The sequence below is a fragment of the Sceloporus occidentalis genome, unplaced genomic scaffold (assembly GCF_023333645.1).
Source record: "Sceloporus occidentalis isolate IW3139 unplaced genomic scaffold, rSceOcc1.0.p SCAF_1, whole genome shotgun sequence".
Lineage (NCBI taxonomy): Eukaryota > Metazoa > Chordata > Lepidosauria > Squamata > Phrynosomatidae > Sceloporus > Sceloporus occidentalis.
The window spans coordinates 2,945,087-3,016,414 of NW_028316981.1; the positions used below are offsets into that span (position 1 = coordinate 2,945,087).

Below are 71,328 nucleotides of genomic sequence, written 5' to 3' on the forward strand. Positions count from 1 at the left end.
TGGCAGTGCTCTCCAGTGTTGGCGCATTCCTAAGCAAATGAAGAGAACACATTTAATCATGCCAGTCAGAAGAATTCATAGCAACATGTCAATCAGAGGAGAGAGGTGGGCTACGGCTTGTTGTTCATTATGAGAGCAATGTTGTGGCAATAGTACACAGGGTAGTATGGGAACTATAGAATCGATTCAAAGTGATCAGTGATAATGAGGGGCAGTGACAAGTTCAACAGTGTTAATCTTTAGAGAAAGTGAATCTTGGAAGACCCAGGGCATGGAATAGCTCCTGCCAATCCTGAGAGATGTTATCAGCTTCGGCTGATACGCCAGCTGCGTCCTTTCCTGGAGCCGGAGAACTCGGAAACTGTATTGCATGTGCTGGTAACCTCATGACTAAACTTCTGTAACGTGCTCTACATGGGGCTACCCTTGTGCCTAGTCTGGAAACTCCAACTAGTTCAAAATATGGCAGCCAGATTAGTCACTGGGAAAACTAGAAATGACCATATAACACTAATTTTAAAATCTCTTCACTAGCTGCCCATTAGTTTCCAGACACAGTACAAGGTGTTGGTGATGACCTTTAAAGCCCTTCATGGCCTGGATTCATGGCCTACTTGCAGGATCGCCTTCTTCCATATAATCCACCCCATGCACTAAGGTCCTCAGGGAAAAAATTATTGCAGCCACCAAAGACTAGGTTGGCTGCAGTTACCCAGAGGGCCGTTTCATTTACCGCTCCCAAATAATGGAATGGCCTGTTGGAAGAGATCCAACATATCACCAATCTTGATGACTTTAAAAAAGCTATTGACGGATCTCTTCTGGCAGGATGATTCAGCTGGTCACCTGTTGATATAGATCGTTGATAAAGACCATCCACTGACTATCCCGTTGTTCTTTCACTCATTGTTTTAATGGTTTAAAATTGAATTTTATTATTTTTATATAGCACTCATTGTGATGTTGTTTGGGGAGGGAGGGAATGGTGGGGTTATTTTATATTGTATGTATTTTATCATTGTTGTAAGCCGCCTCGATCTTATTGGAGAAGTGGGATAAAAATAAATTATTATTATTATTATTATTATTAATGTGGTGGTGGTAGGGGACCTTGTTGAGAGGGAAAGGAAACGGTGGTGTGAGGGCCTGATAGAATATCTTGACCGGTGTGCTATTTCCCCATGTGGGAACCAAGGACACTGCAAGGCATAGCCTTCAGGATATCACCAGGGATTATGAAGCTCTGGGTGGGAAGCTGAAGGTAGTCGTTTTGTCTCTCCTCCCAATTGATGGGCACAGCTCAGAAAGGAAGAGAAAAATAGTGGAGGTGAACATCTGGCTCCAGGAATAATTTGGCTTCTTGGACCATGGTATGGATTTTGGGGAAGATGGACTTCTGGTAAGGGAGGAGTTGTGCCTCATAGCAGTTCACAAGAAGGCTTGTGCTAAGTCTGAAAAATCTGTTCAGGAAGGCTTTAAACTGAGTTAGGGAGGGGAAGGGAGATAATGTTCTTGAGGGCAGGAGTTCATCAAGTGCTGGAAATAATATCTGGAATGCTAGGTTGGTCGCTGGCAGTTCCAGGTCGGACCACATAACACCTATTTTAAAAGATCTTCACTGGCTGCCCATTTGCTTCCGAGCTCAATACAAGGTGTTGGTTTTGACCTATAAAGCCCTAAATGGCTTGGGCCCAGGGTACTTGGAGGACCGCCTCTCCCCATATAATCCGCCCTGCACTCTTCGTACATCTGGGACAAATCTGTTGGAGGTCCCTAGGTCACACTTTGTGAGGACCTCACAGAGGGCTTTTGCCATCGCTGCCCCTTCCCTTTGGAATAAGCTCCCTGTAGAGCTCCGCTCTGCCGCTTCATTGGCTTCTTTTAAGAAAAATCTAAAAACCCATTTATTTCGGTTGGCCTTCCCACCTTAGTTAATTGTTTTCTCTGCCCCTGTCCCCTTCCTTTTTTGACCCCGGACCATTGTAAATTGATTTTTCCCTTTCTTGCCTTGATATATGTAATTTATTGATTCCTGTTCTTATCTCTTGTAGCTATGTTTTTAACTTTATACTGTCTTGTTTTATTTTGTATTGTAATGTTTTTAACTTTTGTAAGCCGCCTTGATCATTTTTTATGGAAAGGCGGGGTAGAAATAAAAATTATTATTATTATTATTATTATTATTATTATTATAGAAGGAACTGATAGTACAAAATGGTACAAGAACCAATTCCTCTTCATCCTGGAGAGAAGTGACAAGTGGGGTGCTACAGGGTTCTGTCCTGGGCCTATTGCTATTCAACATCAGTGACTTGGATGAAGGAACAGAGTGTGTGTTTATCAAATCTGCAGATGACACCAAACTAGGAAGGTTAGCTAATACCCCAAAGGACAGGATCAAAATTCAAAATGACCTTAACAGATTAGAAAGCTGAGCCAAAACTATCAAAATGAATACTGTATCATCAGGGAGAAATGTAGGGTGCTATACTTGGGCTTAAAAAGGAATATGCTGCCTCTGGGTGTGGTGGAGCTTCCTTCTTTGAAGATTTTTAAACAAGCTGAATAGCCATCTGTTGGAGTGTTTTGACTGTGTATTCCTGCATGGCAGAGGGTTGGACTGGATGGCCTTTGGGTCCATGATTCTATGATACAGTGTCACTTTGAGTAAGACGCTCTATTACATGAGTGCAAGTGTTTGCATGGGAGAGAGTAAGCGTAAACCAGCCAAGGTTAACCTCTGCCAGGCTACCTGCTGCATCACAATGCCACACAGTCCATTCCTAGCTAACCACATGGTTTCATAGATTGGGTGTTGGAGTAGGGCTCAAGAGGCTAGGGTTCAAATCTACCCTTGGCCATGGAAAGCCACTGGGTGACCTTGGGCATGTCACAAGATAAATGCTGGATGTTGACAAATTGGAGTGTGTTCAAAAGAGGGCCACCAAAATGGTGAAGGGCCTGGAAACCATGCCTTATGAGGAAAAAACTTAGAGAACTGGGTATGTTTATCCTGGAAAAGAGACGGTTGGTTAAGAGGTGATATGATAGCCCTGTTAAAGTATGTGAAGGGGTGTCACACTGAGGATGGAGCAATCTTTTCTTCTGCAGCTCCAAAGACTAGGAACAGGAACAATGGATGCAAGCTACAGTAAAAGAGATTCTACTTTAACATTAGGAAGAATTTCCTTACAGTAAGAGCTGTTCGATAGTAGAAGACACTCCTTCGAAGAGTGGTGGAGTCTCCTTCTTTGGAGGTCCTTAAACAGAGGCTGGATGGCCATCTGTCAGGGATGCTTTGATTGTGAGTTCCTGCATGGCAGGGGGTTGGACTGGATGGCCCTTGGGGTCTCTTCCTACTCTATCATTCTATGACTGAACAAACATAGCCAGGAGATCCCTTTCATAACACCACATTAGCCTCGCTGTAAGTAATTGACAGACCTAGTCTACAAAAGGTTATGCTAGAAATCTTCTGCAGTTAGTCTCAAAGGTGCTGTAAACTTGCCTGGTGACCGACGATCCAGCCAGCTGGGCCTGTCCGCCTTCACCCATAGGGCATGCATTCTGGCGTAGCATGGAGGGCGTCGATCAGGAGGGGGGTCCCCGTTGTAGTGCTCCAGTGCCCTGAAAAACTGGGCCTTGAGGCGCTTAAACTTGCTGCGGCACTGGACTGAGGTCCTATTCAGGCTCTGTTGTCGCAGGGCACGGGCAGCAGCTTCAAAATAGTGCTGGTTCTTCATGTTGCTGCTACTCATCACTCGATGGGCAGCACCAACCTCCAGCAAGCGGTCCAACAGGATGGCTGTCTCCTTGGGCTGCCAGTGGCCAATCCTATGGGCTAGTCGATGAGAAGCCATTTCTAGGCACCCCACTGAACTACAGTGCTTTCTATATTTGAATGAGTGGATAGGGGCAGAGCTAACCAGCCCCCAATCCTTGATGCCCATCAGAAACACCCAGCCCCTTCAGTGAATCACCCCTCCCTCTCCCAAAGGCCTGCATATAGAGAACCTGCTTAAGCCAAGGAGAAGGGAAAAGCCAGTCACAAAAGAAGAAAAAATGCTTCTGAGTGTGAAAATAAACACCCTGAAGGGGTGAGATGGCATTGCTTGACCTCCCTATTCTCTCTTTCTCTTTATCTGTCTTTACTCTGCATTTAAAAGGTGTGCACAGACTTCAGGAAAGATTATCAAAATTACCCCAGAAAGCCTCAGAGGTCCTCATAGGGATGCATATTTGTACCTCTTTTTGTGTGGGGGGGGGGCACCCTTCACTGCCCTGCCTATACTGGCATCGGGGTCAATGGGAGGTTTATTTCCCATCCCTTTGCTGGACAGGCCTCTCAAAGTGTTTCCAAGGAAGGGAGCAAGCCTGCAGGTCGAGTTCTTCCACAGGCTGGACATCAACCAAAGGGGCATCTTTGGAAAATAAGCATTTGGAAGGCCTTGCAGAAGGATCCCTCCCATCCTTCCCTGGGTGTCTTTCCTAGGTTTTATGGTGCAATACCTTGGGTTTAAAAGAGATGCAATTGCCATTGTTACTGCCTGAAGTACCCATTGAATCTACATTGTAAAGGGGCAAAACAGTTCTATTGTGGGACAAAATGAAACAAAAGCAACCTGGCAAGCATTGAAAGGCCCCCCCTCTGGGGCAAAAAAAGGCTTTTTGGGCACATTTTCAAACCATAGATGCTTAAATCTGTTTATTGAAAATCTGTTTATTATAAATCTGTGTATATAAGAAGGGCCAACTGATTACTAAACATAAGAAAGGTGTTTAAAGGTGTCCACCTACCAGCTCTTGCAGGAGTGCAGTTTCTGGCCATTCCTTCAACCTCCTCCTGGAGCTGTCTCAGTTTCTCCCTCAACTCTGAAACTGTAGGTGATGATTTGTATTATTAACTCCACAAAGCTCTTTTAGTCATACATTCCTCAACATTCCTCAACATAACAACAAGTAATCTTTGCCTCACACTAGCCAAGTAAAGGTATGCAAACAGCCATACTTACTATTGTGAACTGCTGGCTCATTATGAGGTTGCATTGCTCTAGTTGGGATGATGGGTTCTTCCTCAGCTGCACCCTCAGAAGACTCTACAAAGGTAATAAAAAAACCATCCTATATACAGTATCTGTGTGTGTGTGTGTGTGTGTGTGTATATATATATATATATATATGCAGTGTTTGGAAAAATGACAATGACTGGGAAAGCAACATTGTATCAGGGGTAGTGATTGGGATTAACACACACACACACACACACAAATATATATGCAGAGGTTATGTACTATCTTTCTGTAGCTCAGTGCAGGCCTAACAATGGCTGGGAAGCAACATTGTATCAGGGGTAGTGATTGGGTTTAACGTGTGTGTGTGTGTGTGTGTGTGTGTGTGTGTGTGTGTGCCACCCTAAACCAAACCCTGATACATTAGGCCTGCACCCAGCACACACTAGGAGCCTAATTCTCATAAAATGGTTATGCTAATGGTTATATTTTCTTCAGTCATAGCCATATATTTTATATATAGGCAATCATACAAATGTATGTATGTATGTATGTATGCATGCATGCATAGCCACCCATAAACACACTTAGCCATGTATACTATACACACACACACACACACACATATATATATGTGGAGATCTGCAGCGCTATAAAAACAAGAACAACAACAATAATAATCTATATTCATGTTATGTTCGATGTGCTACCAAAAAAAGGAAACAAACATTGGAAGATCAAAAACAATGAACCCATACCATGTTCCTGCTGCTGTGTTGATGCTGCTGGGGAGGCCTGTTGCTGAGCGATGGCTGCTGCTGGGGGGGAACGAGGACCCCGACCTGCGGGGTACCTCTCATACCAGTGCGGCTTCCCCGACATTTCCCACATGGTCCTAAATTGAGTATAAAATGCAGGCTTTTCCTTGTCCGGAGGGTTACCTCCATGGCTAGCCATGCATTTAAAAAAATCTGCTTTCATATACTTAAATTTTTGGCGACACTGAGAGCCTGAGCGGTTGTATGGTCCCCGAAGTGCCATTTTTTTGGCCACCATTTCGAAGAACCCTATGTTTCTCCTAGGGTTAGACTGCATTAGCTGTGGAACAACCCTAGGCTTTGATAGAATGATACCTAGCATTATTTCCACCTCTTGTGTCCTCCAGTAGGAATAACGCGGGACCCTCCGTGCAGCCATCTCTCTCCAAAGTGGAGGCTTCTTAGGTTTCGTTTTGGAAAGCAACCTAAAAATAGGCGTGGTCCGAAGGGGGGCCAGGCAGCTGGCTGCCATCAGCTCATTAGAATTTGTATAGGTAGTACTGGCTACTAGAACATGGCCACATAGCCCGAAAAACCCACAAAAAACTATAGTAATGGCTTTGTTTTTCTATACTCATCTATTGTTGGCTTAGGCGATTCTTAGCTTGGTCACAATCATAAGGGAAATTTCCAAGTGCAGGGGGTTGGTTCCTATTAGCCACAGCAGAAAGCTGAACAAGTGGAATAGGTGCTTCAGCGAGGAATCAAGCAAGGGTTCATGTTAGGCGATCTTCTCCCACTGGTACTGCTACCCCGAGATGTGAAAGTCCTATTAATATTATTAGTGTTGGGCTGGAAGCTTGCATTGGTATGTGCCCTTCACATACACTCCTGTGAGCACCGGACAGCAGGGAAATCCTTCCTTTGTACACCCAGGGAATCATTGAAGACATCCTACTTCATTGCCAATGTACTGTACTGTATTATAGTATTACATTTATTTTCCTATAAAATAATAATATATATTTCTATATAATTTTATGGAAAGATGTTTCTATTTATAAATATAATAATAAATATATTTAAATATATCCCCTCCCCCCATCCCCTTCTCCTTTTGTGTAAGCCTGTCTGGTTAAAAATAATAATAAATGTAAGCCACCCTGAGAGCTATTAGGGCTGAAGGGCGGGATATAAATACCTATATATATATATATATATATATATATATATAATCCATTTTAATAATTTATGTAATATATATATATATGTACATATATATGTTATTATATATAAATATTTAGAATTCTATTGAGAAATAAACATAAACATATATATTTATACAGTAAATATATATATATATATGTACATATACATGACGTTATATATAAATATATATAAATAAATATATAAATCTACTTTTTAATATTAATATTAATTAACACCCACACCACCCAGCCCACCATGTGATTAAAAAGCTCATCTCAGCTCCTCCTTACAAAAGAGACCACAAGGGCCATCCAGTCCAACCACATTTTGCCATGCAGGAACTCACAAACAAAACATACCCTTCCTTTCTTCTGCGTGCTTCCTCTCTCTCCCTCTCACCCCCCCTCTCTCTGTTCTCTGGGCCTCTTCACACGCTGGTTCCCCTCCAGAGAACAGAGGAGGAGGAGGAGGAGGTGCAATAGCAATGAGTACTGGTGGTGTAGTGCCAGTGCTTATTGGTATGGTAAACATTTTCATCAGTTGTAATTAATGTGGTTATCATCATCATAATATATTAAATGTTATTTAAACAGTAATAATGTCATTTAAACATAAATTAACCCCAAAAGTAGGCATGCCTTCCTATAATCGGCAAGGTACACTGTTTTCTTGAGGAGCACCATTTCCATGCAGAGCACCACTGTAATTATTGCCTTGTAAGCTGTAGTCTTCCCCACTCCAAAAAAAGTGGCAACGGTGGAGTAGGAACCTTTGTGGGCAAGGAAGTACAGGGCAATGGTGAGCTGTTTATCCACCGGAACAGCCCTGCAGAGACAGGTGTCCTGCCTTGTTAGATGAGGACGCAGCTCCTCTACAGTCATTCTGAATATCCCACATGGCATTCGGAAGTGGTACTTCCACATTTCCTCTGATCAGACAGTTCTTGCAAAAACGTTCTAGTGGACAACACTCTTGGGGTACACCCACCACCTTCTCAGCATCGGCTCATAACAGAGCTGCACAGCATGCAAAAAGCCCGACAGGTCATCAAGTTCAAAGATATGATATAACGCAGCAAATTCAGGGTCGTCAGTGGAGGACTCACCACCAGCGCCTGCATCAAGGATTCCTAGAACTTCAGTTCTCCTCTGCAACCATTTTCAAAGCAACATGAATGCCATCAGGTTGGTCCACATGCACAGAAGCAGGGCCATGATAGTCTCTTCTGGGTCCATGATGCTCTATGACAACGAGGGACAAACAATGAGCAGAAGGACACTCACCTTTAAAAAAAAAGATGTGAAACTGTTAGCTCTTCATGCCCAGGGAAACACTCTGATCTTTGAGGGGGGGAATGGGGTGTCAAAGAGGGCGTTAATGTGCTTACTGAAGCTGTGAGATCTACTATCTGCTATCTGCTATGCTCCAACAACAATAGAAATGGAAACGGGGATCAAAATAAACCGTGTCAAAATGTTTTGGATCAGTCACATCACTAGTGACGTCTGAAGCCTATGCGCTTGACTGACAGCTTGTGGACACAAATGAGAACGGGGAGCAAATTACCGTGCTGTAAAATACAGCGATGTAAAATAAGTGGGAATGAAAACAGGGTTAAAATAAATCGATGTAATTTTCCCCTTTTCCTAATGGAAATGATGAAAAAAACTTGATTTAGACCCGGAACATAATCTGAATCAGAATCGCGCCAATATAATCCGTTTTATCCGCCAAGTGGGAATGGCCTGAAAACTTTCCCCCTTGCCCTCTGTTCCTGAAGAGGAGGAGGGGGTCTGGCCCTTGGAGAAGGCCAGGGAGAGAGAGGGGCAAGGCTGGCAAAGCAGTTTCTGTCCTGGAGCCTCTTCTCTGCCTGCAACTGTCTCCTTTCCATGAGGGAGGAAAGAACAAGTGAAGGCAAAGGCGAGGGGCTGCAAGAGGCCAAGCCAAGGATGGAGCTGCAAAGAGGGAGCTGAGGGGGAACCTTAAATTCAGCCTCAGGGAGACCTTAGTCTGTCACCTTTGTTCTTCATCTAAGCCTACCTCACAGGGTTGGTGTTGCTAAGAAAGGGATGTATGCCGCCTCCCCATACTCTCTGGAGACCAGGTGGGAGCACAATGATTGAACTAATAAAGTACAATATCAAAATCCCCTGGCAGTCTCAGGGTCCCATCTGGTGGCAGGGAGTTCCATGCAGTGTTCTCCAAACTGGGCTCTTTCAGGGGTTTTGGACTTCAGTTCCTTCCACATCCCAATTACAGGGGGAGGGAAGTATGTTAGAGCCTGGATCATGGGGTCTGGACACCCGACTGTCCTTACAGCCTTTGCCTTCCATGAATCAGAGAGAAATGCAAGTGGTGTAAGAGCTTTGGCTAGAGCAAGCAGACACTGGATTCCACCCATTTATGCTGCTGCAAAGGTTGGATGGTTGTATCATTTATCAGGTCCTGGCAGTTCTCTGGCAATTCCAAAACATCTCCCTGGGGAAAGGCCTTACGTCTACACAGTTGATCATGGTCATGCTTTCTCTTGCCACTCTCTTTAGATTCCTCTATGCCAGTGATGGTGAACCTTTTCAAGGCCGAGTGCCCAAACTGCAACCCAAAACCCACTTTTTTATTGCAAAGTGCCATGTCCCTCTGGCTTTCTAGCAACAAACTCTGGCAAACTCTGTGCTGGGGCGACAGCACATGTGCCCACAGAGAGGGCTCTGAGTGCCACCTCTGGCACGCCTGCCATAGGTTTGCCATCACTGCTATTTGAAAAGGTTGCACAGTAGTGCAGTTTGCTCCTCAATGCACATGGTAAGCCTGTTTCATCATCTAACCTGACATAGTCAAGGGACTTTTCACCCTCCCTCTCAAAATAAAAAACAAACCAACCAAACAAAACCCCAATCAGTTCTCTCACCTGAGCTGTAAAACCTGCAATTGAACAGTTGATATCCCTCCCAACACACATACACATACACATTCTTGTGTGCTTTCTTTTTCCTGTGTTTGGCCAGATGGACTGTGGAGGAAGCATGGCTGTATGGTTAGGCCCGCTAATACAGTATCTGTCAGAGAAAGCAATGTGAGATGCAGGACCACAGAGAGCAATGAACCAAAAGGAAAGAAGTAAATTGCTGGTGTGGTGTAGGGGAAAGGCTTTTGGGTAGAGGAGGATGGTAGGCACTGTGCATTTACACACACATACACGCACATTTGTGGGTACCAGCATCCCTCCAAAGTTGTAGGCTAGCAGATTAAAGGGGCAAGATGTGTTGGCATTTTCTATGAGGTTAAAGAGATGTATGGTGGATTAAGGAAGCAAAATAAGCAGAGATACTTGGACAAGAGAGAAAAATCTTTGTCAGACACAGCAGAAGTGTCCCAACATTTTACGCATTTATGGATAGCCACATATTGGAGGACTCTCTAGGAATCTGAGCCTCTCTTTCTCCCTTTGGAGGACTCTCTAGGAATCTGAACCTCGCTCTCTCCCCCTTTGGAGGACTCTCTAGGACTCTGAGCCTCTTTCCCCCTTTGGAGGACTCTCTAGGACTCTGAGCCTCTTTCCCCCTTTGGAGGACTCTCTAGGAATCTGAACCTTGCTCTCTCTCCCCCTTTGGAGGACTCTCTAGGAATCTGAGCCCCTCTCTCTCCCCTTTGCAGGACTCTCTAGGACTCTGAGCCTCTCTTTCCCCCTTTGGAGGACTCTAGGACTCTGAGCCTCTCTTTCCCCCTTTGGATGACTCTCTAGGAATCTGAGCCTCTCTTTCCCCCTTTGGAGGACTCTCTAGAAATCTGAGCCCTCTGCTCTCCCTCTCCTTGGAGAAGTACTCTCTAGGAACCTGGGGAGTATTTGGGAGGGAGGAGGGTCGCCCTGAGTGGCGGAGGGGGCAGGCAGGAAACAACAATTAAAAAAGAGCCAATCTGGTTTTTTTCCCCACAAGAAAGGTGGGAGGAAGAGAGGCCCAGTGGGTGGAGCAGGGCGCTTAGGAGGAGGAGGAGGAGGAGCAGCAGCAGCAGCAGCAGCAGCAGCAGCAGCAGCAGCTTGTCTCACTCACTCTCTCAAGAAAGGAGCAGCTTGGAGGCAGAGACACTGAATTATAGTTTTATTAGCAGAAAAGCAGAAAACTTACTATACCCGCAGGCAAGAGTGCCTCAGAATGAGGGACAAAGCAGCTTTCTTTAAGGGCATAGCTTATAAGGCAGCAGGTGTTTCTTATCCCTGACCATCCTGACCTTTTTTTGTGCAAAACAGGCAGGGTCAAACTCTAGTCTTAGGCGAACCAGCACTTTCTTGGAATGCTCAGGGCCAAAACACTGCAGCAATAATCTAGTTGGAGACCACTTTAACTGCCCTGGCTCAGTTCTAGGGCAACCTGGGAACTGTAATTTGTTGTGTCACCAGAGCTCTCTGAGAGAGAAGGCTAAATGTCTCAGAAAACTACAGTTCCTAGAATCCCCTAGCCCTGAGCCAGGGCAGTTAAAGCAGTCTTGAACTGGATTAGTTCTGCAGTGTGCTTTGGACCTGAGTCAGGAAAGGAGGGGGTGCCCAGTGAGTATTCCTCTGTCTACGTGAGCCTCTTGTCTTCAGAGAATGGAGGACAGGTTCCATTTTGGAAATTTAACTTTGGCTCTCAGTTTGCAAGAATATCATGGGGGGGGGGGGTTGTCAAAGGCCTTACTGAAATCAAGATATGCTGCAGCATTCCCTACAGCATTCCAAATGCATCTGAGGAAGTAGGCTATGAAAGCTCATGCTGCCAATTCCTTTCTTTCAGTTAGTCTCAAAGGTGCTACAAGATCCCTCTATATACAAAATTAGACTGAGATAAAATTTGTGGGGGTTCAGAATTCTCATTCTGGGGGCAATGTCATCATCATCATCACCACCACAGATTCACCCTGTCTAGACTTCACTATAGACATCTATCCAGAAAGACACTAAGGAAAAAAAATGTATTCCACAGGAAGGAGCCTGAAATGCTTCTCTGAGACAAAGCCATATGGCATGTCAATGTGCAAATGTGGCCTATCTTGCCTATTTATGTATTTATTATGACCGTGTTCCTGCTTCATACCAAGGCCCCAAGGCCAAGTAGAGAAGATTAAGCCCATGGTTTTGAAAGATGTCTGACATCAGTGGAAGTCATCCATACCCTGAAATTTGTACTACCTCAATAGCTTCTATTTATGGGTCTTAGTAAACCCTGTACACCATCACCTCCCTCCACTGCATTTGCCACCTGAGATTTATCTACACTAACAAACTTTAGGCCAAATGGTGAAGCTGAAGCTCTGGATCCTGTTGGACAGTTGACATCACTACAGCCCAGCCAATCCCTGAAGTTCCTGTTTCCTTGGCATATTTCCTGATCTTGGGTCTTTTGTGACATCAGAATGCAAAGGCCTAAGAGGACTTGCTTGCTTTGTGGGCTTCAGAGCAGTTCAGGCCGCTTGGAGGACTCAAGGCAAAACCAGAGCCTGGCCAATTTGGACATCAACCCATTTAACCCTCCAGGTGAGACAAAGAGAGATGAGTGGGGCTTTTTGCAGATCAACCTCACCCCTTACTACCACCATCCCTGGCAAACGATGGATCTCTTTTCCTCTTCAGCAGCCCTGATTGGCAAAAAGCAATGCAGCTCTTCTCCTAGTGGCCTCTGTCCTCTCTGTAGCCCATAAGGGTCTTCTCTCTGTGCTTCCCTTGAGAGCAAGGAAATAACATGAGATCTTTAAAAAAAATTAAAGACACTTTTGGAAAGGAGGGACTTTGTTGGTATATAAACTCTACCCCATTCCTGCATGCACCAGACCACCTTCCCAACCCCATATACTGACCCTTCATCTCTTTTTCTTGTCTCTTCCATATACCAGCATCTTCTTAATTCTTCTACCTGAGGATCCAAAAAACATTGCCCTTAGATTCTGGCACACTGCCCTTTCTTTTGCCTCAACTACGTAGGTCATTTGTTGGGGGGTGGGAGTTATGACATCTCCCTGCTCTTTGTCAGATTCATCCAAGGGATGAGTTACAACAGGGGCAGGACATGGAAGATTTAATTTAATCTACTTGCTTCTAGCCAGATGGTGCATGCAGAGTAGAGTGGAGGGTGAGCCCTGGTATCACAGGAACTGGCATGACGGAGCAAATTCAGAGACCTCCTGCAGAGAGCCAACTTGGTGGAATGGTTTGAGTATTATCCTACAGCTCTGAAGACCAGGGTTCAATTTCCATCTTGGCCACGAAACCTACTGGATGACCTTGGGCAAGTCACATGCTCTCAGCCTCAAGGGAATGCAATGGCAAACCTGTGAACAAATCTTGCCAAGAACACTTCATGACAGGGACACCCTAAATCAGGATCTATCTGAAGGCACACAACAGCGACAGAGTAGCAACAAATGGATTAAGCCTTCCAAATTGTAACAAGCTGCTGCTCTCCCAGGTGAGCTGGAGATTTGAAGAAAGCCCTTTCCTCTTGCTTGGAGATGAGCCCCCCAAACTGGAGAACAGGTACCCCTCCTGGCTGGAGATGACTATGGAAACTGGAGAGTCAGGGTAAGGCCTCCTGGCATCTTCCCTCTAGATTTCAGTCAGTGTGGGCATCCAATAGCAGACAGCCTGGAGACAACTCCAGGGATGCACAGAAAGCCTTTCTTTGATTGGAGGAACCTCCCAGGGTTGAGAACAAAGTCACCTCCTGGCCACAGCAGGGGAAGGACTTGGAAGGAATCATTTTCCTATGCATTTACATTAAAGAGAAGGCATTTACAAAGAAGCCTGAGTGATTAGTGCATTTGTTGTTTTAAAAACCATGACTAAACTTTATTCTACAGAATCCTAGGATTTGTAGTTTTACAAGCTCTTGAGCCTTCTCTGGATGCATCGCCATTGTAGAAATAATGCATTTCAACACCACTGTAACTGGCAAGGCATCCATTTGAGGAAGTAGACTGAAGTCTAGGAAAGTCATGCTGCCTAATCCTTTCTTTCAGTGAGTGTCAAAGGGGTTACAAGATCTCTCTTCTAAAAAGCAAGCTATTTTCAAGTTGTATATCCTTCTCTCTTTCAGGAAGGAGACACACGTTCTTGACAAATTCCCCAAATGATCAAAAGGGAACAAGCGAACATCTACTAATTATGTATGTGGTACTAATTCCATCTGCATAACATAGTTTCCTTTGATTTAAATAAAATGTAAAAAAAGTCAAATAAATCTCCTCCTCCCCGACTCTCCTTCAGAATCATGAACAAACTTGGAGCAACATGGCACATCTGAGTGTCCTGGTGGAAAGAAAGGGGCAGAGAGAGGGAGTGTGTGACCCCCGTTGGTCCAGGGAGTGCCACTTTTGTAAGGCCCCTGACTGCCCACTGAGGAGATCACCCAGGAGGGAAAGAAGACCACAGCACCATGCCACCCCAATAATCTCCTCTCCTAACAGACGCACACAGCTTCCTTTCCAGATCAAGGCAGAGCAGAACAGCCCTCTCACTGGCTACCAAAAAGGGGCAAAGAAAATACTATTCTTGGGTTTTGAATGACCATTAGAAGCCAACATGGATTATTGAGGTTGGAGTGGGCAATGCTCAAGTAGCTGGAAAAGGGATCCATTCTGGCACCCAAGAAATCCTATACATCAGAGGCCCCCCAACAGGGCACCTTTCCTCTATTTGAACTGCCATTGCTGGGGCCTCTGAGGGAGAGAAGAGCCATTGTCGCCCAGTCCCAGCAGCTGATGAGGCACCCTCCCTCCATTCCATCCGCCACTGCTATGACCTCTGAGGGAGAGAAGAGCCATTGTTGCCTAGTCCCAGCAGCTGGTGAGGCACCCTCCCTCCATTCCATCCGCCACTGCTATGACCTCTGAGGGAGAGAAGAGCCATTGTTGCCTAGTCCCAGCAGCTGGTGAGGCACCCTCCCTCCATTCCATCTGCCACTGCTATGACCTCTGAGGGAGAGGAGGACCACTGTTGCCTAGTCCCAGCAGCTGGTGAGGCACCCTCCCTCCATTCCATCCGCCACTGCTATGACCTCTGAGGGAGAGAAGAGCCATTGTTGCCCAGTCCCAGCAGCTGATGAGGCACCCTCCCTCCATTCCATCCGCCACTGCTATGACCTCTGAGGGAGAGAAGAGCCATTGTTGCCTAGTCCCAGCAGCTGGTGAGGCACCCTCCCTCCATTCCATCCGCCACTGCTATGACCTCTGAGGGAGAGAAGAGCCATTGTTGCCTAGTCCCAGCAGCTGGTGAGGCACCCTCCCTCCATTCCATCTGCCACTGCTATGACCTCTGAGGGAGAGGAGGACCACTGTTGCCTAGTCCCAGCAGCTGGTGAGGCACCCTCCCTCCATTCCATCCGCCACTGCTATGACCTCTGAGGGAGAGAAGAGCCATTGTTGCCTAGTCCCAGCAGCTGGTGAGGCACCCTCCCTCCATTCCATCCGCCACTGCTATGACCTCTGAGGGAGAGAAGAGCCATTGTTGCCTAGTCCCAGCAGCTGGTGAGGCACCCTCCCTCCATTCCATCCGCCACTGCTATGACCTCTGAGGGAGAGGAGGACCACTGTTGCCTAGTCCCAGGAGCTGGTGAGGCACCCTCCCTCCATTCCATCTGCCACTGCTGTGACATCTGAGGGAGATAAGAGCCATCATTGCCTAGTACCAGCAGCTGATGAGGCACCTTCCCTCCATTCCAGCTGTCACTGCTGTGGGCTCTGAGAGCCATCTTTGCCTAGTCCCAGCCCATATGCTCGATTTGTTTATTTTAATGTATGATTTTAAATTGTTAACTGTTTAATTTTTGGGGGTGGGGGGGTAGGATATGGGATTCTGTATGAAATTTTTAACTTGTAAGCCACCTCAATTGTCATTGACAGAGAGGCAGGTATAAATAAAGTACTGTATTATTATTATTATTATTATTATTATTATTATTATTATTATTAGGTCCTGAGGATAGGAAAATGTCAGCATTTAAACTAGAAGTCAGTTGACTTTGTGTGTCAACATGGGGACAGAAAAGAAGATGAAACAGCCCTCTCCCATGTATTACATGAGCACACATGCTACCATCATGGTCACAATTAGATGAATTAGAAATTAGAAAACAGAATGTTCCAAATAATTCAAAGGTTTATCGAATCAACATGAGTGCAAGATATTTTACAATTACATGCATTAAAGGGAATTCTAATATTTTACAAGACAGAATCTAGATATACTGTGTCTACAAACAAAATGTATGTCATATTTCCATTTGCATTACAGTGTGGACATTCTGATGCCTCAAAAGGGTCTGAGTCCTGTGCAAAATGTTTCCCACACTGCTGGCACTTAAATGCTTTCTCTCCTGTATGCATTCTCTGATGTCTCAAAAGGACAGATCTCTCAGCAAAACATTTTTCACACTGCTGGCATTTATAAGGTTTCTCTCCTGTGTGGACTCTCTGGTGTCTCTCAATGTGTGACCTCTGAGAAAAACATTTTCCACACTGCTGGCATTTGTATGGCTTCTCTCCTGTATGAACTCTCTGGTGAATCATGAGGTCTGAATTGTGAGCAAAATATTTCCCACACTGCTGGCATTTGTATGGTTTCTCCCCTGTGTGCACCCTCTGATGTCTCAAAAGGGTCGAATTCTCAGCAAAACATTTTCCACACTGTTGGCATTTGTAAGGTTTCTCTCCTGTATGGACTCTCTGGTGTCTCTCAAGGTCTGACTTACAAGCAAAACATCTCCCACACTGCTGGCATTTGTATGACTTCTCTCCTGTGTGGACATTCTGGTGTCTCTTGAGGTGTGACTTGAGAGCAAAATATTTCCCACACTGCTGGCATTTGTATGGTTTCTCACCTGTTTGTTTTTTCTGATGCCTCAAAAGGTGTGAGTTTTGACCGAAACATTTCCCACACTGCTGGCATTTGTATGGTTTCTCTCCTGTGTGGACTCTGTGATGAGTAACAAGGTCTGACTTGTAAGCAAAACATTTTCCACACTGCTGGCATTGGTATGGTTTCTCTCCTGTGTGGCTTCTCTGATGAGATCGGAGGTTTGACTTGTGAGCAAAGTATTTTCCACACTGCTGGCATTTGAATGGTTTCTCTCCTGTGTGGACTCGCAAGTGACTCTCAAGGCGTGACTTGTGAGCAAAACATTTTTCACAGTATTGGCATCTGTATGTTTTTTCTCCTGTATGAATTCTCTGATAAATCGGAAGGTCTCCTATAAAGAAGGAGAATATAGTTAAGACTCAATCTCAGTGTCTGGAGAGGAAGGACTTCTGAAAGAAACCACCGAGCTACTCCAGCTCAAGAATGAAAAGAAACATCAAAGAAAGAGAAACTAGTGTCCCCTTTGCCCCCTTCATAGATCTTAGTCACAACTGCTAAATACAACCCCTTGATAAGTCTGAAAACAAGGACCTGAACCAGCTCACACCTGTTCAACCAAACTAGTTGTTAAATTTTTGCTGTACGTGGCTGCCTCTCAATAACGAAGCATCTTCTGTGTGTGTGTGTGTGAGACAAGATTGAGATGCTGAAACAGTGCAGATGGGTGTGAGGGCAGGCGGGAAAGTTGGTGAGTGAAGGGAGATGTGGAGAACTATCAGGTATGTGAGAACAAGAAGGATGAGGAGGGGAAGCAAAACAAGGTAGGAAGCATGAGGTTTGCCAATTATCCTCATTGAAGACCTTCAAAAAGGTGACTAAAACCCTTATCTTCCGGCAGGCCTACCCAGACTGAGAATGTCCAGAACCGAGTGAATTCATCCTCCCTACCATCTTTCTCATTTGCAAGTTGTGTAATAATTTTGATGTATTGCTATGTATTTTAATTGTGCTCTAATATGTGATTTTAAATTTGAGAGGGGGGATTAGCTTGGGGATTTGGTGGGTTTTATTGCTTAATTTTGTATACTCTTTAATCGTGCTGTTATCCACCTCGATCCTCAAAACCGAGTGGTGGGATATAAATAAATTTTCATTCATTTCATTCATTCATTCTTCTGCAGAAGTTTTTATTAAAACTGAAAAGGGGATAGGATGTTCTATGATTTGCATCCTCAGCCAGACTGTTAATTGAGGGAGGGAAGAGGACTGGGAGAAGAACACACATCTCTCCTAGTCCCAGTCAGTAATTTTGCTCATCATCAACCTCATCCTCACCAGGGTTTGCATGTGAACAAACATGTACACATTGGGCCAAAAATTCAAAGTGGTTGTTAATTATTTTGAATGATATCACTGGATCTGAGAATGAAGAGCTGCTTGGGAGGCTATTGCTTTCTGGTTCAACTGTGTACCTTCCCAGAGATACTTCTCTGTCCACACAGAGCCAGAATATCTGGGACAGAAAATGAAGCTGGAAGGAGAAGCCCCTTTGATTCCCATTTGGAAGAACAACATACATACATATATACATACATACATTTATTTATTTATTTATTAGCAATTAAATAGGAAAGAGTGAGCAAAAGGGCCTGAGAACTTTATGTCTGAGGTGGGATTTGGACCCTGATTTTGGTGAGGGCAAGGGTCCAGACAGGGATGGGCAACTGTTGGGGATTAGGGGGGGCACACTGGACCCCTGGGGGGGGGCTCAAAAGGATTGTATCACCTGATATTGTATCGCTATTGTATCACCTGAAAAAAATGTTGTTTCTCGGGAAGTGAGGGAAGTTTTTACATTGTCATTTTAGCGCCAGGGGAGGCCTTTTTCCCAAGAGAAGGTTGGAGGCTGTCCAGGACCTAGAAAGGCTGAAAGAGGGCCCAAATACTTGGAAAAAGTGTTCTGGGATGTGTTGAGGGTCATGGGGGGGGGGGGGGGAGACATGGTTCCTACCTCCAAGATCCTAGGTTTTCCAGTTTAGGGAAGGAGACTCCTCAACCGGAGAGCTCTAATGCCTCACTAACCTACAAATTCCAAAATTGCACAGGATGTTGTCATAACAATTAAAATGGAATCACAGAACTATGACACATAGTATGACAGAACTCTCAGTCTCCATAGGAAGAGTAATAGATTCAAGTTCCTTACCCAGGGAAGACACATTCTCATAGTTATCTATCATCACCTCCTCGTACAAAGATCTTTGGTTCATATCCAATAGGTTCCATTCCTCCTCTGTGAAATAAACAGCCACATCCTCAAAGGTCACCTGCAACAGAAAACAGCCCCCATCCAGAGAGTGACTTATCAGGATTGGAGGAAAACACACAGTGCATCCCAAATGTTATGTAACTGTTTCAGAATAGAGAGAGAAAAAGATACAGTCAGTCCTTACCTTATGTGGGGGATCCGTTCCAGACCCCCCGCACAAGGCAAAAAGTGCATATGCTCGAGCCCCATTGCATATAATGGGGCCCATGCTCACGGAACACCATTCTTCCTTTTGCCACGCAGCTTCAGCGTAAACTGAAAGCCGCATATAGTGCGTCTGCATATGGAGAGAGCACACTGTATGCCTAAATACTTCTCTGTCTCTTTTCATTAACTCACTGGGTGAAGACAAGGTTACAATAACAAATTATTTCTAGATTTGTTGTTGTAATCTTGTCTTCACCTAATACGTTACAACCAGCCTTCCTAATGAACTAGATTTCTCATGTGAAAAGAGATTTTATTTAGCATGTGGGAACTTGTCCACATAATCTGCATTACTAAGCGGTATAAGTCAAGGACACTCAATTGGCAGATTTCCAGCCTGTACTGTCAGGGCTTTAAGTACATGAGGCAAAGAACAAAATAAGGGTCTCTTCTCATCCTTGCCACAAATTAAAGATGGAGAACAACAAATTAAATTAAATTGCTGTTTTTCATAATGGTTCAGGTGCCTCCCTCCAACAAAATGGTGAACCAACACTGCCTTAAAAGCCCAGAATTCAATTTGTGGCAGGGTGAGCATTCTAGGCAGGGACATCCTTCTGCCCTAGGCATCAACCATTTGGGATTTGCAGATCCCTCCCAGTGGTTCCATTGTAAAGAAGGAAGGAGGGAACGTTCACTTGTTCCAAGGGCCTTGATTGACTGGGGAATGGGATGGCAGGAAAGACTGATCAACTAGGTCACTGCAGAATGGAGGATGGCATCTGGCCACTCATCACCTCAGATTGGCTCACCAAGGATTCAATTCATGGGAGGCAGAGTTGAACAACAATCAGGGAGAGGGAATCCCTCTGCCCTTATTATCAAACATTTGGGACCCTCTTTTAGAGAACCCTCCCAATGGCTCAACTGCAAAGGAGGAGGAGATGAAGGTTAACCTGTTCCAAAGACATCTTTCGTATGCTTTCTTCCATGGAGAAGGAATTCAGTGGAGACTTTCTCTCTGTTTGGAGACCAGGAAGACCAATTCTGGACCTCTGACCACCTGCAGAAAGTACAAAGGAAGCTGTTTCACATGTACGCACATTTATGTCGTGTTCCATGGACCACCAGAAAGACAACAAAGCTTGAACTTTCCCTAGACTACAAAATAACTAAACCAAGGCTGTCGTACTTCAGACACATCATGAGATGACATGACTCATGGTCAGATGATCGATAAAGCAGAAGGCAGCAAAGAAAGGGGAAGAACACACTGCACTCAACGACGTCAAAATGTCAGCCTGCAAGACCTGTTCGAACCTATTCATAACAAGGTATCTTGCAGGTATCTCATTCACAGAATTACTCTTGGCTGAATCCAATCTAACAGCACAGAGCAACAACAAAAAGACTTTCTGTACAGTTCCTTTCTTATTCATCAGACACACCCCTCCAAAACACCTCTCTAGATGGATTATCCAGTTTAGCCCTAACGTAACGGTGGGAATGCTGCAGCCCACCAGGTGTTGGCAGACTACAACTCCCAGCACACCTCACTTATTAGTTATGTTGTCTAAGGGGATGATGGGAGGAGGAGTTCATCAACATCTGGAGAGACACAGGATACCCACTAGAGAAGAAACAGAGGCAGAGCCCTTCCTCCAGGTTTTGGAGGCAGCCTGGGGCAAGGAGGGTGGAAAAAACACCAGGGCTGGTTTTCATTTACTGCAAAAGATCCATAGGTCTCCTTCCAAGAGCCATTACTGTTGCTCAAGACTCCCCTAGGAAGGAGCTGGGTACCAAGTGGCTATTTATTCATCTAGTCAACATAGTTTTACCTGGAATCCTCTTTCAAGGGCTGCCAGGAATGGAGATTTAAGGTTGGCAGAATGAAGAGAAAGAGAGAAGAGAGAAATGGCTGCCTTCAGCCCCTCTTTGTCTGCCAAGAATTAAATACACAGCAAGCACAGTTTCCAAGAGGAAATGTCAGCATTGGAGCGTGGGGGGAGGATAGAAGCCATGTGCTCTGTTCCCATTTCCAGAAAGAGAAGATAAGGCAGGAGAAAAAGGTCAGGGGGCAAGAATGAATGATGATACAGCAGAAAGAGAGAGACAGCCCCAACTGGATTGTTAAGTGGGGAAGAGAAGCAAGAAACATTTCTATAGGGTTGGAGTGTCTGACGGAAGGAGGGAGCTTGGATGCAGAGGTTATGAGGTGAGGGACAGAATAAAGGAAGCCCCCCTCCACCACCTCTGCTCCCCAGCCCAGAGGGTCTCTCCAGTCCTCATGGGGACTGTGCAGAAGGATGACTTTCCTGGTAAAGCAGGGGGGCCTAGCAGGAAAAGCTGCCCTTGCTTTTTTGTAGGCTGGGGACTGCTGGAGAATGAAGAGTGGGAAAAGAAACCTGAAAAGAGTTTGCCATGACTTGCTTTTAAGAACCTCTTAATAAGATACACAATCTTTTCACAGCATCAGCCTTTTCCCCCCATACAAAGACAAAACAAAACAAGTAATTCATAACAGGCTGTTCAAGTGGTAAAGACTGGCAAATTGGCAGTATATGTTGGGATGAGATCCGATCACTAGTCCCAATATCTGACAACCTAGCAGTTCAAAAGCAAGCAAATGCAAGTAGATGAATAGAGACCACTTTGGGAGGAAGGCAAACAGCATTCTGTACAATCATGTTGGCCACATGATCACAGAGTAGTCTCTGACAACGCTGGCTCTTTGGAGATGAGCACCGCCCGCTACGGTCAGACAAGACTGGACAACTTTGTCAATGGGGAATACCTCTATCTTTACCTTTAAAGGTAAAGGTAGTCCCTTGACATGAATGTCTAGTCGTAACCGACTGTAGGGGGTGGTGCTCACCTCTGTTTCTAAGCTGAAAAGCCAGCGTTGTCCAAGGACTGCTCTGGGGGTCATGAGGCCAGCCATGGCTGTACCTTCCACTGAGAAGTGGCACCTATTTATCCGCTTGCATTTGCATGCCTTCAAACCGCTAGGTTGGCAGAAGCTAGGACTAGTCCTAGGAGCTCACCCCATCAAGCAGCATCAGCGCCTTGAACTGCCAACCTTCCAATCTTTTGATCATCAGACTTGGCATCTACTACTGCATCCTTTACTTCAATGAAATTAAACAAAAATACACTTTATAAAATATATGCTTTATCATAAGTATAAAATTCAAAGAACAGGTCCTTGAGATGAATCTTACAGTTCTTCTCACAGTCTTGGTGTATTTTATGGTACTCTTGAAAGACATCTGTAATACTGAATAACAGTATACTGAAATATCAGTTCTTTTCTCCTCAGAAGTCCTGAAGTCTCCGCTGGCAGCCTTCTGAGGGAAAACAGTTTCCCAAGCATGTAGATATATAAGATCATTAAATATTATTATATGGTTTGAGTGTTGGCCTAGGACACTGGGAGACCAGGGTTTGAATCTTGGCTTGGCCATGGAAACCCACTGAGTGACCTTGGAGAAGTCACACTCTCTCAGCCTCTAAGGTTGGTAATGGCAAAATGCCTCTGAAGAAAGTTGCGAAGTAAACCTTGTGAGAAGGCAAATGTCTTAAGGTTGCCATGTCACAAATGAACTGAAGGTTCAAAACCATAACATAATACTATTTAAGAATTAATAAATTTAAAAGAACTTTTTAAGAGAATCCTGTCTGGTCCAAAACAGACTGCAGAAATTATCCAATTTGAGACTGCTTTAACAGCCCTGGCTCATTGCCCTGGCTCATCCTGGGAATTATAGTTTGTTCTGGCACCAAAGCTCTGTGACAGAGAAGGCTAAATATCTGACAAAACTACAGTTTCCAGAATTTCCTAGCATTGAACCAGGAGAGTTAAAGTGGTCCAAAGATGGATTATTTCTGCAGTCTGTTTTGGACCGCTGCTTTAAACTCCACTTTAATCTCTAACAAGAGTAACATCTTGTTATCCTCTCAATAGTCCATTTCTTCCCTATAAAGATGTTACAGTCAGATCTCCTTATCTATGGATTCTTTATCCACGGATTCAAGCATCCACAACTTGAAAGTATCCTCTCTCTCTCTCTCTCTCTCTCTCTGTGTATATATATATATATATATATATATATATATATTCCAGAAATCAAACCTTGATTTTGCCATTTTATATGAGGGACGCCATTTTACTATGTCATTGTATGTAATGGGACTGGCGCATCCACAGATTTTGGTATCTACAGGAGTTCTGGCAGCAAACTCAAGAGGATACCAAAGGCCCACAGTATTTAGTGGTTCTTGCAATATTTAAAAGCAGCTGAGTCTGTTGTTCCTCAAGAGCATCCCTCAAGACCTTCTGATAGGCCTGGTGCTGGACTCTCCAGAGGGAGAGCATGTACAATGTGCTCTAACTGAGGGGGGGGGGGAACTGAGATGCCTTCTGTGGGGATCTCCCAGGGAAGGGTTTCATAGGATATGCCAGTCACACCCAACTCTGAATAATGGCTTAAGTAACAGTGTGAGTGAGAACAAGGTGCTCCCTCCTCAATGTGAGATCCCTTTAAGTACGTAAACAGGGTTACCATCCCTGTTCCAGGCTAAACATACCCAGCTCCCTAAGTCTTTCCTCAGAAGGCATGGTTTCCAGGCCCTGATTAGGGGTGAGGTGAAGAGAGAATTAAGCCTGGCAATTTTGGATGCTTTGATTGTGAGTTCCTGCATGACAGAATGGGGTTGGCCTGGAGGGCCTCTACGATTTATGATGATCCTATGCCTCCTTTCCCCTTCTCCCCCCCAAAAGCCTCCCAGCTACAAAGAGAGTGAACAGCCCCATCTGCTTTCACAGCCCCAAATACCTCAAGAAAGGGGAAAAGTGGAGGGGGCTCCTGGAGCTTTGGGGATAAAACAGGTTTAGAGGGTTTCTTTTTAAATAAAAATAAACTATGGAAGAATTCCGCAAGTGAAGAACAACCTTAAAGAATCACAGGATCCTAGAGTTGGGAGAGACTCCAAGAATGGCCACCCAGTCCAACCCCATTCTGCCATGCAGGAAATCACAATCAAAGCATCCCCGACAGATGTCCATCCAGCCTCTGCTTGAAGACCTCCAAGGAGGGAGACTCCACTACACTCCAAGGGAGTTTGTTCCACTGTCGAACAGCCCTTGCTGTCAGGAAGTTCCTCCTAATGTTGAGCTGGAAACTTTTCCTTCAACTTGCATCCATTGCTCCATTGGGTCCTGTTCTCTGGAGCAGCAGAAAACAAGCTCGCTCCCTCCTCAATATGGCAGCCCTTCAAATATGAATCAATTAATGAAGCCTTGCAAATTGTTACGAAGCATTGTGAGTTCCTACATGGCAGAATGGGCTTGGACTGGATGGCCCTTGGGGTCTCTTACAGCCCTACGAACCAGGCTTTAGGGCCTCTGGGGGGAGCTTTTGGGGAAGGGAAAACCCAGGGCTCCCCCTCCCTCCCTCCCTTTGGGAAGAAATCTATCTAAACAAACAGATAAAGAGCCCTGTCTCTCTCCTCCTCTGGCCTTTACCTGAGAGCTGCTTCCTCCTCCTCCTCCTCCTCCGAGTTTTGTTTGAAGGAAAGAAGCCCCGCCCCCTCTCCGCCTAAAACCAGTGAGAGCAGACTCCTAGAGAGGTCAATGTGTATCTGGGAAGGAGGATAAGATGGCGGCTCCCCTCTATGACCTCACTTCCGGTGTGTGGAGGGAGGGGGAGAAGAAATCTCCTCTCTAGATATCTTTCTGGGGGAAGGCAGGAAGGAGGAAGAGGAAGGTAAGGAGGGGAGAGGAAGGACCCCTAAATCTCCCCCAGCAGGCTCCCAAGAATGTGATGCGGCAGCGAAAAAGGCCAATGCGATTCTAGGCTGCATCAATAGAAGTATAGCAGCCTTATTTTATTTTTCTTAAAGACCCCGCTCTCTTTCAGGGGAAAAGGAAAGGTTTGCAGGAAGAAAAGGAAGCTGTGCTTCATGGCCATCTGTCAGGGATGCTTTGATTGAGAGTTCCTGCATGGCAGAATGTGCTTGGACTGGATGGCCCTTGTGGGCTCTCCCAACTCCTATGATTCCTAAAGAGGCAGGAAAAATGTTAATGAGGGGAGAAGAGAAGACGGGCAGGAAGAAGAGGGAGGGGGAAGGAAAGAAGGGGAGGGAAGGGGCTGCAAAGGACCCCAAATTCACTTTTTTCCAAGGAAGGAGGGAGGGAGGTCATGGCTGGAGAGGTTGGGGTTGGAGGGTCTCCTGTTGGGAAGGAGAGTTATTTGACTGAAAAAGAAATGTGAAAGGGGCCTAGGAGTCCAAGTAGACCACAAGTTGAACATGAGTCAACAGTGTGATGCGGCAGCTAAAAAGGCCAATGCGATTTTAAGCTGCATCAACAGAAGTATAGTGTCTAGATCAAGGGAAGTAATAGTGCCACTGTATTCTGCTTTGGTCAGGCCCCACCTAGAATATTGCGTCCAGTTCTGGGCACCACAAAGATGTGGAGAAACTGGAGCGTATCCAAAGGAGGGCGACTAAAATGGTGAAAGGTCTGGAAACCATGCCCTACGAGGAACGACTCAGGGAGCTGGGGATGTTTAGCCTGGAGAAAAGAAGGTTAAGGGGTGATATGATAGCTCTGTTTAAATATTTGAAGGGATGTCATATTGAGGGAGCAAGCTTGTTTTCTGCTGCTCCAGAGACTAGTATTAGGAACAATGGATGCAAGCTGCAGGAAAAGAGATTCCACCTCAACATTAGGAGGAACTTCCTGACAGTAAGGGCTGTTCGACATTGGAACACACTCCCTCGGAACGTAGTGGAATCTCCTTCCTTAGAGGATCTTAAACAGAGGCTGGATGGCCATCTTAAGAGGAAGAAGGATGGGCAACAACAACCTCCTGCTTCAGCTGAGGAGCAGAGGGAGGGACTGGTTGGCAGTGCTGTCCAATGCCTCCTCCACCCAGCTACACAGGTCTTTCTGTGGCTGGACAGGTGAGGCAGAGGGAAGCAAGAGCTGGGAGGGGTTTCCACTGCTGTTGCCACCACCACTGCCACCCCACATCAGGTGACACCAACCCTAGTGGTTAAATCTTATGGGTAATCCCAACTAGAGGGGTCTGAGGGGTTTTTTTTCCCTAATGGAGAAGGAAGGGACCCAACAGAAGAGCTTTTTGTTGTTCTATGCCAGGGGTAGGCAACCTGCGGCCCGCGGGCCGGATGCGGCCCGGCGAGGCCTTGGGACCGGCCCCAGCCCAGTCCTGCCACTGATTGCCACCGGGGACTTTGGGGGGCAATTGTCTATAGAAGCCTCAGAAACATGCATTTATATTAACATTTTTTAAAAAATCAGCAAATTTTTTTGCGTGTCCTCCATTTTTTTAAAAAAGTGTCTTCCATTTGAAAATTTTGTCCTACATTTGTCCTGGTTTATTTATATATTTAATTTTTTTTAAAAAATTATTTAATTATTTTTTTTTTTGCTTCGGCCCCCCAGTTGTCTGAGAGGCAGCAACCCGGCCCCCGGCTCAAAAAGATTGCCTACCCCTGTTCTATGCTGTCAGGGTGGTTCCAACCTAAAATTACTTTGTGAATGAGAGACTTCCAACAGACCCTATTATTAACAGGGTCAACATTTTGGCTTCTCTGAGCCAATCCACTTGTAGTGTGCACTTTCTCCCACTTTATTGATCATCATCAACTTTTCCAATGAGTCGTGTCATCTCACAATGTGTCCAAAATTCAATAGCATTAATTTAATTATTTTGTCTCCTAGGAAATATTCTGGCTTGTTTTGCCCTCAGAGCCATTTAATTGTCTTTTTGATGGTCCATAGAAATGTACGCACATGTAAAACACCTTCAATTGTACTTACTGCAGGTGCTCAAATGTCCAAGATGGGCCTGACTGGTCTCCAGACTTTGGACAGAGGAGACCTATGCTGAATTCCACCTCCATGGAAGAAACTGCAGGAAAGATGCCCTTGGAACAGGTGAACATTCATTCCCTCCTTCTATGTGTTGGATCCACTGAGAAGGTTATGCAGTGGAGGGCAGCAAACATTTGATATCAAAGATGGTAGTATCCCCCCAATGTTCTTAAACCTCCACTTCTCCCAAATTAAAACATTGTCAGTTTCAGATGCGACTGATGGTCAGATGTCATCCTCCCACCTGCCATGTTGCTCAGTTGATCAGTGCATCCTGCTGTCTTGCCCTTGCTCTTTCCCCAGCAGGTCAGGGCCTGGGGTGGTGCAAGGCAAGCTCAATGCTTGCCCTGCAGGGACCCCTCGAGCCTGTCACTAGGGCTTGCTCTATATCTAATATGAAATCCATGGCTTTTAGACAGGGTTGGTATCACGATTCCCCACCACCACACAATCCTGTCTTCTTTGACCCAACACCTCTCTGGGTTTTTAAAAGGCAGTAGCGTGGATGGATTTCCAAACACAGGCCAAATGGATAGTTGAACAAGAATAAAAGTTTATTTTACAACAGAATAGGCAAAGGTAACTTTGACATTAAGTTGTTATTATGTTTTCCTTGGTTACATATATACAGGTCTGGTTTTATCTCTCTAATAATAACTCCGCCACACAGGCTATACCAGGGGTCGGCAACCCCCGGCCCGCGGGCCACATGCGGCCCGCCAAGGCCAGGGGACCGGCCCGCGGCCGGTGCTGCCGCCGCGGCGGCAATCAGCGGCAGCACCAGCCCCTTGGGGGGGGCCAGCCTCCTCCATCTCGCGCGAGCCGCTGCTCGCGCGAGAGGCCAAAGGTCTCTCGCGCGAGCGAGCAGGACCTTTGGGGGGGCCGCCGGCCTCTTCCCTCTTGCGCGAGCCACTGCTCGCGCGAGAGGCCAAAGGTCTCGCGCGCGAGCGGGCAGGACCTTTGGGGGGGCCGCCGGCCTCCTCCCTGTCGCGCAAGCGGCCGCTCGCGCGAGAGGCCGAAGGCGCTGCTCGCTCGCGCGAGAGGCCAAAGGTCTCTCACACGAGCGGGCGGGGCCTTTGGGGAGCCGCTGGCCTCCTCCTTCCTGGACCTCTGCCTCCAGCAGGTGAGGGAAGTGAGGATAGGAAGGAAGGAAGGAGAGAGAGTGGAAGGGAGAGAAAGAAAGGGAGAAAGATAGGGAAAGAAGAAGAGATGGAAGGAAGGAGAGTGGAAAGGAGGGAAGGAAAGAAAGAGGTGTGGAGGGAGAGATAGGGAGAAGGGAGAATGAAAATGAGAAAGGAAGGGTGGGAGGAAAAGGAAGAGAGAGACGGATGGAAGGAAAGAAAGGAAGGAAGAGAGGTGGAGGGAGGGAGAGAAAGGGAAAGGGGAGAATGAGAAAGGGAGGGGGAAGGAAAAGAAAGAGAGAGATGGGTGGAAAGAAGGAAAGAGATGAAAAGAAGGAGACAGAGTGGAAGGGATGGAAAGAAAGAAAGAAAGAGCTGTGTGGAGGTAGAGATGAAGAGAAGAGAGCCAGGAAGAAAGAAGAAAGGAAGGGGGAAATGAAGGCGAGAAGGATTGAAAGATGTGTGGAGGGAGAGATGAGGAAGGGAGGGAGGAAGACAGACATGAGGGAAAGGGGGATGTGAAGGGAGACATAGGGCAGGAAGGAAGGAGAAAGAGAAGGGGAGATGGGAAGGAAGAAGGGATGGACCTCTGCCTGAAGCAGGAAGGGAAAGAAGGAAGGAAGGAAGGAAAGAGGTGTGGAGGGAGAGATGGGGAGAAGGGAAGGGAGCTAGGAAGACAGGAGGGAGGGAAGGAAGAAGGAAAGGGGAAGAGAAAGGGAGAGGGAAATAAAGGAAGAGGTGGAATGGAGGGAAGGAAGAAAGGGGAAATAAAGGAAGAAAGATGAATGGAAGGAAAGAAAGAAAGAGTAAAAGGGAGAGTGAGAGAGGGGGAATAAAGGAAATGGAGGAAGAAAGGCATGGAAGGGTAGTAAGAAGGTGAAAGGGAAATAGAAAGGGAAGAATAAGGAAAAGGGAGGAAGAGAGAGACAGATGGAAGGAAAGAAAGGAAGGAACAGAGGTGGAGGGAGAGAAAGGGAAAGGGGAGAATGAGAAAGGGAGGGGGAAGGAAAAGGAAGAGAAAGATGGGTGGAAAGAAGGAAAGAGATGAAAGGAAGGAGAGAGAGTGGAAGGGATGGAAAGAAAGAAAGAGCTGTGTGGAGGCAGAGATGAAGAGAAGAGAGCCAGGAAGAAAGAAGAAAGGAAGGGGGAAATGAAGGCAAGAGGGATTGAAATATGTGTGGAGGGAGAGATGGGGAAGGGAGGGAGGAAGACAGACATGAGGGAAAGGGGGATGTGAAGGGAGACATAGGGCAGGAAGGAAGGAGAAAGAGAAGGGGAGATGGGAAGGAAGAAGGGATGGACCTCTGCCTCCAGCAGGAAGGGAAAGAAGGAAGGAAGGAAAGAGGTGTGGAGAGAGAGATGGGGGGAAGGGAAGGGAGCTAGGAAGACAGGAGCGAAGGAAGAAGGAAAGAGGAAGAGAAAGGGAGAGGGAAATAAAGGAAGAGGTGGAATGGAGGGAAGGAAGAAAGGGGAAATAAAGGAAGAAAGATGAATGGAAGGAAAGAAAGAAAGAGTAAAAGGGAAAGTGAGAGAGGGGGAATAAAGGAAATGGAGGAAGAAAGGCATGGAAGGGTAGTAAGAAGGTGAAAGGGAAATAGAAAGGGAAGAATAAGGAAAAGGGAGGAAGAGAGAGACGGATGGAAGGAAAAAGAGTGGGAGTGAGGGAAGGAAGTGGGAGAATGAGAAAAGGAGATGGAAGAAGGAAAAGGGAGGAAGAAAAGAGAATGAATGTGAGATGGGGGGTGGCAGGTCTGGCAAAGAGGGCCAGGCCTCTAGTGTTGGTGCCTGCCGTTGGCTTTTTTGCGGGCCCCTGACAGGGCCTGGGGCCCGGAAAGGGGGCGAGGCCTCCAGCACTGGCCTCGCCCCTGGAGGGTGGAAGCTCCACTCCCAGTGTGTGGCACCGCCCCCGGAGCGTGGAAGCTCCACCCCCCCGGCTTCGGCCCCCCAGTTGTCTGAGGGACAGAAACCTGGCCCCCGGCTCAAAAAGGTTGCCTACCCCTGGGCTATACTATCGCTCAAGAAATTATGTAACCCAAACCCCTCTTTTAGAGTCTGGCTACACTGAGTCTCTCTTCTCTAGACTCTCCCAAAACTAATACTGTCCCTCTCTGGACAAATCAGTTTCCTCACTAACTATCCCCTCAGTACCTATCGGAACTCAGTCCTCTCTTGGACTCTAGGGTTCACTCCCTCTCTAATCCTAACTATCTCCCCCACTGAACTCCAGCTTCAGGATTCCAAACTCAGACTGACTCAACCCAACTGCCAAGCGGAATCTTCAAATTCCTTAGCCAGCACCTGATTGGCTTAGGGTCTCTGGCTTCTGATTGGCTGGTTTGTAAGTCAGTTCGTCACAGACAGGGGCAGATGTATCAGGCAAGTGGTCTTCAGCCATCATGAAAGGCAGAAATTGCTAATTGTTTCATTTGTTATTCTTATGTATTTCCTGCCAGGGACAGGAAAAGGTCCTTGTGATATTCTTTGATTTGTGTGTGCTAAAGTAACTAAACACATTTGCCAAATTAACAGAAATTAAAGGTAGTGGAAATCCAAATTATCTGCAAGACACTAGATTGGGAATTGTCGCCCTAGGCACATGCTAGTTAATGGTTGGGAGGGTGTAAATGGAAAAGCTCCCTTTCCGTGACAAAGCTAGTTCATCCAGGAACCAGGTTATAGCCCTCGGGCACTTATCTTCAAGACACAGGAAGTTAATGAAAACACACAAGGAGTTATTCATACATGTCTCCCTCTGTCTATATCAGGGGTAGGCAACCTTTTGGAGCTGGGGGCCGGGTTGGTGTCCCTCAGACAAGTCGGGGGGCCGAAGCCGGGGGGTGGAGCTTCCACCCTTTGGGGCGGGGCTGCATGCTGGGGGCGGAGCCTCCACCCTCCAGGGCGGAGCCTCCACCAAAGCTCTGCAAGGAGGAGGAGGCGTGTGCCCGCCCTCTCCTCCTCGGTCCCTTTCTGGACAAACACCCCCAACCTGCATTCCAAAACACACACAACAGCACAGTTGTGCATTTCACATGGCTTTACTTAACATGGCCTCTTGCATATTTCATAGGCTTATTCCATAACCAAACCCCTTGGGTTTAACACTTAGCATGGTTTAACATGGCTATGTATATTGAACATGTCAAGGTGGTTTCACCGTTCTTGGACCAAGTGTACTTCTCAGAAGTGTGTACTTGGTCAAGGGACTTTGGTTTTTCTTCACTGCGCATGGGTTTGTAAAAATCACAGCAATTTACATTGGCCTTGCCTCAGAGGCTTTCTGATATCAATATCACCATTAAAGAACCAAAAACACACAGAAAAGGCACTTTGGAAAGTCACACTCTCCTTGGCTTCAGAAACAGTGCGTGCATGCCTCTCAAGCTGACTCATATCATTATCATTATTATCATCATCATCATCATCATCACCATCACCACACTATCATTGTCAAAGCAAGGGAGACTCGTTAGCATTAAAAGCACACAAAACACACTTTGGAAGGTGACAATTTCTTGGCTTCAGAAACAGTGCCTCCATGCCTCTCAAGCTGGCTTATATCATCATCGTCATCATCAATATCATCATCATCATCACACTATCATTGTCAAAGCAGGGAGACTTGTTAGCAATTAAAAAGAATGCAAAATAAAACATGTGGCCTCTGGCCACTCACCACCTTCTCCTCTTCCTCCTCCTGCTGCCCCATCTCCTCTTCCTCCTCCTGCTGCCCCCATCTCCTCTTTCTCCTGCTGCTGCCTCCTCCTGCTCTTCCTCCCTCCTCTTCCTCCTCCTGCTGCCCCATCTCCTCTTCCTCCTCCTGCTGCCCCATCTCCTCTTCCTCTTCTTCCTCCTTCTGCTGCCTCCTCCTGCTCTTCCTCCCTCCTCTTCCTCCTCCTGCTGCCCCATCTCCTCTTCCTCTTCTTCCTCCTTCTGCTGCCTCCTCCTGCTCTTCCTCCCTCCTCTTCCTCCTCCTCCTGCCCCATCTCCTCTTCCTTCTGCTGCTGCCTCCTCCTGCTCTTCCTCCCTCCTCTTCCTCCTCCTCCTCTTCTTTCTTCTCCTCCCCCTCCTCCATGCGCCACGCGGCCTGGGGGCAGGACGGAAGAGACAGAGGAGGAGGTGGGCAGCAAGGGGACCCGTGGAGCCCCGCGGAGCCCCACGGGGAGGCGGGGAGGGCCGCGCGGAGCCCCGCGGGGAGGGCTGCGCGGAGCCCCGCGGGGAGGCGGGGAAGGCCGCGCCGGTCTTCATCCTTTGCTTCCTCCACCCCAGGCCGCGCGGCCCTCCTCTTCTTCCTCCGCCGCCATTTTGTTTTTCAAAATGGCGGCGAAGTCTCGCACGACCTTTCCCGTCCTGGGAAAGGTCACGCGAGACTTCGGCCGCCATTTTGAAAAACAAAATGGCGCCCGGAGTGGCACGGAAACGGTGGCATTCGGCGGCAGGACTGCACGGGGGCCGGTAGAAAGGCCTCGGTGGGCCGGATCCGGCCCGCAGGCTGTAGGTTGCCGACCCCTGGTCTATATTATGAAGCAATTCAGTCCTGATGGGGATGCACCATAGCTTTCCTCCACATCTGATGATTCTGTCTCCAAATAAGGGCTGCTTTTTGTTGTAGGTGACCTTTGAGGATGTGGCTGTGCATTTCACAGAAGAGGAATGGAACCTGCTAGATCAGAACCAAAGATTTTTGTACCATGAGGTCATGATGGAAAACTACAAGAATGTGTCTTCTCTAGGTAAGAAACTTGAATCCATTGCCCTTCCTAAGCAGAGTGAGGGCCTTTTCACACTACACAAACCATGAATCTATTTAGCTGCTATGGCTACAACGTGGGGTCATGGGATTTGTAATTTAGTGAAGAACTAGGGCTTTGTCTGAGGATTCTAAATACTGCTTCCAAATTACCAATCCAGGATTTCATAGGATTTTGTTATGGCAGTTAAAGTGAAATCATAGCTTCGTAACTGTATATAGTGAAAGGACCCTTATTGCTTGCTGAGGCAAGACTGAGGTTTTTTTGTTTTTCTTTCTCATCCAGTAGAGACTCAAACATTTATTTCACACCAAAATGATGAACATAGTTCTCTATCTGATAACCGTGTTGTGGACTGTGATGATCACTGGGGTCCAAGCAGCCAAACAGCACCTTTGGCCCTTAGCCCCAGCTAACCTAAGCAAACAACAACTGAGCTAAGGCACATGTATAGGAGTATAGAGACAGCAGATACTTTTAAGAAAATATTTATTTTAACTAGACAGAACAGAACAATAAGATATCATTCATGCAAGGCCTCTTGGCCTTGCAGGTACAGTATGCATAGTTGAAAGATGTTCATTTCAGGCGAGCCAATGGATAAAAATAACAAAACCCTAAACGCTCTAGCTAACACATTCCTAAACTACTCATACAGAGATGGAATATGCATTCCCTGATGGGTTTTTGGATGTGAAGAGCTGGCCCCCTTGCCTAGCTCAAACCACATCCCTGAGGCCTGCTTTCTTGCCACAGGCCCAACACTGCAACTTTCCCAACAAGCTAGACTCACACTGAAGAGACACACTGCAGACACTGCATTGTCTCAGAGGCCTTTTATAGCCCTCGGTTTTAAAATTCTGAAAATCCCAAGTCCTGTTTAACTGATTGGCCAGTTGGGCCTTACATCAGCTGTGATGTAAGCTCTCGTTAGCATGTACCGCCCCCCCGTCATTACATGGACAATTTTGTGGTCTAGTATTTTTTTAAGAAATGTATTTGCAAAGCTTCTCTTGAGCTGATGTTAACTGTGAAACCATACGCCAAGGGATGAGGTTCAGCTTTATATATCTCATGGCAGTTAATTTCATGTTCTTTCAATGATAAATGTTCTTTTCAATGATAAAAACAAGCCCCATGTCCCTCTGCGGCCAGACCTAGTCTTCTTTGTTCACTTCTTTCCCCAACTTCACTTCCATCTCCAAAGCCTGAGCTCATCTCCCACACAGAGCAGTAGGAAGTTCTGGGGATGATGGTGTCAGATTCTCAGGGCTGGAAGGAATAGGATTGCTTTGCCAGCTCTTCACATGACTTGGGCTTGCTTGCCTGGAAAAATACTCATACCATTAACTTGGCCACCATAATGTTTTATAACAAGGATAGACCGTGCAGATGGCTGGTGGCTACATGGGCATTCTACAGAACTACTGTGTCAGAAGCTATACACCAGGGGTCGGCAACCTCCGGCTCACGGGCCGGATGCGGCCCGCGGAGGCCTTTGAGCTGGCCCCTGGCTCCTCCTGCCACCGCCGCCGCCTCCGGTTGAGGCTTTTCCCTGCTCTAGGCGCCGCCATTTTGGGGGGGAAATGGCGGCGAAATCTCGCGCGACCTCAGGGAAGGTTGCGCGAGATTTCGCTGCCATTTTACCCCCAAAATGGTGGCGCCCAGGGCTCCGACAGTGGCAGCGGGCCCCTGGGAGGGCCGTTGCCGTCGCTGGGGCCCTCCAGGAGGGCTCCGACGGTGGCAGCAGGCCCCTGGGAGGCCATTTGCCGTCGCTGGGGTCCTCCTGGAGGGCTCCGGCGGCGGCAGCGGGCCTCTGGGAGGCCCATTGCCTTCGCTGGGGCCCTCCAGGAGGGCTCCGGCGGTGGCAGCTGGCCTCTGGCGTTAGGGGCCGGCAAAGACGGGGAGGCCTCCAGCACTGCCGGTCCTCGCCGGCTCTTTCCCAGCCTCTGACAGGGCCTGGGGCCCCGTCAGGGGCCGGCAAAGAGGAGGTGGCCTGGCCCCTGGGGGTGGAAGCTCCGCCCCCGGCTTTGGCCCCCAGTTGTCTGAGGGACAGCAACCCGGCCCCTGGCTCAAAAAGGTTGCCTACCCCTGCTATACACTATACTTATAGCCCTATTACCCCATTTTCTACTATTGGAGTGTTAATAAAAAAGAGACCCAATTTTTCTTTAAAACAAGATGCATACTCCACACTTCATTTCCAAGCAGAAGCCTATATTTCTACCTGGAAACAAGTGCTGTGTGAAAACCCTAGAATTCAGCTGGGAATAACAAGCAATAATAATAATCACTTCTAAATCCAGCAACAACACAATATTTAAACCATGGAAACCAGATTGCATTTGAACTATTGATGAGGCCTACTCCAGTAGATCTGATTTAAAAGATGACAAGGCTTAATCTACTTCACAGATGGAAATAGTTTTGTGCAAAATGGAAACATCTATGCTGTGAGCTTTAACACAAGGTGCATGCTCCCTGCAGCGTGGGTTTCCATGTCTGAGCAAGGTTTTGAACCCTGGGCTCCAGAGTCATAGTCCAGTGCTCAAACCACTAAACTATGCTGGCTCTCATGCAGCCCCCTAATTCTGAACAGTTGAAGACCTCTATTTGAGAGGCTCTTTGTCGCCTTACTGAGATCTGGGTCCCAATCCTGGTCATCCATTAAGTTCTCAGGTGACCTGGAATTGTAACTGCCTTCCTCAACCTTTCATATAGAAGCTTCTGTCATGGTTAGTTTGATGGAAGGAAACTCTAGGAAGCATCAAAGCAGGGCCAGAAAGCCATGGCTTCCAAGGCAGTTGTTTTTCCCCAGGTCCTTCTTTCATATCAGGAGCAGAGGATAGAGGGGAGGAGAAAACACAATAGCCCCTTTTCCCCTGAAGTTGCTTTTCTTTTGGGAAATTGAGCTTGCTTAGCTACATTGTTGTTCCCAGAAATTCTTCCTCACTTAATGTTGGGATTCAGTTTTGTCTTTGCTTCCTGCTTCACAGGAGATCACTGGAGGAAGATGGATGTATGCGCCAATCTGTATCTTATAAGTTGCCAGAGAGTCCACATACCAGGGAAGGCATATAGATGGCAAGAGCATGAGAAATATTTTGTTTGTAATTCACATCTTGTGAACTCTACCAGAGACCAAACACAAAAGAAATGGTACAGATGCCAGGAGTGCGGAAAAGGATTTCCTTGCCATTCAAAACTTGTCACTCATCAGAGAGTCCACACAGGAGAGAAACCATACAAATGCCAGGAGTGTGCAAAATGTTTTGCTCTCAAGTCAGACCTTTTGAGGCATCAAAGCATCCATACAGGAGAGAAACCTTACACATGCCAGCAGTGTGGGAAATGTTTTGCTCATAAGTCACACCTTGACAGTCATCTGAAAGTTCACACAGGAGAGAAACCGTACAAATGCCAGGAGTGTGGAAAATATTTTGCTCAGAAGTCAGTGCTTGTGAGTCATCAGAGGGTCCACACAGGAGAGAGGCCATACAGATGCCAGCAGTGTGGAAAATGTTTTGCTCGGAATTCATTACTAGTGACACATCAGAGAGTCCACACCGGAGAAAGACCATACAATTGCCAGCAGTGTGGAAAATGTTTTGCTGACAAGTCAGACCTTTTAGGGCATCAGAGAGTCCACACGGGAGAGAAACCATTCAGATGTCAGCAATGTGAAAAATGTTTTGCTGACAGGAGAAATCTTTTGAGGCATCAGAGAGTCCACACGGGAGAGAAACCATTCAAATGCCAACATTGTGGAAAATGTTTTGCTGAAAAGTCAACTGTTTTGTCTCATCAGAGAATCCACACTGGAGAGAAACCATACAAATGCCAGCAGTGTGGGAAATGTTTTACTGACAATTCAGAGCTTTTAAAGCATCAGAGAGTCCACACAGGAGAGAAACCATTCAAATGTCAGCAATGTGAAAAATGTTTCGTTGACAGGCCAAATCTTTTAAGGCATCAGAAAGTCCACACAGGAGAGAAACCATACAAATGCCAGCAGTGTGAAAAATGTTTTGTTGACAAGCCAAATCTTTTGAGGCATCAGAGAGTCCACACAGGAGAGAAACCATTCAAATGCCAACAATGTGGGAAATGTTTTGGTTACAAGTCAGCCCTTGTGACTCACCAGAGGGTCCACACAGGAGAGAAACCATATATCTGCCAGCATTGTGGGAAATGTTTTGCTCACAAGTCAGCAGTTGTGACTCATCAGAGACTCCATACAGGGGAAAAACCATTCAGATGCCAGGACTGTGGTCAATGTTTTCCTCGGAATTCACAGCTTTTGAGGCATCGGAAACATCACATTAGAGAGAAAACATAGACATGGCAGCAGTATGGAAAATGTTTTCTTTTGGCAGACAACCTTCATACATCTACCTAAATTGTGTCTTGAAATCTCTGTCATGAACTTGTTTTTGCTGTTTGTGCTTCACAACTTATAATTTTAACGTATCTTGCATTTTGGCTTTGATCTGCCATTGAAGGATCAGGCAGGCAGGGGAAATGTATGGTAGGGTCCCTAGATAGTAAAATAGTCTTGTTTTTGTTATTTTTCTTTGGAAAGTGACTTTTTCCAGGCTGGAAGCCTTCACAGGTACATATCACTGCATATTCTATCTTGGACATTGTACAGATACGCAAACTAACATAGCCTGTCTGGGGGGCTTGGGGCTCACCAAACACAAAGTAGAAAGGGGAGAGGAAGTGGCAGATACAAATGGAATTGAAGTTAGCAGCAGAAAAGAAGGAGGCAGAAGAAGACAGTCGCTTTATGTCTCAGTTTTTCTTGGTGATTCTCTCTTTTTGTCTCTTTCCTAAGCCTGAGTGACTGGGCTAAGAGGAGGAGATGAGGAGATGTGTTGCTGGTACCCTTGTTCACTGCCTCCTTCCTGTAGTAAGAGCAAAAACAGCTGCGGGGGGAGGAGCGGGTCCTGGCGAAAGCATCAGTAATCTTTGTCAGAACCAACAGTTTTGATTTCCAATGTTCAGTCCATCAAGCTTTGAAGGTGAAACAGAAGGCTTTTGCAGACATCAGAAACAGCAACTATCAGAACCACTTATTATTATATAGTGCTGTAAATTTACACAGCTCTGTACATACAATCAATTAAAATAGATAAAATAAACCTTCCTATGGCATACATTCTACAAAAATAATTAAATATACTGCATATTGGTACAATATGGTAAGAACTAAAGATCCACATATGCCCCCCCACACAACATAATAAAGGCAGTTGCACCAATAAATTCTACCCACATACTCAATCTATTCCCATGACAACCTTCTAACAGTTCCCTATCTCCCACCAGTATTGTAACATTTAAACCATTTCAGCAGTCAAATCAGAATACAGTCATACCTCAACATAAACAAAATATAAACACATGACAGATTCTGTCTCCTCATTTCTGCTGTGTGGAATTCCTGCTAGACTTTGGACCTGCTTTTAATGATTCTACCTGCCAAAGCCCTGACCCTGGGGACTGTTATTGGATTATTCTGTATGCATCCTGCTTTTGGATAGCTTGACTTGCCTAAAAACTTTGCTTATGTTTGTTGGAACTGGCTTCTCTGCTACTGATTAATTGCACAGCTGCTGTCAGCACTTGGCTGCCTTCCCAGAAAGTTTTCCTCCCCTCACTTCTAAACTCTGTGTGTATATATAAATATATTATATGTGATTTTATCAGGTCTGGCAGGTTTTGTTGTTCTTGTAAAGTACCATTTACACTGATGCCACTATATAATTAAGTGATGATACTGTGCCCACCCTGTCAAAGAAGCAGAGGATGGCCCAACCCTTTTCCCATCTCAGCAGCATTTGTGTGATTTTAGGATCTTCTTGGCATGCTGGAATGAAAAGACCTGCAGTTGAGTCACGGGTTTTAAAGTACCAAATGCACCAGTTGGCTTTGTTCATGCCTTCTCTTTAACTTAAGTGCATACAAAACTTAATTCCTCCCAACAGGTCTATGAATTTGCTTAGCTTCCTTCTCCCCAGTTGCTGGGATACCAGGGCTCACCCTCCACTCTGCTTTGCTTCTACCATCTGGCTGAAAGCAAGTAGACTAAACTGAATGTTCCTTATTCTGTTCCTGTCATAACTCGTTCTCTGGATGAATCTGACAAAAAGCAGGTATATATCATGTCACCCACCCAGGAAGACCCAGCTGAGGTGGAAGAAAGGGCAGTCAGCGTGTCAGGAATCTAAATTCCTGCCAGTTGAGGTGTGTGCAGACAGGGCACCTACCTACCATTGGGAAATCCATTCTTGGGTGGAACAAAATGTTTGTGAAATAAAAGCACTTATGTGAGAATAAAGCAGCCTGTTGCAAACTGGAAACCAGTTCCTAGGGTTGAGGGTGGAGGGACAAACACACTTGGGCAAAGGGGGGGAGATAGCTGCCACTTCCCAAAATTAAACAAATTTGCCCTGTTCCCTTGGTCACAAATGGCAGATGGAGTGTGAAGGAGGGGTCAAGCACCTCATCACAAATGCAAGCTTGTGTAGCAACAAGAACAAAACATGGTCTGCACTTGTAGAAAAAGCTGTCTTTTGAATGATGAAGCTTCCAGGGGACTGGAAGTCTGTTACTGGTGGTCAAAGGAGTTTGGGTGACAATGGGGAGGATCACACTTCTCCCCAAATGAACATTTCCATTAAAAAGTCCACTCTGGGGAAACACAAACAGGTCTAACCCCTTTGCAGCAACAGGCACAGGATGCGGGAAGACTGAGAAACTTGGATGCACCCAACACTGCAGGGAGTGTGCGCCTAACTCAAACATTCATTGGTTAGAGTGAAAGGCAGGGGCATTGGGTCAATCAATGGCCTTCAAGATTGGCTTCATCTTTCTTATTATCCCTATGCTAAAGAGCTGTGATGCTCGCATCCCAGTGTGCTTCTGGAGGGGGAAAGAGCTTCCCTCCTCCATGTTCTGCAGGGTTCAGCCAGCCTGGAAATACCCTGAGGATAATGAATAATGGAGTGTGTTCAAAGAGGGGTGAGTAAAATAATATCTAAAGGCCTGGACTCAGGGAGCTGGGGATGTTTAGCCTGGAGAAGAGAAGGTTAAGATATGATAGCCCTGTTTAAATACTTAAAGGGGTTTCATATTGAGGAGGGAGGAAGCTTGTTTTCTGCTGCTCCAGAGAACAGGACCTGGAACAATGGATGCAAGCTCCAGGAAAAGAGACTCCAGCTCAACATCAGGAGGAACCTCCTGAGAGTCAGGGCTGTGGAAGACACTCCTTCCTCGGAGTGTGGTGGGGTCTCCCTCCTTGGAGGTCTTCAAGCAGAGGCTGGGTGGCCATCTGTCAATGGGGATGCTTTGATTTGGATTTCCTGCATGGCAGAAGGGGGTTGGACTGGATGGCCATTCTTGGGGTCTCTTCCAACTCTATGATTCTGTGATTAAGAAGCTCCTCACTTCCTCCTCCCAGGAGCAGCCAGAATAGATTCCTAGAGAGGCAGGAAATGTTAAGTTGGGGGGCCGCCGCTTTGACGTCATTTCCGGTGGGGGAGGAGGCGGAGGAGGAGGGAGTCTTCTCTGAGTAACTTTGTCGAGGAAGGTAATAACGGGGGGGGGGGGGGGGCTAAATTCCCAAGAAGACTCAAGGGGGCTTGGGATGTGGGCGAGAAAGGAACCCCCCCTTCTCCCCCCTCCGAAAAAGGCCGGGGCTCCTCCATGGGGGGGGGCCTGGGCTGTGGCCAGGAAGGAGAGGAGAGGGAAGGCAGTTCGAAAGAGGGCGAAGGGGAGGCGGAGGAGAGGAGAGGAGCTCTGATTTTAACTGATGTAATGAGCCCTTTCTATCGCCCTTGTCTTTCTTTGATCCCCTTTTAAGGCCGGGAGGGAGGGAGCTCAGGGGATTGTGTTGGATTTTAAATGTATAATGTATTTCATTGTTATTCTTTGTCTTTTGTAACCCGCCTCGATCTGTACGGAGAGGCGGGATATCAATTAAAGTTGTTGCTGTTGTTGTGATTTCTGCTCCCAGAGGCAGGAAATGATCCTGTGGGGATCCTGTGGGGCTGAGACGATGATCGGGCTGGGTGTGTGGGTCTTCCTTGGGGCTGAGAGGGGGCTCTTCTGAGCAGAATGGCAGGGAATGCAGCTTCAAGGGGGAAGAGAAGCAGAGGGAGGGAGAGCGCCTTCATCCTAGAAGGAGGGCAGCAGACGGAAGGGCACCATTTTTCTCTGCCATTAGATTCAATGGGTCTTGAGCATCCAGGGGTTTTGGTATGGGGGGGGGGGGTTTGTCCTGGAACCAAATCCCTGCCTGAGGGCTCACACAATCCCCCCCCCCCCCCACACACAAAAGGCTTGGAGCCTTGCTCCCGCTTCCTCCTTCCTTCCTCCATCAGCCTCTTCCCGTCTTCTTCTTCTTCTCCCTCCCCCCAAGGAAACTCCTTTCTGCCTCCCTTTTTCTAGGAACATGGGGCCATGTGGGGGGCTCCTTCTCCCCTCCCTCAAAATCCCCAACCCTCCCCCCTCCTTCTAAGCTGCATTCCCTGCCAGGCCTGGCCATAATGATCATGAGCCTCCCTCTCAGCCCCAAGGAAGACACCCCCAGCCTGATTTCTCAGCCCCACACAATCCCCACCATTCTCTGCCTCTGGGAGAAGAAAATCTCTCCCCTTCCTGCCCTTCCCTTTGGTGTTGCCTGAATGCAAAGCATCCCCACCTCCAAAAATACTCCCTTGCTTTGAGGATCCCTCTAGTTTTCTTTCCCATGCAGAGGTCACTCATGGTGGGGGTGCGACAGAGAGGGATCCTTCCTTCCAACATATTGGTGGGCTGAAAGGAAGGAAGCTTTGAATGAATCCCCTCTACATTCACCTCATTTTGCTTTCCAGGAAGTGAAAGCTCTCCCTTTCCAAAGTAACCTCCAAATTCATATATCCACACCTGGACCATAGGCTAGGAGAGGAGAGCCAACAACTTTGAACGCAATACAGTCAGCCCTCCTTATCCACAGATTTTTTTTATCCACAGATTCAAGCATCCACAATGTAAAAATGGTAAAAAAGTATACAGTCTGCTGTACATATTTACAGCCTTGAGACTCATGGTTTCGATTATTCATGAGGTCAAGTCCACTGATGTGGCCAGTCCCTTTCCCTGCCTGATCCTTCAGTAGCCCAGGGAGAGATCAAGGAAGCAAAGGCAGGAGGTGCCCTGCAGTCCCCCACACCTTTCGCCTCCCCAATACTTTCCTTGGGCTGCCCAGCGAAAGGATGGCGAGGCAAAGGGTCTTGGAGGGGTCAAGGCACCTCTTGCCTTCTCCTCCCCATCCTCTCCTTGGGCTGCCCAAGGAAAGGATGGCAAGGAAAAGAGTTTTGGAGAGACCAAGGCACCTCTTGCCGTCTCCACCCCAATTCTCTCCTTGGGTTGCCCAAGGAAAGGAAGGCGAGGCAAAGGGTCTGGAAGGCGCCAAGGCACCTCTTGCCTTCTCCACCCCAATCCTCTCCTTGGGCTGCCGAAGGAAAGGAAGGCAAGGAAAAGAGTCTTGGAGGGGCAAGGCACCTCTTGCCTTCTCCTCCCCATCCTCTTCTTGGGCTGCCCAGGGAAAGGATGGAGAGGCAAAGGGTCTTGAAGGGGCCAAGGCATCTCTTGCCTTCTCCACCCAATTCTCTCCTTGGGCTGCCCAGGGAAAGGATGGGGAGGCAAAGGGTCTTGAAGGGCCCAAGGCACGTCTTGCCCTCTCCTCCCCATCCTCTCCTTGGGCTGCCCAGGGAAAGGATGGTGAGGCAAAGGGTCTGGAAGGTGCCAAGGCACCTCTTGCCTTCTCCACCCCAATCTTCTCCTTGGGCTGCGGAAGGAAAGGAAGGCGAGGAAAAGAGTCTTGGAGGAGGGGCCGAGGCACCTCCTCCCCATCCTCTTCTTGGGCTGCCCAGGGAAAGGATGGAGAGGCAAAGGATCTTGGAGGGGCCAAGGCACCTCTTGCCTTCTCCTCCCCATCCTCTCCTTGGGCTGCCCAAGGAAAGGATGGCGAGGAAAAGAGTTTTGGAGGGACCAAGGCACCTCTTGCCGTCTCCACCCCAATTCTCTCCTTGGGCTGCCCAAGGAAAGGAAGGTGAGGCAAAGGGTCTTGAAGGGGCCACGGCACCTCTTGCCTTCTCCATCCCAATCCTCTCCTTGGGCTGCCCAGGGAAAGGATGGGGAGGCAAAGGGTCTTGAAGGGGCCACGGCACCTCTTGCCTTCTCCATCCCAATCCTCTCCTTGGTCTGCCCAGGGAAAGGATGGGGAGGCAAAGGGTCTTGAAAGGGCCAGGGCACCTCTTGCCATCTCCTCCCCATCCTCTCCTTGGGCTGCCCAGTGAAAGGATGGGAAGGCAAAGGGTCTTGGAGGGGCCAAGGCACCTCTTGTCTTCTTCACCCCAATCCTCTCCTTGAGCTGCCCAGGGAAAGGACGGGGAGGCAAAGGGTCACGGATGGGCAAAGTCACCGCTTGCCTTCTCCTCCCCATCCTCTCTTTGGGTTTCCCAAGGAAAGGCTCAGGGAGGCAAAGAGTCTCGGATGCATCTTAATCGAATGATAGAATCATAGAGTTGGAAGAGACCCCAAGTACCATCCAGTTTAACCCTCTGCCATGCAGAAACTCTCTATCAAAGCATCCCCGACAGATGGCCTTTGTTTAAAGACCTCCAAAACCTCTTTTCCTGTAGCTTTTATCCATTGCTCCGGGTCCTAGTCTCTGGAGCAGCAGAAAACAAGCTTACTCCCTCCTCAATATGACATCCCTTCAAGTATTTAAACAGGGCTATCATATCACCTCTTAACCTTCTCTTCTCCAGGCTAAACATCCCCAGCTCTCTAAGTCGTTCCTCATAGGGCATGGTTTCCAGACCCTTCACCATTGTAGTTGGCCTCCTTTGGACACACTCTAGTTTCTCAACATCCTTTTAAAATTGTGGTGCCCAGAACTGGACACAATATTCCAGGTGGGGCCTGACCAGAGTAGACTAGAGTGGCACTATTACTTCCCTTGATCTAGACATTTTACTTCTATTGATGGAGCCTAAAATTGCATTGGCCTTGTTAGCTGCTGGGGAGCGATACTGTGTACAGCCCTGGAGAGATCAGTATCCCAGATGTTAGTCAGGGCATCAACAGAATCGCCGTCAGATCCAACCATAAACCCCTCTAAGACTTCTTGGAACCTTTTGGGTTCCATCAGCTTTCGAGGGTGGACCATCCAAATAGGTCCGCCACCCCCCGGGAGGGATCCGGGTAGAAGCCTTGATACTAGCCTCGACCAGGAAATGGTCCGTCCATGACAAGGGAGAGACATTAGTAACCTCTGCCCACGGAGTCTCCATATCCGTACAGAAGAGAACGTCGGGTGTATTACCAGCCGAATGCGTGAGCCCTGAGACTAATTGGGACAGGCCCATGGCTGTCATGGTAGCCATGAACTCCCGAGCTGCACCTGTTGGACCATGGCTGGCCTCGAAGGGGATGTTGAGGTCCCCCAGGACAAGAAGCCTGGGGGACGCCAACACCAGCTCCGAGACCAGCTGTGTCAGCTCGGCCAGGGAGTCTGTTAGCGCACGAGGTGGCCGGTAGACCAACAAAATCCCCAAACTGTCCCTGGCCTTCAGGGTCAGGTAAATACACTCAATGTAGTCAGTCTGACACAAATAGCTCCTGGTCAAGAAAAGAGTGTTCTTTTAGACACCGCCCCCCCCCCCCGCCCACCTTACCTGCACTGGTCCTTAACTGAGTACCCAGCTGGAAGGGCCTGAGCCTAGACCACATCACTTTCAGGCCCAAGCCAGGTCTCAGTAATGCATGCCAGGTCACAACACTTCTCCTCCAGTAGATCATACATTATGTGGGTCTTATTCCTTATGGACCTGGCATTGCAAAGGAGCAGAGAAGGGTTTGTGGTACAGTTGGATTGACCCACAGATCTCTTTGGTTAGGAGAGTGGATGGAAGGAGAGATAGATATTACACATTGATCACGCCTTCCCTTCCGATACGACTCCGCTCTCCTACTGCTATATCTCCGCCTAGACTAGTCTTCTCTGCAGACATGCGGACCTCCCTTCATTGGTGCATGGAATGTCCTTGGAGGAATGCCATTTCCCCCAGCCTTCCAGAATAGTCATCACAGATGCATCCATGACAGACTGGGGAGTCCACTACGTAGACCTTTGTGTTCAAGGACACTAGTCTCCTACCAAATCACAAATGTACATCAATTCCCTTGTATTCTGGGAGTCATTCAGAGCTTTTAAGAACCACCTTCATCATCAGGTAGTTCAGTTGTCACAGACAATACCACCACTGTCTGCTACATCAGCAAGCAGGGTGACACACACTCTCAGCCGCTTCTCCGCCTTGCACTGCAGCTCTGGAGATGGTGCACCATCCGCTCCATCCATCTTGTTGCAGTCCACCTCGCGGGATCGGACAATGTCCTAGCCTAGCGGATGCTGTCAACCGCAACAAAGCCTTCCAGCACCAATGGACCCTGTCATCCAAAGTATTCAAATTCATCACATCTGATTGGGGGACCCTGCAGGTGGATCTCTTTGCTTCCCCAGAGAATGAGAAATGCCCACTCTTTTGTACCAGAGCAGGGAGAGGTCCAAAATCCCTAGGGGACGTCTTCCTCTTGGACTGGACAACTTGCTTCCTCTATACCTTTCCCCCTCTCCCACTGGTAGGGAAAGTAGTGATCAAGTTGTCAGAAGACAGTTTGGACGCAATCCTTGTGGCCCTGTACTGACCAAGACAACCCTGGTTCGCTCCCCTGCTTCATCTCTCCAAGGGACACTACCTCAAACTGCCAGACTGGTTGGACCTACTCTCCTACCAACGGTGAAGCCCTTCACCCTGATATACACAGCCTTCATCTAACAGCTTGGAGGAGCCGACGTTAACCTTTCCTGAGTTCTTGAGGGTTCTTCCCGCCTCATGTAAAGACTCTACCAAAGATTCCTATTTCTATAAATGGAGACATTTTTGTGTCTTTGCTGAAGCATGTTCAGAACTTCCTTTAACTGTCCACAGCCTTGCATTTTGTTTTCCCTCTGCAGGACCAAGGTCTAGCCTTCTCTTCTCTGAAAGTCTGCCTTTCTGCTATACTGGCTAATCAACCTCATGGCTCATTCTCTGCCAAACTCTTTATCTCTCCAGCAGTGAAGAGATTCTTCAGGGGGCTGCACCACTTATACCCTCCAGCTCCTCCCTTAGCACCATCCTGGTCACTTTCTTCGGTGCTCACTCAGCTTGCCAGACCTCCGGTTGAGCCTCCGGCGTTGACCTCCTTCAGACTAGTGTCTTTCAAGGTAGCATTCCTGGCTGCTGTCACTCAGCCAGGAGGTCCTCAGAACTCACTTTTCTACCTTCTGATGAACCATACTTGGTCTTTCACAAGGACAAAGTAGTTCTAAGAGCAGATAATTTTTTTCTCCCTAAGATGGTCTCCTCCTTCCACCTGTCTCAAGTCATTGTTCTCCTTGTCTTTTACCCAGACCCATCTACCCCTTTGGAGAAAACTATGCAGTCTCTGGATGTTTGCCAAGCTTTGGCCTTTTACATTCAACACTGCCAACCAGCAAGTAGTTGATTTGTTATGGTGGACCTAGGAAAAGCCACCCTGTTTATTTTCAAAGGTTTGCAAAGTGGATTGCACAAACGAGCTGGCTAAACGCCCTCTTCCTGTTGGTGTACACTTGCACTCAACTAGCGCTGTCTCCTCATCTGCTGCCTTCCTCCAAGGTGTGTCCCTGCCTGACCTTTGTCCGGCACTACAGACTTGATTCCAGGTCACTTTGGGATTCCAGTTTCAGTTGTGCCATTCTCTCATCTATTCTACAGTGACCTGCCTACCATCCACAGGTAAGCTTTTTAGTCACCATAATGTGTGAGGCACAGAGACCACACAGAAGAAGTACAGGTTGCTTACTTGTAACTGTGGTTCTTCGAGTGGTCATCTGTACTCTCACACATACTCATCCTACCTCCCCTCTTTTCGGTTCCTGTAATCTTTATGGCGGACTCAAACTGAAGATTGATGGGATTGCACATCCTCAGTACACAGGAGGGGGAGTCTCTGCGCAGGTACAAAAACCTAATGTGCGAGGGCACAGATGACAACTCAAAGAACAGGTAAGCAACCTGTTCATCTAACAATCAGTTGAGTTCAACCCCCTGATTAGTGCAGGAGCTCCAGCCAGAACAGCCTATTTGAAGGATCTTTTTGAACATGTCCAGATAAAGAGATTCCACCACCTCTACGTAATTAGATATTTACAGGCTTGGTGAATTTCATGGATCCCTCCATAAACATGACCAAGTCACAGAACACATTTATGCCCATGAAGGCATTGTTTGTCTGAAATTGCAGCCAGTAACATCTAGTAGACTGAAGTCGAATATGTTCCATGTCTCCATCCCCCTTGTAGCCAACAAGCTTCCTCTTTGTCCTAGATTTTGGGGCACAGTGGGGAGAATGTGTGAGGGGTGGAATCCTTTGGATAGCCATTCTTCTGCTTCCAAGAATATGGAAGTGAAGTTCTGAAATGGAGTCAGTAGCAAGGACACACACACACCCCTGCACCAAAACAGAGATATCAATAATGTTCAGGTGCCAGAAAGGCAGCTTTAAAAGGATTGTGAGGGTGAACAGAGAAAGAGAAAGTTGTGTCTTTAGCTACTCACCTGTTCCAAGGGTTAAAAGGACCAAGTTCAGCTTCCTAGAGAGGCTGGAAATGACTGGAGGAAGGAAGAGAAAGAAGGTGGGATGGGAGGGATGTTCTATTCCCCTCCCCTCAAAACACATAGGAGCAGAAGAGGAGAGAAAGAGACAAATACCCCCATGTAGGATTTACAGGAAGGGGAGAGAAATATAGGAGGAGATACATGTCTTTCTGTCTCTGTATGTCTATGCATACACATACAACTACACTTCCCACTGTGAACCTCCACCCCCAGCCTCCACCCCCCCCCCCACCCCCCCGGTATCCCAATGCCATCTAAGGACTGCGCAGGAATTTTTGTTAGACTCCTCCTGTCAGGAATAAATCTGTAGATTTTTCCTGCCATGTTTTGGAGTTCAGAACCCTGGGTTTTGTTTGAGTTTATTTCATTAAAGTTATGTTATACTGTGATGATACTTATGGGCCTTGTAGTCAACGGCTAAATTGAGGATTCAAGCTGGATATGGTTGGCCTTACAACCACCTTGGGACATCTGGCCTGGTCAAGGCTGGTTTGCCAGGCCATGAGTGATGGGCTAAGAAAAGAGTTCATTGGTAACTAAAATTGCAAGATGAATTGCCATGGTTAAGTTGTTTGTTGAGTTACTTATATACCATAATTGTGATGAAATAGGTTGAGAGGCTGTGTTGTTTATGATTAGTTTTATTTAAGGTTTATAGCAATGTTTTAAGAATGTTAATTGCTTTGTTTGATTGCCACAAAGCCTAGAGTGACCATGTATTAGAATCAACCTGAATTATATGTGCCTTTAAAATGTATAGATGGAGTATATCACTGAATGTATTGAGAGAAGCCAAATGAAGAGCTGCCCAAATTATTTCTGTTTATAGGGAAACGCTTTCAGAATCAATGGCTTCTGATTAAGATGTGCTGTCATTTTTCTTCTTTTCAACTTTCAGTCCTCTTTGAGGAAGTGGCTGTGTATTTCACCCAGATGAAGTGGGATATCCTAGATCAGGGTGATTAGGCTGTTTACAAGGAAGTTAGGATGAAGCATGATGCCAAGGTGGCCTTTCTTGGCAAGGAGCATCCTTCAGAATTATTCTCCAGTGGATAATTCTTGAAGGTCAGCAATCTGTAACTGGTGCAGTTAACAGAGGAAATTGATCCAAATGGAATAGACATTCCTGGCTGAAAGGAAAGGGAAGAATGTTTGATAAAAGCAGTGATTGGTCTTGATCCCAATGAGATCCTAAGTTTCTGTGTTCAACTTCTAATGAGATCTTCTTCTACTTTCCAAGGCAGGTAATGAGCAGAAAGAGAAGGAGAAATATGTGAAGCCCTCTATGGCATCATGAGAAACAGCCAAGATTATTGTGGAGGAGTTTGAATGTCAAAGGGGACTGAAAAGGAAAAAGGGAAACCTACTGACCCCATGGGGAAAACTACAGTGGAAAAAGAGGGATAAACTCTTCTGTTTGTGGAAAAATATTATGTTGTAAAATTCACTACAACATGCATTGCAAAACCCACATAGAGGACAAACCATTTGAATGTATGGAAGGTGGAAAGAGCTTCAGTCAAACTGGACACCTTCATTCTTCTCAAAGAACCCACATGGGAGAGAAACCATATAAATGCATGGAATGTGGAAAGAGCTTCAGTCAGAATGCACATCTACAATTACATCAAAAAACCCACACAGGGGAGAAACCATATAAATGCATGGAGTGTGGAAAAAGCTTCTCTCAGAGTGCACATCTACGTTCACATCACAGAACACACACAGGGGAGAAACCATATAAATGCATGGATTGTGGAAAGAGCTTCTCTCGTAATGACAGTTTACGTTTACATCAAAGAACTCACACAGGGGAGAAACCATACAAATGCATGGAATGTAAAAAAAGCTTCACTGAGAATGGAGCTCTCCGTTTACATCAAAGAACCCATACAGGGGAGAAACCATATCACTGCATGGAATGTGGCAAGAGCTTCAGTAAGACTGGAGATCTCAGTTCACATCAAAGAACCCACACAGGGGAGAAACCTTATAAATGCATGGAATGTGGCAAGAGCTTCAGTCGGCATGGAACTCTGCATTCACATCGAAGTACTCATACAATGGAAAAACTGTATAAATGCATGGAATGTGGAAAGAGCTTCAGCAAGAGAGGAAATCTACATTCACATCAGCTATCCCACACAGGCGAAAAATCACATGCATGCATGGAATGTGGAAAGACCTTTAGAAGCAATGGGCATCTACGTTCACATCAAACAACTCACACAGGGGAGAAACCACATAAATGTATAGAATGTGGAAAGGCCTTCTCTCATAGTCATACATTACGTTTGCATCAAAGAGCCCATACAGGAGAGAAACCGTATAAATGCATGGAATGTGGAAAGAGCTTTTCTCAGCTTGGAACGTGGAAAATGCACCAAAGAACTCACACAGGGGAAAAACCGTATAACTGTGTGGACTGTGGAAAGAATTTCTCTTTCAGTCAAAATTTACATTCACATAAAAGAACCCACACTGGGGTGAAGCCACATGAATGTAAAGAATGTGAAAAGACCTTCTCTCATATTCATAATTTACGTTCACATCAAAGAATTCATACGGGGGAGAAACCATATAAATGCATGGAATGTGGAAAGACTTTCTCTCATAATAATAATTTACATTCACATCAAAGAACACACACTGGAGAAAAGCCATATAAATGCATGGAATGTGGAAGGAGCTTCAGTCAGATTTCGCATCTAAATTCACATAAAAAAACCCACACAGGTGATAAACCATATAAATGCATGGAGTGTGGAAAGAGCTTCTCTCGTAATGACGGTTTACGTTTACATCAAAGAATTCACACAGGGGAGAAACCATACAAATGTATGGAATGTGGAAAAAGCTTCAGTGGGAGTGGTGATCTCCGTTCACACCAAAGAACCCACACAGGTGAGAAGCCATATCAGTGCATGGAATGTTTTAAGAGATTCTCTCATCGTCCTACTTTACGGTTACATGAAAGAACACATACAGGGGAGAAACCATATCAGTGCATCACATGTGGAAAGTATTTCAGGCAGAATGCAAATCTTCGTTCACATCAAAGAACTCACACAAGGTAGAAACCGTATCGGTGCATGAAATGTAGAAAGACCTTCAGTCATAGTGGACACCTACTTTCACATCAAAGAACCTGCATTGGGGGGGGGGGGGGAACCATACTAATACATACAGCATGGAAAGAATTTCAGTAGCAGTGGTGGTCTACATTCCCCTCAAAGATCCAGACAAAGAAGAAGCAATAAAAATGCTTGGAATGTGGGAAGATCCTCAATGATTGCAGAATATTAACTGAACATCAAGTAACCAGGCTGGTGTCTTGATGGTGATATAATTAATGTATTAATGTTATAATTGATATATCAAAATAAGAAAATGGATAAAAAGAAAATCAACACACCTGAGATGTGGTGATGGAGAAGAGTGCTAAGAATACCAAGGGCAGCCAAAAAGACAAACAAATGGGTCCTTGAATTCAACTTGGAATAGAATCATAGACCTCAAACCTTAACACTCTCTGGAAGTCAAGATGATTAAATTAAGGTTGTCATACTTTGGTCATGTGGGGAGAAGGTGTGACTCATTAGAAAAGATAATAATGGCCCAGTACACACCACCAAGAAGCAGTATCCTGGTGGCGATAGTAGGGCTCAGGAGCGTGCACCAACCACATGCTCCCAGGCCCTACTACATGCAGGTGGCGCCATCAGGGACGTAGCCAGGATTTTGGGAAGGGGGGGTCCAGACTAAGTGCCACCATTATAAAGGGGCTTGGGTGCGGTGGCGCAGCGGCACGCACCATTCATTTTATCTAACAGAAGGGGGGGTCCGGACCCCCAAGGACCCCTTGGCTATGTTCCTGGCACCATTATTGCGCAGCACCGCCCACATGGGGGCGTATCTATCTGAGCGCCCACATGTCTTTTAGAGCAAGTGGCCTCATAAGGCTGCGTCACAGCCCTTACAATGCTTCACAAAAGAAGACACTCTAGGTGGCTTCTTTTTTGCTGTGCAGTTTGGTTGCTGAGGCAACACTGTGCAGCAAAGAAGGCCGGCATTTCCCTGCTGATCTGTGCCGAGCCAATGTTAGGGAAGGTAGAAGGTACTAGAAAGAGAAGAATACCACACACCATATAGGTAGACTTAGAGGCTGTACAGACAATTGTTATGAGCCAGCATTGGGTTGGAGTGGGGGCATAGCGGCCGCACACCCTGACTCCACCCCAAAGTGGCATTACGCTGCCCACCTGACCACACGGCAGGCAGTGTTGTGATGTTCCTGCAGTGTAGCATTTGTACACACTGTACCGAAGAAACGCCAAAAAACCACTGCCAAGGCAGCAAGGGTGCCCTTTTCCCAGCGCTAAAGGATGCAGCTTTCTGCTGCTCCTTTTTGCTCTGAGAAGCAGCGGGGTTGTGGGTGTAGCGTGCAGTTACCATGGCCCCAACCTAGTGAGCAAAGGAGTGGCAGCTGCAAGCCGCTCCTTAGCTGCCATCTGTTTCCCCCTCAATCAGGGCAGCCACAGCCTTGAATCTGCAAGACCTAAGCAGATCAGTAAAAGATAGAGGGCTTGGTGATATCTCATATACAGGGTCACCATGAGTCAAGATTTACTCAAGGGCAGCTAACAAGAGAAATGTACAACAGTCAGATAACTTTCTGAGAAACAGAATCTTTATTCAACTTCATTGCACTTTTATTGCTTTAGGAAAAAACAGGTTCAGTGCTAGCTAGGAATGTCTCCCAAGACAGCACTGTACAGGCATAACTCATCAAAGCCTTCCACTGTGAAATTTTTTCTTGCAAAGTCTTTTTACAAAAATTTAGCCTCCATTTTCCTCCTCATCTTCTGTGTAGCTGGACATTTTTTACCAGTAGCAGCATCAATAAGACGGCAAAGAAGGTATGGGCTTGAAAGAGGTAATCCCTGGATGCATTTTGGAAGAAACCAGAACTTCCTGAGTGGCTTGTTTTATTTTCCATATGGATGTTGTGATAATTTGATAAACTGTTTGCTGAAACATGCTGAACTGCTCTTCCTTTTTGTAGGTTAGAAGCAATTCTTTCCATGAGAAATGGCTTTCAGGAAAAAAACAAAATTCAGAGGCAGAAAATCTCTTTAATGTATTTTACTTTCAAATGAAATAATACATGCTTTATACACACACACACACACAGAGTGCAGCATTTATAAGGGAGAGTCAAATGAATCACATGCCACAGTTGTGTCCCTATGTCTGGCTTGGCCATAGTTTTGACAGATTCCTCTGTCAAAAGCAAATTCCTCACTTGCTTGGAAGACAATTTCATGGTCCAAAATGTGGAAGAGGCAACAAGGGGGTCAGCTATTTTAGATCTGATCCAAACCAACAAGGATAACTTGGTTAATGGAGTAAGTAGAGAGATCCTTAGGTGGAAGTGACCATGTTTTCCTGGAGTTTGTTATAAAATGGAAAGGAGAAGCCAGGCATAGTCAGACACGCATCCTAGACTTTAGGGGAGTGGATTTCAGTAAACTTAGAGAAATACTGTAGGTGATCCCATGGTCAAGAATACTAAAAGAGAAGGGAGTTCAGGATGAATGGGAGTTTCTCAAAAGAGAGATACTGAAGGCACAATCTGAAACAGTTTCAATGAGGAAGAAAAATGGGAGATGTCTCAAGAAACCAGGATGGATGACTAAGGAACTTTCAACTGAGCTAAGTTTTAAGCGCAACATGTATAAGAAATGGAAAAATGGGGAAATAACCAAGGGGGAATTCAAACAAATAGCATGTGTAGGGGTAAAGTTAGAAAAGCTAAAGCGCAGAATGAACTCAGGCTTGCTAGAGAGGTTAAGAACAATAAAAAGGGCTTATTTGGTTATGTCAGTAGCAAAAAGAAGGAGGAAGTGGTAGGGCCACTGAGTTGAGAAGATGGCAAAATGCTAACAGGGAACAGAGAAAAGGCAGAATTACTCAACACCTTCTTTGCCTCAGTTTTCTCAGAAACGGAAAAGGGTGTTCAACCTGAAGAAAATGGAGCAGAGGACAGAATAGGGGAAGTGCAGCAGAGAATAAGTAAAGAAATAGTACAGAATATCTGGCTAATCTAATATAAATCTCCATGTCCAGATGAGCTACATCCAATGTATTAAAATAGCTGGCAAATGTAATCTCAGAGCCATTGGCAATAATCCTTGAGAACTGGAGAACAGAAGTCCCAGAAGACTGGAGGAGGGCAAACATTGTCCCCATCTTCAAAAAGGGAAAAAAAGGGGATCCCAACAATTATAGTCCAGTTAGTCTGACATCAGTACCAGGGAAGATTCTAGAGCAATCCTCTCCTGAATAAGGGTTGCAGTTCCCATCAGCCCCAACACAGAGTTTCCAACTACCAGAGTGTGAGCCCCATTAGACATCCAAGCCTCTTTTGCTGCATTAGGACTGCATTTTCCTGTGAGACCCAGTCAGGAGTTCTAAGAACCAGAGCAGGGCGCACATTTGATGTTCAAGCCCTTGCTGGTTCTGGATTGTGTTAACAGCCAGAGTGGGAGCCTTGCGGTTCCCATCAGTCCCTGCCTGGGGACTGTGTATTGAGTGTGAGCCCCACTAGATGTCCAAGCCTCCTTAGCTGGATTGGGACAGCCCCAACCTGCAGTGCCAGAAGCTAGAGTGGCAGCCTGGCCCTCCCTTGCAAGTTTTGGACTGCAGTTCCCATCAGTCCAGTAAGCAGTGGGAGTTCCTCTGGAGGTATAAGTCCTCCCTTGCTTGATAAAGGATGCAGTTCCCATCAGGAGTACTCAATCAGAGTAGGAGGCCCACCTGATGTCCAAGTTTTCCCTTCCTGGTTTTCAACTGCAATTCCCCTTAGCTCCAGCCAGGAGTGCCAACAGCCAGAGTGGCACTCAGTAGATGTAGAACCTCTGCTAGATGTCCAAGACCTCCCTTGCTAAATAAGGACTGAAATTCCCATCAACCCTATCCAGGAGTGCCCAGAGCCAGAATGGGAGGCCCACTGGATGTCCAAGCCTTCCCTTGCTAGTTTTGTACTGCAGATCTCATCAGCCCCAGTCAGCAGTGGCAAAACCCAGAGTGAGAGCACTACTAGCTTTCCAAGTTCTCCCTTGCTGCATCAGGACAGCAGTTCCCATCAGTCTCACCCAGCAGTGTCAAAAACCAAAATGGGAACTCTGCTAGATGTCTCAGCCAGCAGTGTCAAAAGCCAAAATGGGAGCTCTGCTAGATGTTCAAACTGGCTGTCCAAGCCCTCCCTTGCTGGATTAGAACTGCATTTCCCATCAGCTCCACCCAAGAATGCTAACAACCAGAGTAGTGGCCCCACTAGATGCTCAAGCAGTCCCTTGCTGGATTAGAACTGCAGTTCTCATTCAGGAATGTCAACTGCCAGAGAGGGAACACTTTTAAGTGTAAAAGGCTTCCTTACTGCTTAAACATGGCAATTCCCATCATCCCAGTTGCTAACAACCACAATGCAAGCCTCACGTGATGTGCAAGCCCTCCCTTTTTGGATTAGGACTGAAGTTCCCATCAGATTTGCAGATTTGCCAACCAGAATGAAAGCCCCCCCCCCCCCCCATGTCCAAGCCTTCCCTTGCTGGTTTTGAACTGCAGTTCCCATCAGCCGCACCACAGAGTTGCTGAGCCCTCCGTCTTAAATTAATGAGAAGAATTAAATTAAAATTAATAAAAAATACATTCTTGCCTCAAGAAGAAGAGGCCTCCCTCCGTCCCAACTGTCATCATCAAACCTGGGAGGGAGTGAAAAAGACAGGCCCAATTCCATCGGGTCTAACTGTGAATTCTGTGACTTATGTCACCTCTTTTATTTTATTTTATTCTCTGTATTTTTATTGCTGTAACTCGCCTGGATTCCTTGTGATTGGGCGAGCTATAAATAAATAATTATTATTATAGTCCTGAAAAACACCAAAATCAAGAACCAGCAAAATGCAAATGAATACCACCCAGGATCAGGGTTTTTCCCAGCAGACAATGGACTGCTAATTAAGCAGACACAAATCCTCCTTGCATATCCTTCACCCTGAGGCCTTGATGCCAGCCACAGATGCTGGTGTAATGTCAGGAATTAACTCTTCTACAACATGGCTACATAGCGTGAAAAACCCACAAAAAATTATTACCATTACTTTCAGGGATATATATATAGGAATTATGATTTAAGAGTAAATTAGAAAAAAAACTACTAAGGATTCTATGTGTTGTGGTATGGGAGGAGTTCGATGAGGTGTGTGTGTGACACACATGCTTTACCACTCGGAATGACACCAACCCTAGTGAGGCCACTGTTCCTGGCCACCAAACTATTTCCCTATTGTGGCAGCCCCATGGGACTTGACATCCTAGAATCATAGAATTGTAGAGTTGGAAGAGACCACAAAGGCCATCCAGTCCAACTCCCTGCCATGCAGGAACTCTCAATCAAAGCATATCCAAAAGGATGGCTATTCAGCCTCTGCTTAAAGACCTCCAGGGAAGGAGACTCCACTACTCTCCTCCACTGTCGAACAGCCCTTACTGTCAGGAAGTTTCTCCTAATGTTGAGGTGGGATCTCTTTTCCTGCAGCTTGCATCCATTGTTCCGGGTCCTGTTCTCTGGAGCAGCAGAAAACAAGCTTGCTCCCTTCTTAATATGACATCCCTTCAAATATTTAAACAAGGCTAGAATAGAAACAAGGTCAGAAGGACAACAGTAAATGAGGACAGTGTGAGGGGCCTAAGTGAGAGTAACTAGAATTAACTAGAGAGAGAGAGAGGAATAGCAAAGTGTAACTAAGTGCAACAAAGTGAAGCAATAACAAGTGAATGTACCAGCTGAATAAGTGAAGCACTGTTAAACTGTTTTTCAAATAAAGTTTTATTCTTAATTTACTTACATGCTTGTTCGGATCTGAAATAAGTAGCCACGTTACTAGGTACCACCTGAAAGTGCATTCTAAAAAAGGAAAATAAGCAGTTTTGGTGGCCTTCATCACATAATTTGGTGTCAGTGGTAGGAGTCACTAGGGGGTGAGTCACTAGGGGGTGGAGCTAGCAGACTAGCTCTATACAACTCCTACCAGAGCCCTTTCAGACCAGTTCCTGCCACAGAGAGGAGCAGGAGAGAAGAAGCTGGGCAGCCATTTTGAGTGGTGACTGTTTGATTAAAAAAAAACTCTGGGAGAGTGTGGAGCTTCTGTGAGTCACATCTGTGAGTCACTAGGGGGTGGTGGTAGCAGACTAGCCCTATACAACTCACAGAGCAATAAAGCAAATCTACAGCAGAGGCAGCAGGTGAGAAGCAAATCTTGAGTCAAAACCTTGCCTTTAAATACAAGCTAGCAGTCCTCCTTCCCTGGAGGTCTTTAAACAGAGGCTGGATGGCCATCTGCTGGGGATGCTTTGATTGAGATTTCCTGCATGGCAAGGGTTGGACTGGGTGGCCTTTGTGGTCTCTTCCAACTCTATGATTCTATGATTCTTGCTACCCCCAACATTCTACTGGCTGAGCGACGCAGCGACGCAGAGGAGAAGGATCAGGAACATGGATAGAGGCCCTTCCAACGCCTCTCACCCTCTTCCCTTGCCAAGGCCAGAGTGGGAGGAGCAGAAGAGAAGCCAGAGGCAATAAGATTGCCTCCCACCCCCCTTACTCACCGATGGAGCAGGAGCGATGCGGAGGAGGAGCAGGAGCACAACTAGAGGCCCTTCCAACAACTCTCACCCTCTTCCCTCACCGATGCAAGGCCAGAGTGGGCGGAGCAGGAGAGAAGCCAGAGGCAATAAGACCGCCTCCCACCCCCCTTCCTCAACGACGAAGTGGCAGCGACATGGAGGAGAAAGAGCAGGAGCATGGCTAGAGGCCCTTCCAATGCCTCTCAGCCTCTTCCCTCGCCAATCAAGAGGAAGCTAGCCATGGCCAATCAGGAGTCAGCTGGGGATAGCCAGTAGAATGTTGGGGGTTGCAAAAGGCAATCAAGATGAAGCGAGCCACGGCCAATCAGGAGTCAGCTGGCGACAGCCAGTGGAATGTTGGGGTTAGCAAAAGCCAATCAAGAGGAAGCGAGTCACTGCCAATCAGGAGTCAACTGGCGACAGCCAGTAGAATGTTGAGGGTAGCAAGAGCCAATCAAGAGAAAGCTAGCCACGGCCAATCAGGAGTCAGCTGGTGACAGCCAGTGGAATGTTGAAGTTAGCAAAAGCCAATCAAGAGGAAGCAAGTCACGGCCAATCAGGAGTCAGCTGGTGATAGCCAGTAGAATGTTGGGAGTAGCAAGAGCCAATGAAGATGAAGCGAGCCACGGCCAATCAGGAGTCAGATGGCGAGAGCCAGTAGAATGTTGAGGGTAGCAAGAGCCAATCAAGAGGAAGCTAGCCACGGCCAATGAGGAGTAAGCTGGCGACAGCCAGTAGAATGTTGGGGGTAATAATAATAATAATAATAATAATAATAATAATTTTTATTTATAAACCGCTATTCCGCAATGATCATAGCGGTGTACAGTAAAATTGCAAAACAATACAAAAAATTGCAAGGCCTCTCTCCCCCTCAAGACATTGGTTGAAGGAGGGCTCTTTTTCTTCCAGGCCAGGCCTCTCTCCCCCCTCAAGATGGTGGTTGGAGGAGGGCTCTTTGTCTTCCAGGCCTGGCCTCTCTCCCCCTCAAGATGGTGGTTGCAGGAGGGCTCATTTCCTTCCAGACCAGGCCTCTCTCCCCCTCAAGATGGTGGTTGAAGGAGGGCTCTTTGTCTTCCAGGCCAGGCCTCTCTCCCCCTCAAGATGGTGGTTGGAGGAGGGCTCTTTGTCTTCCAGGCCTGGCCTCTCTCCCCCTCAAGAGGACAGCCAGTAGAATGTTGAGGGTAGCAAGAGCCAATCAAGAGGAATCTAGCCACGGCCAATTAGGTGTCATCTGGCGGCAGCCAGTAGAATATTGTGGGTAGCAAGAACCAATCAAGAGAAAGCTAGCCACGGCCAATCAGGAGTCAGCTGGCGAGAGCCTGTAGAATGTTGGGGTTAGCAAAAGGCAATCGAGAGGAAGCTAGCCACGGCCAATCAGGAGTCAGCTGGCAGCAGCCAATAGAATATTGTGGGTAGCAAGAACCAATGAAAAGGAAACGAGCCACAGCCAATCAGGAGTCAGCTGGCGATAGCCAGTAGAATGTTGAGGGTAGCAAGAGCCAATCAAGAGAAAGCTAGCCACGGCCAATCAGGAGTCAGCTGGTGGCAGCCAGTAGAATGTTGGGGTTAGCAAAAGCCAATCAAGAGGAAGCGAGTCACTGCCAATCAGGAGTCAACTGGCGACAGCCAGTAGAATGTTGAGAGTAGCAAGAGCCAATCAAGAGAAAGCTAGCCACGGCCAATCAGGAGTCAGCTGGTGACAGCCAGTGGAATGTTGAAGTTAGCAAAAGCCAATCAAGAGGAAGCAAGTCACGGCCAATCAGGAGTCAGCTGGTGACAGCCAGTAGAATGTTGAGCGTAGCAAGAGCCAATCAAGAGAAAGCTAGCCACGGCCAATCAGGAGTCAGCTGGTGATAGCCAGTAGAATGTTGGGAGTAGCAAGAACCAATCAAGTGGAAGCTAGCCACAGCCAATCAGGAGTCAGCTGGCGAGAGCCAGTAGAATGTTGCGGGTAGCAAGAGCCAATGAAGAGGAAGCTAGCCACGGCCAATAAGGAGTCAGCTGGCGAGAGCCAGTAGAATGTTGTAGGTAGCAAGAACCAATGAAGAGGAAGCTAGCCAGGGCCAATCAGGAGTCAGCTGCCGACAGCCAGTAGAATGTTGAGGGTAGCAAGAGCCAATCAAGAGGAAGCTAGCCACAGCCAATGAGGAGTCAGCTGCCGACAGCCAATAGAATGTTGGAGGTAGCAAGAGCCAACCAAGAGGAAGCTAGCCACGGCCAATAAGGAGTCAGCTGGCGACAGCCAGTAGAATGTTGAGGGTAGGAAGAGCCAATCAAGAGGAAGCTAGCCACGGCCAATAAGGAGTCAGCTGGCGAGAGCCAGTAGAATGTTGGGGGTAGCAAGAGCCAATCAAGAGAAAGCTAGCCACGGCCAATCAGGAGTCAGCTGGCGGCAGCCAATAGAATATTGTGGGTAGCAAGAACCAATGAAAAGGAAACGAGCCACAGCCAATCAGGAGTCAGCTGGCGATAGCCAGTAGAATGTTGAGGGTAGCAAGAGCCAATCAAGAGAAAGCTAGCCACGGCCAATCAGGAGTCAGCTGGTGGCAGCCAGTAGAATGTTGGGGTTAGCAAAAGCCAATCAAGAGGAAGCGAGTCACTGCCAATCAGGAGTCAACTGGCGACAGCCAGTAGAATGTTGTGGGTATCAAGAGCCAATCAAGAGAAAGCTAGCCACGGCCAATCAGGAGTCAGCTGGTGACAGCCAGTGGAATGTTGAAGTTAGCAAAAGCCAATCAAGAGGAAGCAAGTCACGGCCAATCAGGAGTCAGCTGGTGACAGCCAGTGGAATGTTGAGCGTAGCAAGAGCCAATCAAGAGAAAGCTAGCCACGGCCAATCAGGAGTCAGCTGGTGATAGCCAGTAGAATGTTGGGAGTAGCAAGAACCAATCAAGTGGAAGCTAGCCACAGCCAATCAGGAGTCAGCTGGCGAGAGCCAGTAGAATGTTGCGGGTAGCAAGAGCCAATGAAGAGGAAGCTAGCCACGGCCAATCAGGAGTCAGCTGGCGAGAGCCAGTAGAATGTTGTAGGTAGCAAGAACCAATGAAGAGGAAGCTAGCCAGGGCCAATCAGGAGTCAGCTGCCGACAGCCAGTAGAATGTTGAGGGTAGCAAGAGCCAATCAAGAGGAAGCTAGCCACGGCCAATGAGGAGTCAGCTGGCGACAGCCAATAGAATGTTGGAGGTAGCAAGAGCCAACCAAGAGGAAGCTAGCCACGGCCAATAAGGAGTCAGCTGGTGACAGCCAGTAGAATGTTGAGGGTAGCAAGAGCCAATCAAGAGGAAGCTAGCCACGGCCAATAAGGAGTCAGCTGGCGAGAGCTAGTAGAATGTTGGGGGTAGCAAGAGCCAATCAAGAGAAAGCTAGCCACGGCCAATCAGGAGTCAGCTGGCGACAGCCAGTGGAATGTTGAGGGTAGCAAGAGCCAATGAAGAGGAAGCTAGCCACGGCCAATCAGGAGTCAGCTGGCGACAGCCAGTAGAATGTTCAGGGTAGCAAGAGCCAATCAAGAGGAAGCTAGCCACGGCCAATCAGGAGTCAGCTGGCAAGAGCCAGTAGAATGTTGAGGGTAGCACGAGCCAATCAAGAGGAAGCTAGCCACAGCCAATCAGGAGTCAGCTGGCGACAGCCAGTAGAATGTTGGGGGTAGCAAGAGCCAATCAAGAGGAAGCTGGCCATGGCCAATCAGGAGTCAGCTGGCGACAACCAGTAGAAGGTTGGGGGTTGCAAGAGCCAATCAAGAGGAAGCTAGCCATGGCCAATCAGGAGTCAGCTGGCGACAGCCAGTAGAATGTTGGGGGTAGCAAGGGCCAATCAAGAAGAAGCTAGCCACGGCCAATCAGGAGTCAGCTGGCGACAGCCAGTAGAATGTTGGGGGTAGCAAGAGCCAATCAGGAACCAGCTGCGACAGCCAGTGGAATATTGAGGGTAGCAAGAGCCAATGAAGAGGAAGCTAGCCAATCAGGAGTCAGCTGGCGAGAGCCAGTAGAATGTTGGGGGTAGCAAGAGCCAATGAAGAGGAAGCTAACCACGGCCAATCAGGAGTCAGCTGGAGACAGCCAGTAGAATGTTGGGGGTAGCAAGAGCCAATCAAGAAGAAGCTAGCCACGGCCAATCAGGAGTCAGCTGGAGACAGCCAGTAGAATGTTGGGGGTAGCAAGAGCCAATCAATGGAAGCTAGCCACAACCAATCAGGAGTCAGCTGGTGACAGCCAGTAGAATGTTGAGGGTAGCAAGAGCCAATGAAGAGGAAGCTAGCCACGGCCAATCAGGAGTCAGCTGGTGACAGCCAGTAGAATGTTGGCGGTAGCAAGAGCCAATCAAGAGAAAGCTAGCCACGGCCAATCAGGTGTCAGCTGGTGAAAGCCAGTAGAATGTTGGGGGTAGCAAGACCAAGCTAACTCTTGATTGGCTCTTGCTACCCCCAACGTTCTACTGGCTGTCTCAGGCTGACTCCTGATTGGCCGTGGCTAGCTTCCTCTTGATTGGCTCTTGCTACCCCCAACCTTCTACTGGTTGTCGCCAGCTGACTCCTGATTGGCCGTGGCCAGCTTCCTCTTGATTGGCTCTTGCTACCCCCAACATTCTACTGGCTGTCGCCAGCTGACTCCTGATTGGCTGTGGCTAGCTTCCTCTTGATTGGCTCTTGCTACCCTCAACATTCTACTGGCTCTTGCCAGCTGACTCCTGATTGGCCGTGGCTAGCTTCCTCTTCATTGGCTCTTGCTACCCTCAACATTCTACTGGCTGTCGCCAGCTGACTCCTAATTGGCCGTGGCTAGCTTCCTCTTCATTGGCTCTTGCTACCCTCAACATTCCACTGGCTGTCGCCAGCTGACTCCTGATTGGCCGTGGCTAGCTTTCTCTTGATTGGCTCTTGCTACCCCCAACATTCTACTGGCTCTTGCCAGCTGACTCCTTATTGGCCGTGGCTAGCTTCCCCTTGATTGGCTCTTGCAACCCCCAACATTCCACTGGCTGTCGCCAGCTGACTCCTGATTGGCCATGGCTAGCTTTCTCTTGATTGGCTCTTGCTACCCCCCAACATTCCACTGGCTGTCGCCAGCTGACTGCTCATTGGCCATGGCTAGCTTCCTCTTGATTGGCTCTTGCTACCCTCAACATTCTACTGGCTGTCGCCAGCTGCCTCCTGATTGGCTAGCTTCCTCTTGATTGGCTCTTGCTACACTCAACATTCCACTGGCTGTCGCAGCTGACTCCTGATTGGTTGTGGCTAGCTTCCATTGATTGGCTCTTGCTACCCCCAACATTCTACTGGCTGTCTCCAGCTGACTCCTGATTGGCCGTGGCTAGCTTCTTCTTGATTGGCTCTTGCTACCCCCAACATTCCACTGGCTCTCGCCAGCTGACTCCTTATTGGCCGTGGTTAGCTTCCTCTTGATTGGCTCTTGCTACCCCCAACATTCTACTGGCTCTCGCCAGCTGACTCCTGATAGGCCGTGGCTAGCTTCTTCTTGATTGGCTCTTGCTACCCCCAACATTCCACTGGCTGTCGCAGCTGACTCCTGATTGGCTCTTGCTACCCCCAACATTCTACTGGCTGTCGCCAGCTGACTCCTGATTGGCCGTGGCTAGCTTCTTCTTGATTGGCCCTTGCTACCCCCAACATTCTACTGGCTGTCGCCAGCTGACTCCTGATTGGCCGTGGCTAGCTTCCTCTTGATTGGCTCTTGCAACCCCCAACCTTCTACTGGTTGTCGCCAGCTGACTCCTTATTGGCCATGGCCAGCTTCCTCTTGATTGGCTCTTGCTACCCCCAACATTCTACTGGCTGTCGCCAGCTGACTCCTGATTGGCTGTGGCTAGCTTCCTCTTGATTGGCTCGTGCTACCCTCAACATTCTACTGGCTCTTGCCAGCTGACTCCTGATTGGCCGTGGCTAGCTTCCTCTTCATTGGCTCTTGCTACCCTCAACATTCTACTGGCTATCGCCAGCTGACTCCTGATTGGCTGTGGCTAGCTTCCTCTTCATTGGCTCTTGCTACCCTCAACATTCCACTGGCTGTCTCCAGCTGACTCCTGATTGGCCGTGGCTAGCTTCCTCTTCATTGGCTCTTGCTACCCTCAACATTCCACTGGCTGTCGCCAGCTGACTCCTTATTGGCCGTGGCTAGCTTCCTCTTGATTGGCTCTTGCTACCCCCAACATTCTACTGGCTGTCTCCAGCTGACTCCTGATTGGCCGTGGCTAGCTTCCTCTTCATTGGCTCTTGCTACCCTCAACATTCCACTGGCTGTCGCCAGCTGACTCCTGATTGGCCGTGGCTAGCTTTCTCTTGATTGGCTCTTGCTACCCCCAACATTCTACTGGCTCTTGCCAGCTGACTCCTTATTGGCCGTGGCTAGCTTCCCCTTGATTGGCTTTTGCAACCCCCAACATTCCACTGGCTGTCGCCAGCTGACTCCTGATTGGCCGTGGCTAGCTTCCTCTTGATTGGCTCTTGCTACCCCCAACATTCCACTGCATGTCGCCAGCTGACTCCTGATTGGCCATGGCTAGCTTTCTCTTGATTGGCTCTTGCTACCCCCAACATTCTACTGGCTGTCGCCAGCTGACTCCTGATTGGCCGTGGCTAGCTTCCTCTTGATTGGCTCTTGCTACCCCCAACATTCTACTGGCTGTCTCCAGCTGACTCCTGATTGGCCGTGGCTAGCTTCCTCTTCATTGGCTCTTGCTACCCTCAACATTCCACTGGCTGTCGCCAGCTGACTCCTGATTGGCCGTGGCTAGCTTTCTCTTGATTGGCTCTTACTACCCCCAACATTCTACTGGCTCTTGCCAGCTGACTCCTTATTGGCCGTGGCTAGCTTCCCCTTGATTGGCTTTTGCAACCCCCAACATTCCACTGGCTGTCGCCAGCTGACTCCTGATTGGCCGTGGCTAGCTTTCTCTTGATTGGCTCTTGCTACCCCCAACATTCCACTGGCTGTCGCCAGCTGACTGCTCATTGGCCGTGGCTAGCTTCCTCTTGATTGGCTCTTGCTACTCTCAACATTCCACTGGCTGTCGCAGCTGACTCCTGATTGGTTGTGGCTAGCTTCCATTGATTGGCTCTTGCTACCCCCAACATTCTACTGGCTGTCTCCAGCTGACTCCTGATTGGCCGTGGCTAGCTTCTTCTTGATTGGCTCTTGCTACCCCCAACATTCTACTGGCTCTCGCCAGCTGACTCCTTATTGGCCGTGGTTAGCTTCCTCTTGATTGGCTCTTGCTACCCCCAACATTCTACTGGCTCTTGCCAGCTGACTCCTGATTGGCCGTGGCTAGCTTCCTCTTCATTGGCTCTTGCTACCCTCAACATTCTACTGGCTGTCGCCAGCTGACTCCTGATTGGCCGTGGCTAGCTTCCTCTTCATTGGCTCTTGCTACCCTCAACATTCCACTGGCTGTCGCCAGCTGACTCCTGATTGGCCGTGGCTAGCTTTCTCTTGATTGGCTCTTGCTACCCCCAACATTCTACTGGCTGTCCCCAGCTGACTCCTGATTGGCCGTGACTAGCTTCCTCTTGATTGGCTCTTGCTACCCCCAACATTCCACTGGCTGTCGCCAGCTGACTGCTCATTGGCCGTGGCTAGCTTCCTCTTGATTCACTCTTGCTACCCCCAACAATCTACTGGCTGTCACCAGCTCACTCCTGATTGGCCGTGGCTAGCTTTCTCTTGATTGGCTCTTGCTACACCCAAGATTCTACTGGTTGTCGCCAGCTGACTCCTGATTGGCCGTGGCTAGCTTTCTCTTGATTGGCTTTTGCTACATCCAAGATTTTACTGGATGTCACCAGCTTACTCCTGATTGGCCGTAGCTAGCTTCCTCTTGATTGGCTCTTGCTACCCCAACATTCTATTGGCTGTTGCCAGCTTACTCCTGACTGGCTGTTGCTAGCCTGGCATAATTCTTCCCAACTATTTCCATTACTTCCAGTGATATATGGGAATTATTATTTAGGACTAAATTAGTACAAAAAGCTAAAATAAATTCCTAAGTATTCTGTGGTGTGTGGTATGGGAGGAGATCAGTGAGGGGGTGACACACATGAGTTACCACACGGGGTGACACCAAACCTAGTGATGCCATTGCTCCTGGCCACCAAAAGGAAGGATCCATGTTTGGGGGGATGGTGGGGTGGGTGAGTGGGGATAGGGATGAAGGAGAGGATAAATAAATGCCTGTTGGTATGATGAGTGGTATCTTCAAGGGCTTTTGAGAGTGAAGCTAAGGATGGCATAGAGGGGCAGGAGGATCTCTCACTCCCTGGAGAAGGAACTGAGATCCATCCCGGGGAGATCCCTTCATATGTCTGCCACCCACCTTGGCTTCCCTCTGTGGGTGATGGAGTTCCCACATGCCAGGCACAGGGAGGCTAGGGAGACAGAACCAGGTCAGATGCAGGAATCTAGATCTGCAGTGAAAAATACTCACAAGATGGTGATTTATTTAATCAAGCTGACAATTAACATGGATGACTCATTAAAAAATTTCCTAGAGTCCTTGAGGAGGAACACAGAGAACAGCTAGGACGGAGCAGAGCCAAGATGTATCCAAACACACACAAAACACTTGTAATTTCAGCACATGAAATGAATCATCTTGGAAATTATGAAGAAGAGAGAGGATGGCAGAAATGTGCAACCATTTGGGTGTCTCAGTGCTACAAACAGGATCTTGTTTATAGATCTCTTTGTATCAATATAGCCTATTAGATTGTTCCCACAGATTTCTCTCCATTTCCCATGGGATTCTATTCCCAAGGATTTCTCTCTTTCCCAGTCCAAGACCAGTTCCCTGGGTTCCTCTTTACATTTAAAGCTTCCCTGCAGCACACTATGGCCTCCTGTGGGGTTTCTAAAAACCTTTCCTTCCTCCAAACTACACAGCACCAGGGGTGAAATTTCAGTTCCACCCAGAGGGATTGATGAGAGCCATTTGCATGGGCTTTCAGCTGGCATCCAGAAGAAAGGGAGCAAATGCCCAGAGTATGCCAGGGAACAGCTGTTGGGGGATTTCCCTGTCAGCGACTTAGTGAATGCTTCTTGAGTTTTCAGAAAGGATATGTGTGATTTCCAGCCTGGAGGTTCCCTATGATTGCCTCTCATCCCTGCTCATTAGTACAACTGGTGTATCTGATACAGTATTTTGGTCAACCCCACCATTGTTCTTCTGGTGAAGAAGAGACCATGAGGATGGATCAGGCCCAGTCTGGCCCTGGATTTCCTCCTCCACTCCAAGGGGATTCCTTTCACATTTGGAGCATTGCTCATCTCAGTGGCTCAGGTGGGTTTGCCTTTTGGCGGCCTCTTATCTTGTCTGTTTCCTGACTCCTTGTACTCTTTTATCATGTCTGCTTCTGAAGCCCTATGTTTGATGCACAAACTGTCTCTTATTTTCCATCAGAATCCTAGATGTTTTCCTTACCAAAGATTTCTCTTTCTGCCAACCTCCTCCTCTCTCTCCCGCTCACATTTTTCAGTTGTAAATTTCCCCAGAAAACTGGGAAGGAGGGAACCCTTTTCTCCTGCTGAAGATGCCCCAGGAAAGGCGGTCCAAGGGTCAGAAGACGTACTTACAGAACACTGGACTTATAATTAGCATTCCAAAATCCTGTACAGTATTCACTGATTTGTCTGTCTCTCCTTAGTTAGACTTTGCTCCATGCATTTTATTGCACTTGAAAGTATGTATGCCTTTGGGGGCTTTTTGTACTGACTAGTCTCAAGAACATGATCATATATTGTAAATTCTTTCTATATTTCTTCTCTAATTGTTCATCCAGCATCCAATGTAAAAAAAAATGCAAGTGTCAGATGTGTTTTTATTTTATTGTATAAATGTCTTCCAATATTCTTGAACAATGTTGTTGTTGTGTGCCTTCAAGTCATTTCTGACTTTTGTTCAGAGGAGGTTTGCCATTACATGCCCTTGAGGCTGGGAGCATGTGACTTTCCTGTGCAATCAAAATGCCGCTCCTTTTTGGGGTGGAAAAAAGCTGCCCTTTCTGCTGCCGCACTTCTGCAGCATGTGGCATACAAGTGATGTGCTGCTGGAGCGCCACAATACTGCCTGCCATTTGGGCAGGTGGGCAACATGACACTAGCTTGGGGGCAGCATTGGGGCATTGTCATCTAAATGCCACACATCCCACACCACCCCCAAGCTGGTGTATTATGCCCAGCTGTTTTACCCTTTAGTCTTTTATTAATGTTTTCATCCATCTTGGATGGGAGGCCTCCAAGGATTCCCAGGTACTTAAGCAATATTTCAGAGGAAGGAACTGTGAAAAGCACCTCTGAGTATTCCTTCCCTAAGAAAAACAAATACATACATAGGGCCTAAGACCTGTCTGATCTTGGATTTTGATCTATGCCGGGTCAGCCCTTGTTAATAGAATCATAGAATCATAGACTCATAGAGTTGAAAGAAACCGCAAGGGCCATCCAGTCTAACTCCCTGCCATGCAGGAAATCCAAATCAAAGCATCCCCAACAGATGGCCATCCAGCCTCTGTTTAAAGACCTCCAAGGAAGGAGACTCCACTACACTCCTAGGAAGTGTGTTCCACTGTCGAACAGCCCTTACTGTCAGGAAGTTCTTCCTAATGTTGAGGTGGAATCTCTTTTCCTGCAGTTTGCATCCATTGTTCCGGGTCCTGTTCTCTGGAGCAGCAGAAAACAAGCTTGCTCCCTCCTCAATATGACATCCTTTCAAATATTTAAACAGGGCTATCATATCACCTCTTAACCTTCTCTTCTCCAGGCTAAACATCCCCAGCTCTCTGAGTCATTCCTCATAGGGCAAGGTTTCCAGACCTTTCACCATTTTAGTCGCCCTCCTTTGGACACGCTGCAGTTTCTCAATGTCCTTTTTAATTGTGGTGCCCAGAACTGGACACAATATTCCAGGTGGGGCCTGACCAGAGCAGAATAGAGTGGCACTATTACTTCCCTTGATCTAGACACTATACTTCTATTGATGCAGCCTAAAATTGCATTGGCCTTTTTAGCTGCCGCATCGCACTGCTGACTCATGTTCAACTTATCGTCTACTTGGGCTCCTAGATCCCTTTCACATGTACTTTCATTCAGCAATGTGTCTCCCATCCTATATCTGTGAATTTCATTTTTCTGCCCTAAGTGCAGTACCTTACATTTCTCCCTGTTGAATTTCATTTTGTTAGCTTTGGCCCAGCTTTCTAGTCTATTCAGATCATTTTGAATGTTGATCCTGTCCTCTCGGGTATTAGCTAGTCCCCCTAATTTGGTGTCATCTGCAAATTTGATAAGTATGCCCCCAATTCTGTCATCCAGGTCATTGATAAAGATGTTGAATAGCACTGGGCCCAGGACAGAGCCCTGTGGGACCCCACTGGTCACTTCTCTCCAGGCTGAAAAAGAGCCATTGTTGAGCACCCTTTGGGTTCCCTTTGGGTTCGGCCGGTCAACCAATTACAGATCCATGTAACAGTTCCTTTGTCTAGCCCACATTTTACAAGCTTGTTTGCAAGAATGTCATGGGAAACCTTGTCAAAGGCCTTACTGAAATCAAGATTTACTATATCCACAGCATTCTCTTCATCTACCAAGCTGGTGATTTTATCAAAGAAAGAGATCAGATTTGTCTGGCATGACTTGTTTCTCTGAAACCCGTGTTGACTTTTTGTGATTATGGCATTGCCTTCTAGATGTTCACAGACTCTCTGTTTAATGATCTGCTCCAGAATCTTTCCTGGTATTGATGTCAAACTAACTGGATGATAATTGTTAGGATCCTCTTTTTTCCCCTTTTTGAAGATGGGGACGACGTTTGCCCTCCTCCAGTCTTCTGGGACTTCTCCTGTTCTCCAGGAGTTCTCAAAGATTATTGCCAATGGCTCCGATATTACATTTGCCAGTTCCTTTAGTACCCCTGGATGTAGTTCATCTGGTCCTGGAGACTTAAATTCATTTAGATTAACAAGGTTTTCCTCTACTATCTCTTTACTTGTTCTGTGCTGAAATTCCCCTATTCTGTCCTCTGCTCCATTATCCTCAGGTTGAGTTTCCCTTGCCTTTTCTGAGAAGACTGGGAGACTGCCAGTGGAGACCAGGTGCTGTAGACTGTATTTCAGAGGAAGGAACTGGCAGTATTTATTTTAAAAAACTGCATGTCTTGAACATGTTTTGACTACATCTGCATCATCAACTTCATCTTTATTTGCAGAGCTGACAGATGTGGGCAACAGAACTCACAGAGATGCACATAGATGCAGTTCTGATTTTAAAAATAGTGTGGACATCAAATTGGGAATGCGGGAGCAAAATTATTAGCACAGTCCCACTGCAAAACAGATGGGCCCTGCATTCTGCTGCTACTCTCTTCATCTTTTTCTTAGGTTGTTGTTGTTGTTCTTAGCTGCCCTCAAGTCGACCTCAACTTATGGAGACCCTGTGGATGAGACATCTCCAAGCCCCCCTATCCTCCACTGCTCTGCTTAGGTCTGGCAAATTAAGGCTCCTGGCCTCCCTGATTGCATCTATCCATCTGGCATGTGGTCTTCCTCTCTTCTTCCTGCCTTCTATCTTTCCTAGCGTTATTGTCTTTTCCAATGGAGATTATCAGATGGAGGAAAATCAGGGAAGAAAAAAGCACGATTACGCTGAAGATTTTCAGACAATTACAACAATGTTATAATATTTCTATACTATCAATGTATGTTAATTCAAATCAAGTAATTATACAATTTAGAAATATTATAGCATTATTGTATTTATTTACAGTGAGACTTAGTGATTTATAGTACATGTACAAGTTTGTTTTTTCTCCTATTTTGGACTAATTACGGTGTAAGCCTCCTGTTTTGTTTGATTTTCAGACAATGTCACATTTATCCAGGACTTAACCCATGAAGATCCAGGAATGCTCCAGCAACAAGCCATTCCTGGGACTTCCCCGTGAATGGTTTGTTGCTGGAGCATTCCTGGAGTTTTATGGGTTAAGTCCTGGAGAAGCGTGATGTGTCTGGAAATCTTCAGCATGATCGTGTGACTTTGCTGGGAGAATGCTTTTTTCTTCCCTGATTTTCCATCTGATAATCTCCACTGGAAAATACAATAATGCTAGGAAAGATAAAACACAGTAAGAAGAGAGGAAGACCACATGCCAGATGGATAGACGTCAAGGATAGACTCTTGTCTTCCACCTGGAGATAACCCATTGAAATGAGAGACTTAGGGCTGAGCCTTGACAACTGACAACCCTACTCTCTAATCTAGAGGTCAGTCAGGCTGGCAGCCCTCATGGCAGACCACTTGGAGACCACCTCCAGGGCTGCAGGGTAAGCCTTCCTCATCTTGGAGGAGCCTCCCAGAGCAGATGCACCTGTGGCAAGGCCCCTCAGGGGACAAGGTCAGTCACCTCAACACCACAAAGGGGCATCAGGGGAAGGGCTGGGGAGGAATTAGTTTTGCACACATTTATGTTAAAGGCATGAACAAGAAGGCTGGTGTGATTGAACCTGTGCAGCTAGTATTTTAAAAAAACAAAACCCAAGATTAAACTGGGGTCTTTTCATACCAGCATCCTAATAGACAGCATCATAAAAGCACACAAACTTTGCTGAGAGGGAAAATGGGTTGTGCCACTCTCTCCTCCTCATACCCTTTGTCAGGGTTTGTTGTTTACTGCTCTCAAGGCGACCTGGACTTATGAGGACCCTGTGGATGAGACATCTCCAAGCCCCCCATCCTCCACTGATCTGCTTAATTCTTGTAGACTCAAGCCCATGACCTCCCCAGTTGAGTCTATCCATCTGGTGTGGGTCTTCCTCTCTTTCTTCTACT

The 71,328-nt window shown here is 47.1% G+C and overlaps 1 protein-coding gene and 1 pseudogene across 2 annotated transcripts; one reads left to right on the forward strand and one right to left on the reverse strand.

Moving 5' to 3' along the window:
- Positions 1–16,082: 16,082 nt before the first annotated feature.
- Positions 16,083–24,827, reverse strand: LOC149320384 (uncharacterized). The gene is made up of 4 exons (XM_089501924.1): positions 24,800–24,827; positions 20,232–20,338; positions 19,006–19,126; positions 16,083–17,190 (listed from the first exon to the last, which is right to left on the reverse strand). The coding sequence occupies exons 2-4, from the start codon at positions 20,265–20,267 to the stop codon at positions 16,166–16,168; spliced, it is 1,182 nt and encodes a 393-aa protein (XP_089358050.1). The 5' UTR covers positions 20,268–20,338; positions 24,800–24,827; the 3' UTR covers positions 16,083–16,165.
- A 135-nt stretch (positions 24,828–24,962) lies between these two features.
- LOC149320385 (uncharacterized) lies at positions 24,963–52,977 on the forward strand (annotated as a pseudogene). The gene is made up of 5 exons (XR_016278808.1): positions 24,963–25,040; positions 27,127–27,238; positions 32,906–33,026; positions 36,041–37,365; positions 49,276–52,977. The product of XR_016278808.1 is annotated as an uncharacterized LOC149320385 (transcript).
- Positions 52,978–71,328: the final 18,351 nt, after the last annotated feature.

Bases quoted from the DNA above. Each gene is read 5' to 3' on its own strand.
- LOC149320384 (XM_089501924.1), bottom strand. From the start codon at position 20,267: ATGGAAGAAAGCATACGAAAGATGTCTTTGGAACAG. The intron at 19,127-20,231 runs GTTAACCTTCAT...TTTCTGTTGCAG, and splicing joins GAAAGATGTCTTTGGAACAG to GTGACCTTTGAGGATGTGGC. The intron at 17,191-19,005 runs GTAAGGAACTTG...CCTTCTTTATAG, and splicing joins TGAGAATGTGTCTTCCCTGG to GAGACCTTCCGATTTATCAG.